This window comes from Metopolophium dirhodum, chromosome 1 (assembly GCF_019925205.1).
Source record: "Metopolophium dirhodum isolate CAU chromosome 1, ASM1992520v1, whole genome shotgun sequence".
In the NCBI taxonomy this organism is placed as follows: domain Eukaryota; kingdom Metazoa; phylum Arthropoda; class Insecta; order Hemiptera; family Aphididae; genus Metopolophium; species Metopolophium dirhodum.
Window position 1 is genome coordinate 96,832,197 of NC_083560.1, and position 72,089 is coordinate 96,904,285.

General features: G+C 30.7%; 5 protein-coding genes across 6 annotated transcripts; 3 read left to right on the forward strand and 2 right to left on the reverse strand.

Moving 5' to 3' along the window:
• The first annotated feature begins 21,072 nt into the window (after positions 1-21,072).
• On the forward strand, positions 21,073-22,425 carry LOC132937173 (uncharacterized). Of its 2 annotated transcripts, XM_061003998.1 has the most exons (3): positions 21,073-21,915; positions 21,974-22,096; positions 22,163-22,425. In XM_061003998.1, exons 1-3 carry the CDS (start codon positions 21,220-21,222, stop codon positions 22,388-22,390), a joined length of 1,047 nt encoding a protein of 348 aa, XP_060859981.1. In that variant the 5' UTR covers positions 21,073-21,219; the 3' UTR covers positions 22,391-22,425. The 2 variants fall into 2 exon arrangements, with proteins under 2 accessions (XP_060859981.1, XP_060859980.1); XM_061003997.1 differs by having other exon boundaries at positions 21,974-22,425.
• Positions 22,426-29,437: 7,012 nt separating this feature from the next.
• On the reverse strand, positions 29,438-31,944 carry LOC132935283 (uncharacterized). Its single transcript, XM_061001775.1, has 8 exons — positions 31,625-31,944; positions 31,455-31,565; positions 31,086-31,396; positions 30,891-31,023; positions 30,660-30,836; positions 30,495-30,599; positions 29,936-30,431; positions 29,438-29,873 (listed from the first exon to the last, which is right to left on the reverse strand). Exons 1-8 carry the CDS (start codon positions 31,755-31,757, stop codon positions 29,828-29,830), a joined length of 1,512 nt encoding a protein of 503 aa, XP_060857758.1. The 5' UTR covers positions 31,758-31,944; the 3' UTR covers positions 29,438-29,827.
• On the reverse strand, positions 31,786-37,197 carry LOC132947426 (uncharacterized). Its single transcript, XM_061017705.1, has 4 exons — positions 37,095-37,197; positions 34,940-35,028; positions 31,870-33,899; positions 31,786-31,822 (listed from the first exon to the last, which is right to left on the reverse strand). Exons 1-4 carry the CDS (start codon positions 37,195-37,197, stop codon positions 31,786-31,788), a joined length of 2,259 nt encoding a protein of 752 aa, XP_060873688.1.
• Positions 37,198-40,750: 3,553 nt separating this feature from the next.
• On the forward strand, positions 40,751-49,971 carry LOC132947435 (myb-like protein X). The gene is made up of 11 exons (XM_061017716.1): positions 40,751-40,877; positions 42,929-43,480; positions 43,646-44,058; positions 44,200-44,661; positions 44,746-44,989; positions 45,485-46,000; positions 46,059-46,349; positions 46,449-46,881; positions 47,071-47,881; positions 49,633-49,738; positions 49,811-49,971. Exons 1-11 carry the CDS (start codon positions 40,751-40,753, stop codon positions 49,969-49,971), a joined length of 4,116 nt encoding a protein of 1,371 aa, XP_060873699.1.
• A 12,117-nt stretch (positions 49,972-62,088) lies between these two features.
• On the forward strand, positions 62,089-64,077 carry LOC132947440 (uncharacterized). The gene has a single exon (XM_061017730.1). It carries the CDS (start codon positions 62,089-62,091, stop codon positions 64,075-64,077), a length of 1,989 nt encoding a protein of 662 aa, XP_060873713.1.
• The last annotated feature ends 8,012 nt before the right edge of the window (positions 64,078-72,089 follow it).

Genomic DNA, 72,089 nt, shown 5'->3' on the forward strand with positions numbered 1-72,089 from the left:
TTTTTCGTGATCCAATTTTAGTTTCAGTAATTTTTTATTTTTTTGATTTTGATTTGCATAGTTATAATATTCTGCGGTTTTAAAATATAAAACGGGATTTGATTTGTAATGCCTGACCATAAGGTCTAAAGTATTTAGCATAAAAAAATTTGCGTCAATAATATCATTGTTATGAGTTAAATTCTTATCGACTAATTCAACAAATCTTATTGGAGACGACAATGATAGTAACGTCGGTTGATCTTGAGACGATATTATTGTTTCGGATTCAGATGTCGAAGCTGACGTAGACTGCAACGATGATGAGCAAGACATTTTTACACGATTAATACTTGTAAACAATAATAATAATAATAATCATGATGATATAAAAAAAAAATATTTTTAAATTTTTAAAATTTATTTAAATGAACAAAATGAAATGTTTTTCACACAAGTGTGTATCTCTTCTACGGTCAAGTATTAATAACACCAAACGATATAGATGTCGAGTTTTTATATACTGACATAATCCATGTGTTTAGTTTATATATATATATATATAAATTATACTTTTATGTGTGTATGCATATTTTACGCATATTTAGTAAAATTATACCTTTGATTCTTGGTATATGATAAAACGTTTGTTTTACCTATTTTGTTTTCAGTTATAATTACCATTTTATAGGATTTCTGAGAATACTGTTATGGATCGTCGGAAAAAAAAACGAGAATATTAAAATATTATTATTATCAACGTTACACTTTTATCATAAGTACATATTACATACAAGTGTAATATTTAAAATATAGTTGTTTGTGATAATGAATAATATTATATTATATTTTTATTATAATTATTATTATTATTATTATTATATAAATTATTTGTTAATGAATAAATAAATAAACCGACGACATATTATTATAATCATTAAATAACTAAAACTGACGATATATTACAAAAATTTATGATCAAAATTAAAATTTAATAGCATTAGTAGTTATACGGTTAAAATTTTTTTATATTTTATCTTGTCGTCTGAGCAAAGTGTTGTGGTTTTCAATCTGCCGGAATTTTATGTATTCTATGGCTATCGCCACATTGTATATATTTTTTATACTCCGTGTTGGTATTATTAAACCGTCGTATTCGGCACACCAATTGTACGCAGAATCGTCCACCAGTATTGCAGACGAAAATCTAACAGTTGGGCCAAAATAGTTGTACAAATGTAGTAAATTTTTACAATAATTGTTGCCGTTATTTTGATCAGCACTCAACACTAGATCAAATTTAAAATCCATTCTAGAAACATAAGTGTCTACATGTAAAGCTTCACCGTGCGACCATAATACAACATGGTTAAAATTTTCTCTAGCCGTAGACAATACACATTTATAATTTTCTAGGAAATCGTCACCTGTGTCTGTTATCAACGTTTCGTCTAAATCAAACACTATAACAGACGTGTATACACAATTTGTTACGTTGGCGTATCGGTGGGCGGCCCATTCTACAGCCGCGTTAACAGCCGTAGGTAACATTGATAAATCTCCACATCTATAAACACACGTACCGCATACTGTAAGTTCTTCAGAACCGTACCAAATAACAAATCTAGGCATTTTGTCATTTGTAGTTTGTGGGATTTGACCTGCTAAAGGTACAACGGCCGAAGTGTTGAGAGGGTCACTTAAAACTTTATTATAATATTTGTCGCTAGATTGATTATTAAAATGATAACGTTCCAAATATAGTTCGCATGATCGAACGTAAACGTCGTCAACTCTGATTACACGAGTATCGCGAAAAATTATATCGTCAGCTGTTAAAATATTATCAAACACTGTTCGTAATCGGTTTTCAAAAGAATTAAATGTACATTTTTTCATAAATATTTGAGATTTAAAAATACCGTGAACAATTAATGTCGGACGCATATTTTTTTTTAACTTTTAGTTAAATTGTATTAGGAAGTAGTACTAGTAGTACTAGTAATAGATACGTTATAATTTTGAGCCATCATACGGCCCTCGATCAGAAATAAATATACAGCTTTAATCTTTGCGTTTTTATTTTCCAAAGCTGGTTTATAATTCGGCCAAAACACGTATTGCATTAAATTGATATGATTTTCTGATAAATTTTCTGGATTTTTGAAACCTATAGGCGGTTTATTATCTAAATATACTTCTAATTTATTTGTTTTTTTTTCCATAGCAAATGCAGCGTATTCATATTCTATTTTATTGGTTAGGTTAGACCGTTTCGGTACTACAGACGGCCATAATATTTGCGCATCGTTCGGATAATTTTTGAAATAGTCGTACATTTCCGAAGCGTCTACTTTATTTATAAATATGTTTAACATAAAAATCATACGAAGTCCTGCGGGATCGGATGTTATATTGCTGTGAGGACTTTTAGATTCAAAACTAGAAAGATAATTGTTCACTGCTCCATTTGATAAATCAGTCAACCATGTTTCATAATTTATTGGATCATTTTCTTTCATACACGGAGTATTAATATTTACAAAGTTTTTAGACAAATTTAAATCATTTGGTTGGCTAGGAACAAGACTTTCAACCGTTTGTTTTACATAATTTATTTTCCAAACATAATCCGATTCGTTTTCGCACACAAATTGTTGCGTTTTCGGATTAAACGGTAAAGCGTCGGTCATAGCAACGCTCCAACGAAACGGCACCACGGCGTCCGGTTTAATAATCGAATCGTCTGGCGCATAACAATATTTACCCAACTTATCGTCTTCGATGTATATCTCTTTGGGCCACGTATGAAAATCAAATGAAAAATCGGTTCCCCACGAATAATTATATTGTCTATGCACATCGGTATTGTTGCAAAGAACCGTAACCGGTATGTCGGTTTCGTCACATGTAACCGCGCCTTTTGTATATTTTATTAAAGAATCTTCATATGTATATTTTTTTGAAAAACAATTTGGCACTTTGCAATAAATTATACCATCAGTGACGGCAACTCCATGTTCACAAGTTTCTACGGTTCCTAAATCTCCAGAACATTGGACATATTTCTTGTCGCTCAATCGTATTCGCGTGTTACCCTGATTGTAACATTCGGATTTTAAAATACAAGCTGTATGTTTTTCACTGTACACAGTGCCATCGGAGCACACGCGTACGTCGCTTTTGGATTCTTTACAGATGTAATATTGATTTTCTGGTAATCGAGGTTGCCCGTCAACTATTGTAAAATTATGCTTAAAACCGTCCAAATGATCCATACACAGATCATAAGTTTTACACGTCATTGTTTTTTCATCCAACAATTTGTTATCGGGACACGGTATCATAATGTAGCCGCCTGACGAATCAATACATTGCACTTTAAGTCTGGGATGTATTTTTTTTTCGTCCGACGTTTCTCCATATGCCGATAACGGTGTATAAAAATTGTACAACTGCAGAGCGTTAAATTGCTCCAAGGCTAACGATTTAATAATTCCTTTTTCATTGCTTGTACATATAGGCTTCAGTTTACAGTTTGGACCTTCATAGTTTTCCGGACATTTGATCGGTGTAGAACTATTTATACCGGAGACCACAAACCCGTTCGAGACTTCGGTTAAAACACCGTGTTTATTGTCTTTAGAAACATTGGTGTTGGGTGTACCTTGTTCGGTGGTCGGAAAAATTTCATAACGTGTTACAAGTTCTATCAAATCGGCGCGGTTTTGTGATTTTTTAGAATACACGTTTTTATAAGCGTTTCGTGATTTTATCCAGCCCATAGTGAAAGCTATAATCGACGGGTCATTTTTCAAAAGTTTTTTATATATAATCATTAGATCGGTAGTAGTGTGTGGTTGTTGGACCGTGTACAATAATATTAATATCGTTATACACACCAATATTAATAAGTTTAATATTACGTCCATCGATTCGACACAACCGTACGGATTCAACATTCATCTACTGTTTTATAAATATTATTGTGCGGATAAGATTTTTTTTATATTTTCGATACAACACTATATTATATCACTATGACTGAAGAAATTGCTGATCGTTTCAAATATGTAGAAAATTTATTCAACGCTGAAAAAGTGGAACTTGACATTAGTGATTGTTTGGAAACTGTAAAATTTACAAAAAAAACAGAAACTGCAGGTATGGACATTGTAAAAAAACAATTACCGGCGATAGACGAGCCAATATCGTCGTCGTATGGTTTTGATTATGTAAAACCATATTTAAAACGGAAAAAAAATAATAATAAATACGTAAACGAAAATTGGAACTTGGATGATAAACTTTACAAAAATCTTGCACCCGACGTACATCGAGCTTTTCCAATCGGAAATGAATTAGAATTTTCTACGAAATCTATTTTCAAAAATCTTAAATTTGAAAACTCAGACGTTTTTAACGTAAATTATACCAGAGAATATTATCAGTTTATGTGTAATTTAGAATTATCGACCGACTACACAGATCCAAAAACACATATATATATTAATCAAGCTTATTGGAATAATTTTTCAGACGAAAATGAAGAAATCGATTGTCACGTTTTAAAATTAAAACCCAGCGAGATAATATTACGGGTCGATCGTTCGACTGGAGGCGTGTTGTCAAAAATAATAGCAGTTACAGCTAAATTACGATTATTCCATAAAAAATATATATATCGTGATTTAATGGATATCACAGTTTCGGTGGCATTCGAAACCGAGTTCCCAACAATTGTTAACGCAGCACTTGACAACGTGCCGTTACAGAATATATTACAACATGCCAATAAAATATATCAAACGCGTTGCTATTATTTGTATTTGTTACACGAGGGCGTTACGTACACGTTTCGAATGGGTTTTCGACAAATTTTGAGATTTGTCAAAGATTCAGATTTAAATGAAGACGTTCAATCGGATCAAAATATTTTAAAAGTGTCTGATACTACAGTAGCGTACGACGATTACGAATTGGACGTGGAATGCGAAAATACTATACAAATTACTGTTTTTGCGCGTTTAGCTCTCGTATGTCAAGACTATATAGCTTATCAATACGTAAAATATAAAGGAATTATAAAAAATTTAAGTTTTTCCGGCCCAATCTGGAACGATTACATAGTAGCCGTTAAATTGGATTCCGGATTGGTACGTGTTTTTGGTACCGAACCTACAAACGAAAAATCTAAAGTTTTGCAAAATCACGTCGTCAACCAAATGTCAAAAAATAAATACGACGATTTGATTATGTACTTAGGATTGTCGAATATGGTGAAACGTTTGCCAGATTTAAAAAATACAATGACCAAACCTTTTTCTGAATTAGATTATTTTAAAAATTTTATTATTAAAAAAACATAATTTGTGTACACATAATATTTTAGTACAATGATTTTTTTTTTTTTTATATACAATGTATAATATTTTATTTTAACTCTTTAACGGACAATAGTTATAATAAAATGATCAATATTTTTTTTTTGTAAACCATTTTAAAAAACCCGACGACTAACGTTAGGTATTATACTATGTGCATTTTATTTTTAAAAATAAACGATATTATATTGATATTGAATAGTAAAACACGTAGTAATAGTATTTACAAAAACTGCTATGATAAAAAAAAAACAAATAAAAACCTCAAATTTTTTGCAAAAATCGTTTTTTTTTTAAAAAGTTAATCAGTGTTGAAAGGATTTTTCGGTTTTTGACTCAATAGCATTTTATTTGCATCTTGAAGAACTTTTGTTAGATCGTCACGAGTTTTTTGATTTTGTACATCAAAATTGAAACCTGTCACCTTTTTAACGTTAGTTTTTGGATTTTGTCTACCGTTTTTTTGTACATCATAATTTTGATCTCCAGAGATTTCCATTTTATGAAAATTAGCCCAATTTTTCGGGTAAAACGATAAATATCTATATATTGATTTGCACGGTAAATATGGCATATAACTGTCTATATTTGTTATTACGTGGTTTTTTGTATCCTTATCGGATATATCCACATTTAAGTTGATTTTTTCGTTAAATAATTCCTCTTGGAAATCGTTTTTAAATTTATTTTGTAAACTAGTAAGTTTATTTCCCGGTTTTTCTCTAAAAGTTATAGTACCGTTTATAGTTTCTAACGCTTCGTACGGACCTAATCGGTGTACTTTATGAAACGACATAATGTTTGTAAAAACAAACTATATAAACCGTATGATTATTATATTGGAGATATAAATGATATTTATAATTTTTAATTTTTTAAAATAATAACTCGCACACAAACAATATAATAATAAAATTATATATAATATATACATATATAAACATTATAATAATAAAATTTTTTAAAATAATGTTTTCGTCGTTGACTGAATCATCGGTTATTATAAAATTATTAATCGTAGTGTCCATTGTTTTATGTTTTTTATTATTTTATAATATTTACGAAGTTTCAATCGGTTTAGACAAGCGAAACCAAATAATTACCAAACGGATAAGCAAAGGTAAAAATATAGTCAATCTACCAACGTTAGAAGATTCCATTAAAATGTTTAAACACGACTGTAATACTGAATTGATATACAGCGCCGTAGATTATCAATGTGCAGCTTTATGTCAAGGACCTATGAAATTTTTTTCAAAACACGGAGCATGTGTACACGAAGAATTGAGAAATAAAAAATTTAATGAAACGTCCGAGACAGGATGTGATCCAAAATTAGGTTTATTATCGTATTTAGTTGGCGACACACAATTCGGTACAGTCCGTTTACAGTGTTTGAGTATAGACCCGGGTGTTCGTCCAGACAATCCGTCAAAACCAAATAACATATTAAAATATGGAACTATAAATCCCGGAATAAATTATTTGAATAAATTTCCGGATTTTTCCGAAGGGTCATGCGACGATAAAAATAATGTAATAATATCGATACCCAACACTAGAAATATTCGTCCGATCGGTGTGTGCGCAACAAAAGAATATAAACGTATGTTAACTACGTTATATTAAGAAAAACCATGTTTTATATTCTTGCTCACATTATTACACATAAAACTTAATACAATATTATACAATTGTTGACTTGGACAGTATGACATTAATAATAACTACTAATGTTTTCTGTATTATAATACATTATTCATTGACATTATAATTTAACTTAATTTCAATATAGATAGTCAAAAAATCAACTCTAACGAACAAATTACATAAAAATCTGTAATAAATATGGCTGATCAAAACTTTAAAAAAAAATAATAAATGTTCAAGATATTTGTCTACAAGATTTAAATTAAATAGCAGATCAAAAAAAGACAGATACTAAAGTCACTTAAGAAAAAAAAAGCATTCGATGTGAACGCTACGTGTTGTCCGAAAACCATTCGAAAAAAAAACAATATCGTCACCTTCTGTAAATGAAAAAAAAACTAAAAAATAATTATATTTTTCTTATTTTAAATACACATCTTGTTGTCGCGATAAAATATTACAAAAAAACGTCTGTTTTCACGTCAATACGTAAAAAAAAAATATATCATACATAATATACTGATATCATGGAGAAACATTTGAAACGTGTCGTTTTTCTCGTTTCGATAGTTTTGTAGTACAAAAAACGTCTATTCGCGCGGATTTCGACGGTTCCGACAGATTTATTATCAAACGCTCAGCCTAAACGCGTTTGTCAAAAAATATATCAAATCATTATCCTAATATAAAATAAAATTTTTTTTTCGTTTCGGGTCGTAGCAATTACACAATATTACACTCGTACGACTCATCGTGTACCCCTACCCCCCCTCTTATCCTTATACAGACGCCGTCACGTCCGCGTAACCGTCCGCTAGGACCGTATACATGGGCGGAGCTTATATCCCTCCCCTTTTCTAAGACCAATTAAAAATCACGACAGATGGCGTTGTGAATATACATATAGTTTACGAGAAAAAATATAATATAATATTATGTTTGACGATAAAAAAAAATCTAAAGTCAACAATTTATGATCCATGGTAGCCCGACGATTGGTTAATTATTGAATTATATAATATATAATCATAACAACTAACGATATTATAACCGGCGGATGAGAATGTTTGTTTTCTTCAACAATTTTTCATTGTGTTAAAACAAAAAAAAATATTGACAAAGAGACGAGAGAACGCGCACGCTGCGTCGAGTATCAATTCCGGCGCGCGCCACTCGGTCACGTGTTTTTTCTATTTTCTGCGAAACTATCGTGTACGTCCTATTTTTTGTTATTTCCAGAAACGTAATTCTCGCGGCGAACAAATAAAGACCCATACGTGAAAACATATTATTATTATAATATAATAAGTGGTAATAAGACTAATAATTAATGTTTTTCTAACAATTTATAATAATATAGTAAAATATTATTTTGAAAATCATATAATAAATATTTGTATTTCATAAAATGCGTTTAACTAGCGCTGAATTTAAAAGTTTACGTCCTGTACAATGGGTAAATCGAATGACCGACGACGGACAATTATATTATATTCCCGCAAACAGTATATCGTGTAAATTATTCAACATGGATTTGTTACGCAAAATAATAATACCTAGATTTGCTAAACAAAATATGGTTAAAGAAATTTATAATTTTGATATAACAATTCCTATACACATGAGACCAGATCTCACTTTAGAATTACCCACATTGTTTGAAACTATTGTATTTTTTTCTGAACAACAAAATGTTAATGAAAAAAAAATGACATTTTTTACAAGCTATTCGTTAAATTTTACTATAGTTTTGACATTTATAATATATTCAATTTTTATACTGATGGCTCATTTGTCAGAGAAATATCCGGTTTCCATGTTTAGAATATTTTCTCAAAAAATTATTTGAATAATTATTATTTGTAAAAATATACACTACTATACGGTATAGTAATGACAATAATTTTATAACAAAAAAAAATCTGATATAAGAGCGTTACAATTTTGTTTTGCTGCGATGTGTATATTTTTATATTTTAATAATTTTTCTTTTTACACACCCAATAGTTTTGTCGTCTTTCAGACGCGTTATAAAAGTCAATATCGATAAAATTACATTTGTATAATAAATAAAGCTTATTTGGTCTAAATCCAAAAATATTATGTTTGTAACATTTGTATTTCACATAACGACAATTCATTACAAAGCTACGGTCAGACAAATAGCTGTGACGCGTCCGGTTGGACCGATTCAAATGTTTTAACCTTAAGCCCCACCTAACCTTTTTTGTATATTGTATAAATACAAACAGACTGCGTACAATTTCTGCAGTAAGGTTTTCGATATTTTAAATAATCGTAACGGGTTACAAAAATTTATTATGAATTCAATAACGTTAACGGACCAGTCGTCGGTTTTTTGGTACGAGTTTGAAACGTTTTGTAAAAAAATACACGCACCTGAAACTTTGGACTTGAATAAAACTGTGAGTAAAAACAATATACGAGATTACAAAGATTTAGATTTGGATAATCTTCAAAAAATTTCAAACGAAATACCGACAAACAAATACATCAACGTCGACGGGATGAATGAAATTTTATCAAAAATATCAAACGATAATTATCAAAAAAAAATACAAACAGGTGGTGACATAACTGATTGTTTGTCTATAGACGATGTCGAATTATCCGTAAAAAGTGTTTTTTTTTTTGACAATTTTATAAATTGTTTTGGAAATTATTATACGATACGTGTAATTGACGATAATGTCATCTGGATCGAAGCTATTAAACTTTTTACATATTTAAAATATACAGATCCCGAAGACACGTTAAATTTAGTCATTTATAAAGACCGAAGAAAATTAAAAGAATTTCAAAAAATGTCAACTAAATTTACAATAAAAAACACGTTGCCTTCTACAGAAACATTGGACGACGGTTTGGATTTTATAAACCAACAAGCTTGTCAATATTTAGATGAAAAATACGGAAAATCCGAATTGATCAGGTTTTGGAAAAAATTCATCGAAGAATTTTCCGAAACGCGTTCAGATTCGTATAATCGTAAGCGTGTCTGTAAGCAAAACAATACCGATCAAGATATTGTAAACGATAACTGTATCGCGTTTATATGGGACCAGATCCTATCAACATATCGTATATCTTATAATATGGATGTTACATTATTTGATAAAACGTATAAATACGTGTTACGTTACGGAGACGTTTTACCCAAACATAGATTGTCTAACAATTTTATAAAACACAAAAATTCTTCAATAGTCATTGGTAAAGAATTTATTGTAAAAAATCCAAAACACGAATGGCAAATTTTCAAAAAACAAAATCCAGACATAATGTTTGGTTTAGAGATTGTAAATCATGATTTCAATGAATTTCGTATATTAGACGTGTTCAAACTGCGAGAGAAATACGAATTTTTTAAAAACATAAAAGATCGTAAACTTGTATTGAATTTATTATTCAATATGCCTACGATTGTGGAAATAATGAATGCAGAATTGTCATATTACAATCAAATGAACTTGAAAAATTTTGACGAATGTATTGCTCGGTGTTTGACAACTGACATATGGCGACTGTTTAATAATTTAAACAATCAAGTAACCTGTCCGACCGCAGTGATTTTTAAAAATAAAAAAAATATCGGCGGTTCAACTACAACAGTTTGGCAAAATTAAGAAAACTACAAATATTTTTGTAAAAATATATAATTCATAACATTTCTATTGTTATTTTTATATATATATATTGTATATTATAATATAATATTTATAAAATGTGAATAAAACTATAAAATCTATATCTATATTGATAATTCTCTAGTGTTATTTTTTTTTTTATATATATTAATATACATTATAATAAAATAATATTTATATTTTACGTAGCCTTTTTAGTTTCTCTTAACAGTTTTACTTTTTCTGCATTCAATGACCGTTTTTCGTTAGGTTTATAATGATCTTTTACAATAATTGGTAAAGATTCAGGTTTATCTTTGGTTTTTCGGTAAAACGCATGAAATACTATACCCACTGCTATGCAAATTAATATCAGAAATAAAAACGTTATAAATTTTGGCATCAATAATATTAGTAAAAAGAACGATCCTGTTAACGATACAGTCGTATAGAGTAATTCACTAAACGTAAACATATAAGTTTTTCTCGATATTGACCAAACTAATTCTGTTAGTCTATCCATAATTTGAGGAACGTTTATATATTGTTCAGTAGACGTCATTGTTGTTATAAATCTTTTATATCGTTTTCTTCAAATTGTAAAAAATCGTACCAAGTTAAAAAAACTTTATTTTTAATACACTATAGTTACATAATATATATATATTATAACACTATAATATTGCAATCTATTACACTGAACGGTTTACGATTTCTATTTTTTTATAATATTGGTCAGCGACGTGTCGTCGCATTCTGTTATCGCATACTGTTATTTTATACAATCTAGCGATTTTACAGATTTGGGCAAAAGGACCACGCATGTTGAAAACGTGTGTATATCCTTCGTAGTACAATTGTTCTATAGCCGACCGTATGGAAGTCGTACATCCAAAACTGTCACAATTGTTGACGCGAAAATGTTCATAATCTTTTTCACTGTTGAATCGTTTGATTCGAAACCCTAAATTTTTACGTTTAGGTTTTACTATTTCGTGCAACTTATACGCAATAGATATAGGACGATAATTAGAAACGAAATAATTGTATAAAAACAATTGTTTATTATATGATTCGGCGAATATGCACGAGTCATTAGATTCTAATTGTGCACGTACCGACGACGACGCATCGTCTGTTTTCGAAAATAATTTTGATGACATTGGTTCAAATGTTAAAAATTCAAGTTCAGAAATACCAATCGCGTATAATGAACAATCAAATAAAACAAGATATGTATATACGTTATCCGATACAGATTTATCATCAGATTCCAATGGTCTAGTGTGTCGTATTCAAAACGGTCTATATTTACGTAGAGAATCGCGATCCGACGAAAAAATAATATTAACCGAATCTGTCATGGTATCGATAATACGCACTGTTTTATTTATGTATATTTGGCAAAAATTTCCGCGAGAATCAATGTACGATATTGTATACAGTGGGTGTGTCACTCACGAATATACTGACAAAATTTTAGAAAATTTATCTTTAATCGATTTAGTAAAACAATTGGACAGTTTTTTTGGTAAAAACTTTTCGGCCGTTTGTCGTCGGCCCGTGAGTATTGTTTATTACGAATACCGATCGACAATAGTGTATTATAATTACGGAGGTAAAATAGCAACACCTTCGGCGCGAGATTATGTAAACGTTTATCAATTTATCAAAACTCGAATTGCAAAACTTACACCGATCACGGAGTTTATATTGTCGCGCAACAATAACGATTATAAAATACCGTTACAACAACGTGTAAAACATTGTTATTGACCTGTGACAAAAACACATGAGTTATGAGCGTATCTCTGGAATCATGGGAAGGCTTAATATCGACGGTTCAACAATTTTACACTAGAAATTTATTACCGTACTACAACGAAGAATATCTAGCCATGTGTTTAGAAATAATGGGATTATGTATTGGAAATAATATGTTTGATTATGTCTTGACAATAGTATCGTTACCGGAACCGATTTGCATAAACAATAAAATAATAGTAATATCGCTACCAATGTTACAAAACCTTTTAGATCGTAGTGTTATTTTTTCAGAACATAAATTGGAACAAGTAGATAATTTTGATATTTTTGAACAATATAATATTTTACAAAATCCCACAGCAGACGAATTAACTTGTTCGGTAAACGAATATATGATACGTTGGAATAATTATTCTATGGTAAACAGCGGTTTTGACAAAATGACAACGAGTCAGACTATTTCTATGGTTATGGTTTTTAGACTGGTATATTGTATAGCGCATTGGTCTCAACATTACAAATCAAAGACCACGTTTACTCAACATGATAGATTTGTAGATTTACAAGTTGCAGATTTAAAAAATAAAGTTTCAAAACTGTTAAATCCAAATAAAAAATTAGAAAAAGACGATGACGATACCAATGACGACGACGACGACGACGACGACAACGACGATGATAATGTTTTAACAGGTATTTTAAAATTCAAAAACAAATATAAAAAAAGAAAACTTTAAGATGATTAAAAATTAAAAAAAAAATTATATTAAATTTTTAATTTTTAAATATTTTAAAAATTGTAAACCGTTTACCCCTCTCCCACCGTACTCGTTATATTTTTTATCCATTGTTATTAAATATTATAATAATATTATATTATCAAATAATATGATATACTTATTTATATTTAAGTTTTCGTCTATTATTTGCATAAATGAATATTTTCTACAAGAAATTTTTCTTGTACGTGTTTTATTGGTAATGTTAATTCGTCGTCGTTGTTGTTGTCTTTATGTATAAATAACTTATTAAGATATACTTAACATGGATATTGCGCAATAAATTCTGTTAAACAATATTGCACCTCGTTAGTCGTTACTGAGAAAACGATTGTCGATAACGATACCGTGTCAAGCGTACGAAAACCTATAAATTTTACCATATTGCGTACAGAGTTATAGACTATTAAGTTTTAAAGGCCCACTTTCTAATTAATCATTATCGCATTACAGCAGTCAACGACCGTGTGGTTTTTACCGCCATAATACACTATTAATGTTAACATTAATTTTAATGTCTTTAAACCTTTGTATAGTAGAATATTTGTAACATAATTTCTAATATATTATGAATAATTCAAAATTAAATTAATTTTGTTTTATATTTGAAAACATTATACAATTCAGCAAATATGTAATTACAATCATTATAATATAAATAAATTCTGAACCTGATTGAAAAAAAATAATAATATTATAAGACTTATTATAAAATATCAAAATAAAAGGTCATTAATAATTATACAATTACTATTTAATATAAAATATTATACGATAAATGTCTACGATACATAATTAAACACTATTGACATATAAAAATAATTACGAATATTTTGAACATTACAATTTAAGCAATCGGACTAATCGTTTATTATTTGCTAAAATGTCAGCTCGTGTTTTTAAATATTTAAAAATTTCATTTTTATCGGTTTCATCTCTTTTTATTAAAAGCCATTTTAATTTTTCTGTCGGCATGTTAAAACTATTTGTAACATAATCCATAACTATAAAAAATTCTATTTTTGTAGACATACAAAATGGACAACAAGAATTTTTATCTAATTTACTCATACACAGAATACAACAAATATGTCCACAATCCAAATTAAATGTAAAATCTATTATTTTGTACTCATCATGGCAAATGTGACATTTACATAATTTTTCGCTTAATTCTACTAACGGATCTTCTAATAATTTGTTGATACTTGAAAGATTTGTAATTGGCAAATTTTCATCATCAAAGTCTTCCACTTCATTTCTCGGAAAACCATTATCATCGTAATATCGCTGATCGTATAGAAAAAAAAATAATAATATATATTATATTAAATCATATAGTACCATCGTCGTATCGTTGTGTGTACACAACATAAATATTACAAGTATAAAAAGTTGTTAAATATCTACAGATAAATTGTTTGTCGTGATTTATATACAATGTAATCGTATATTATGCAAATATTGTAAATCGTTTAAGAATCTTATAATTTTTAAATTACCAAATCGTAATCTGTAGGTATAGTAGCAATAGAATCAAAAACAAAAGTATTGTTTTCATTTTGTCGTTGAAAGTGTTGCTGCTGCTGCTGCTGATGTGCGTCTCGCGGCTCCAAAACAACATTTCCAGTGATATCCGTATCGATTGGCTGTAAAAAAAAATATTATATTATAAAATATTATGACAATTTTTTAGTAAATAAAACATTAAATGTCCAAATATCTATTTAGTAATTGTAGATTATGCAAATATAATATTGTAAATCATTTGGAGAAACATTTTTAAATTACCGAATCGTAATCTGTAGGTATTGTAGTAACAGGATCGGTAACAATTTCACTTTGTCGTTGAAGGTATTGCTGCGGATGTGAGTCTCGCGTCTCCAAAACAACATCTGTGATATTGTCGTTTGTCTGTAAACAAAAAAAAAAATTATCAATAAAATCCTTCTAACAATTATAAATATTATAATATATGTTTATATTTACCAAATTTTCTTCCGTTGTTACAATTATTGGTGATCCTAATAATTCTAGTCCGTTTGACATATTAATTTCTTCTATTAAAACGTTCGACGTACACGGTTGTTGTACAGTCTAAAAAAAAAAAATAAATCAACGTTTGCTATTATAATGGTTAAAAATTTATATTACTTGGGAAAATAATGTTTCATTTTCCCGTAAATAAAGCATTAAATGTCCAAATATCCATTTAGTAAAAGCTACACTTTTTTTTCGGTTTGTCATTTTATAAGCTTCGACGTAAAGTTTTGGTTCAGAGTAATAACGTTGAGATCTAAGTACCCTTGTAAATAGTACATCGTTTTGGTCTACTGAATTTCCACAAATATTGACAATATCATCTTCGAGCACTAAATATTCCCTGTATAAACCTATAACAAATTAAAATATAATTTATAATTATTTATAATAATAGCTACACAACCGCGACATTAATGACATTAACCTTTACCTTTTTTATAAATATATGTGTGTACTAAAAAAATTTCATTTTCGAAAATGAATTGATATACCGGATACATTTTTTCAAATCGAAAATGTGTATAGTGAAACAAACTAGAGACCAAAGACGTACTGAATACGTTTTATTTTCAACAAGTGTGTTTATATAACAATATAACAATAAAGAAGGAAACGGGTATTATTCTCAGCGCACCAATGAAAAACATATTTCTCCTTTTTTTTTTTAAGTTTCAATCGACTAGGCGGTACTTATTTGTAGTGCATTCAAGACAGCTGGTAATTACTTACAATAACATGTTATATGATAGTACATATTATTATATATAAATTATTGTTATGTCTTGCATTTTCTTTTTCAACAACAATAACATTATAATAACGTTAAATAGTAAATTTTGAATAAAGTATCTAGTTTTTTTGTGTGTATTAAATTATAATTCTGTAACATTACAGTAACGTACTTATTATATTTTGATAAATATATTGATTTTATAATAATTTGTGTGTAATATTTTATCTTTCTGTCTGTGTATATGAAATAATGCTTAAATTTTCGACTTGAAAATGAAATGAGAAATATTGAATTAGAAATTGAGTTTTGTACATAGGAGTAGTGTACGCACAAAATGCACAAAAAAATAAATAATGTATAGAAATTATTAGCTGTGAGCATAGGTATTATAAATGAAATAGAAAAAAACCAATATCTAATCAGAGACAGCAGTAACGAAATTGAAATAAGTTATACATTATGTAAAGTGTAGTGTTTATGGTAAGTATGTAGTATAAAGTAAGTGTAACATGAGCGAGTAAGTTAATTGTAAGTTAGTGATTAGTTAAAAATGAGTTGTGACAATGCAAATAGTGTACCTAGTGTATAACACCAACGTTTTGTCATACATTGAAGCGTAATGACGCTAGTATATGTAATTGCTGACCAACAATTATTGGGATAGAGAACCAGCACTTGACATCAATCAGAAACTTATGTAGCATAGTATATATTAAAAAGCAGTGTATGTAAAGAATTTTCCGTGTACCTACCAAGTATATGAATACTTTTAAGAGAAATTAATCTGTATCCGTAACTGAAAATGAACAAAATAAAATTAACTTTTAATTTGTGACTGAACATTGTTAATATATTTAGGAAATAATGTGTTGTGATTGCGAATAAGAATTTATCTTTTTCTAGTTACTTATTAAAGTAAGTATTTGTAACTAATTGAAAATGTATGAATGCAAACAAAGTAAAAAATACACAACCAAAATGTATACCTAGTTTAAGTAGGCAGGTAAATCTACACTGTGATAAGGTTAATCAAATAGTGTAATTAATTATAACAATTGGTAATTGGAATAATGACATGCGTACTTGCTAGCCGATTTTGAGAAACTAAATGTCAATGTGAACATGATTTGTCTATAGTGTAGTGTAATGCAAATGTGAATTGTTCAGTAAAATTAATTAAATATATTACCTACTCAAAAGCCTGTGCGAATGGATTGATGTCCCGTAACAGCCCGTCTAAGTCTTCGAGTACACTTGGCAATAGACGGTGTGCGGCAGGCAGTAATTGCTGCTGGTCCCTACGAATCCGGTTTGCCTCGCCGGATTCGACGAAATACAGCTGGCAGAATCTGCGTTGGATAGGATCGTTCCCGATCAAGTCATTACTTATTGTCCAATATCCCTGCCCATGAACAGTGAACACATTCGGTCCCCGACCTGGCAAGCGCCGTGTGTTTGAGGTCGGTGGAGAAAGCAGCAAATGCCAAAGTGTTGTTATACCGGCGGATGTTATTTCGGTAGTGTCTACCTTCTACCGAATCTTCAACCAACAACCTCTGTAGTAAATGCGGTGCAGGTGTCAACACACGCGGTCCTGAAACGGCCATCAGACCGTTATTGCAGCATGTAGAAAAATGATTCGGGCTTGTTTCCTCGCACTTAAAGTGGCGGGCCCTACAATACTCCTGTCCACATTTCCGTCGGCGACAAAATGCATTCTCACTCTCCTTGGAAGCAACTGAGGATCTCTGCCGGGAGCGTTTTCTCCAGCCCACACTTCTCGCATTGTTCTGTAACAAAGTAACACGGTTTTCTGATTTATTTTACAAAATTGAAATTGATTAATCCTTGTGTAGGTACATGTTTGTAGCGCATACATTGGTGTATTGTTGATGTTCTCAGAAGTGTCAACAACAGAGTCTTATTTAATTGATGCTCACACATAATGTCAACAAAAGTAATGTGGTGGTGTAAAAAAATGAAAAAGAGTAGCATAATGCAAAATGTATTACAATGTAGAATACAAAGTGTTTTGTTTAAATACACTGAGTTGAAGTGTATTTAAGTACATAAGAAACACAAACAAAAGTAATCCGTAGAATTCATTACTCTAACTCTAGGCACGTGTGTTAGTGTTCAATTGAAATGAAATGAGAAATATTGAATTAGAAGTTGAGTTTTGTACATAGGAGTAGTGTACGCACAAAATGCACAAAAAAATAAATAATGTATAGAAATTATTAGCTGTGAGCATAGGTATTATAAATGAAATAGAAAAAAACCAATATCTAATCAGAGACAGCAGTAACGAAATTGAAATAAGTTATACATTATGTAAAGTGTAGTGTCTATGGTAAGTATGTAGTATAAAGTAAGTGTAACATGAGCGAGTAAGTTAATTGTAAGTTAGTGATTAGTAAAAAAATGAGTTGTGACAATGCAAATAGTGTACCTAGTGTATAACACCAACGTTTTGTCATACATTGAAGCGTAATGACGCTAGTATATGTAATTGCTGACCAACAATTATTGGGATAGAGAACCAGCACTTGACATCAATCAGAAACTTATGTAGCATAGTATATATTAAAAAGCAGTGTATGTAAAGAATTTTCCGTGTACCTACCAAGTATATGAATACTTTTAAGAGAAATTAATCTGTATCCGTAACTGAAAATGAACAAAATAAAATTAACTTTTAATTTGTGACTGAACATTGTTAATATATTTAGGAAATAATGTGTTGTGATTGCGAATAAGAATTTATCTTTTTCTAGTTACTTATTAAAGTAAGTATTTGTAACTAATTGAAAATGTATGAATGCAAACAAAGTAAAAAATACACAACCAAAATGTATACCTAGTTTAAGTAGGCAGGTAAATCTACACTGTGATAAGGTTAATCAAATAGTGTAATTAATTATAACAATTGGTAATTGGAATAATGACATGCGTACTTGCTAGCCGATTTTGAGAAACTAAATGTCAATGTGAACATGATTTGTCTATAGTGTAGTGTAATGCAAATGTGAATTGTTCAGTAAAATTAATTAAATATATTACCTACTCAAAAGCCTGTGCGAATGGATTGATGTCCCGTAACAGCCCGTCTAAGTCTTCGAGTACACTTGGCAATAGACGGTGTGCGGCAGGCAGTAATTGCTGCTGGTCCCTACGAATCCGGTTTGCCTCGCCGGATTCGACGAAATACAGCTGGCAGAATCTGCGTTGGATAGGATCGTTCCCGATCAAGTCATTACTTATTGTCCAATATCCCTGCCCATGAACAGTGAACACATTCGGTCCCCGACCTGGCAAGCGCCGTGTGTTTGAGGTCGGTGGAGAAAGCAGCAAATGCCAAAGTGTTGTTATACCGGCGGATGTTATTTCGGTAGTGTCTACCTTCTACCGAATCTTCAACCAACAACCTCTGTAGTAAATGCGGTGCAGGTGTCAACACACGCGGTCCTGAAACGGCCATCAGACCGTTATTGCAGCATGTAGAAAAATGATTCGGGCTTGTTTCCTCGCACTTAAAGTGGCGGGCCCTACAATACTCCTGTCCACATTTCCGTCGGCGACAAAATGCATTCTCACTCTCCTTGGAAGCAACTGAGGATCTCTGCCGGGAGCGTTTTCTCCAGCCCACACTTCTCGCATTGTTCTGTAACAAAGTAACACGGTTTTCTGATTTATTTTACAAAATTGAAATCGATTAATCCTTGTGTAGGTACATGTTTGTAGCGCATACATTGGTGTATTGTTGATGTTCTCAGAAGTGTCAACAACAGAGTCTTATTTAATTGATGCTCACACATAATGTCAACAAAAGTAATGTGGTGGTGTAAAAAAATGAAAAAGAGTAGCATAATGCAAAATGTATTACAATGTAGAATACAAAGTGTTTTGTTTAAATACACTGAGTTGAAGTGTATTTAAGTACATAAGAAACACAAACAAAAGTAATCCGTAGAATTCATTACTCTAACTCTAGGCACGTGTGTTAGTGTTCAATTGAAATGAAATGAGAAATATTGAATTAGAAGTTGAGTTTTGTACATAGGAGTAGTGTACGCACAAAATGCACAAAAAAATAAATAATGTATAGAAATTATTAGCTGTGAGCATAGGTATTATAAATGAAATAGAAAAAAACCAATATCTAATCAGAGACAGCAGTAACGAAATTGAAATAAGTTATACATTATGTAAAGTGTAGTGTCTATGGTAAGTATGTAGTATAAAGTAAGTGTAACATGAGCGAGTAAGTTAATTGTAAGTTAGTGATTAGTAAAAAATGAGTTGTGACAATGCAAATAGTGTACCTATTGTATAACACCAACGTTTTGTCATACATTGAAGCGAGTAGTATCATTTGGGGAGTTCAGACCGCTGATCCCCGCACCCTCCGCACCCTCCGCACCATCAGTTAATTAGTGATAATGATTATCCGTAACGCGTGCGGTGTATAAATCTCCTTATCAGTAATTAACTCCTACTATCAGCATCTGATGCAACTACCGTAACCTTATCAGTAATTAACTCCTCATTAGTGATAACGATTATCCGTAACGTGTGCGGTGTATAAATCTCCTTATCAGTAATTACTACTATCAACGTTGAGTGTGAAATTAAAAATAAACATATATTATTATTAAATATCGTATGACGCATATATTTATTGTTATGACGGTGTAGATTTATTCAAATAGCCGAAAATCACGAAATAAACGCTTATTGATATAATTCAGAAATATCTACTGTATGTCTACATTTGGAGTACGGTGTAGGTTTTTTTGAAAACGATCAAATAGCCGAAAATCACGAAATAAACGCTTATTGATATAAATCAGAAATATCTACTGTATGTCTACATTTGGAGTACGGTGTAGGTTTTTTTGAAAACGATCAAATAGCCGAAAATCACGAAATAAACGATTATTGATATAATTCAGAAATATCTACTGTATGTCTACATTTGGAGTACGGTGTAGGTTTTTTTGAAAACGATCAAATAGCCGAAAATCATGAAATAAACCTATATTATTTAATATGAGAAATATCTACAACACGTGAATGTGAAACGGACACTATATAGGCTCCGCAAGAGTCGGCATTCAATCAGTCTGTCGTCAAGTGTACACACGTACGATTCTCCTCCGTCTTTATTATATTTGTTAAGTGTTTACAATTTTTCCAAGTCTTTATTATTTTTATAATAAACAATTTTTAAAAACATGGCTGGTTCAATTGAAGACAACGCTGCATTATACAAGAAGAAGACCTTTACGTATGTACCACCATCGCCACCGGCTGAACTCATCGAAACCACAAGCTACACGATCAACTTTACAGCACGCAAATTCATACTTGTCGGTGTCGATCCTACTGATAATTTTCAAGTCACCGTTCATTTATTAACACCATCGCGTCATGTTAAAATATCGCCGGATTTCCTGAGACGCATATTCTCTATGATGGGGCATATCTTATCATTTATATTAGATACGGTCCAGTACAAGCGCATCATATTTCTTGAGACGGAATTTCATAAAATATCCAGTATGGTGTATGGCGGAGAAAATGTGCTAGTAATAGAGTCAAAAACTCAGGACGGGTGCAGAGTACTGTTAAATCGGGAGGACTTTATTAAGCTTCAATATCTTGAATGTAGTATTTTCGAAAGTATTGTACGGAAAGAAGTAAACACTGCTCCATTAATTACAAGGCAGTTTGACGATTTTGCGATGTATCTACATGAGAAATCTGCTCACCTTAAATCACCACCGAAAAATTTAGAAGATATGTTAATATTCATTAAAAACGTACAAGACGATCGAACGGAGAAAATTTACCCAAACATGATCGGTCAAATACAAATGTATGCAACCGTACAACTAGCTGAAACTGTGTTACAACAGTTGACGCATGAGGTAATTCATAAATATAGTAGTACATGTAAAAAAATATTTAATACAATTTTAGTTACAGAATGGTCAAATGGATACACCAACGTCGCCAAGCTATTCGCCGGTCAGCAATATATTCAGCATACACGACGATTCATCTGCACGTGATGGATTTAATCAGCCTAAGGATGATATTTTAGCTAAGGTAATTTATATAAACATAGTTTTAAAAATAAAAACACAATATTTATTTTATATTTATTTTTCCCAGGCACTAGATCATATTGATGGACCTGCACGGACACCAGCCGAGATTCGCAACCCGCAGGCATACGAGGTAAACGATGGGCCTGATTTTTTCTACCAATTCAGGACGATATCACCACCACAACCTTACCCAACTTTCACCGAACATCCAGTGCCATCACACAAACGATCTCAGTCAACCTTCGCCAAGCATCCGACGCCAGTACGTGATGTTAAGCGACGTCTATTTTAATATTTGTATGACTAATTTATGTGAAAATAAAACAAGCGTGATACTTAAAAAAAAGTTTTTTATTTATTAAAATAATAGTAAGGTTTACAATAAGTATTTACAAGGTTCTTACTTCTCCATTAAATGGATTATAATTTATAATTTGGTCATGTAATATTAAGCAATATGCAGATGTTGAAGCTGGGAACGCTTCGTCTGCTTCTAGTTCAATCCTGAGGTCGACGGTTGATGTTTTCACGTTATCGTTCTGTCTGCTCATGTCAACAACTATAATTGGAGACAGATTTTTGAAATCTGCTCGATTCAACAGAGGTTTCACATCTTCATGTCCGTAGTAAGATTTCTGGAACTCGGCATACGTGCGATATAATGTCGCCATCTTATTCTTGGTAAAGTCACACTGAAAATCTTCATAGGGGAATACTTCTGCGTTTAAATAGACCTTTAGGTTTTTTATTTTACAATGGTCGAAACACGACATTGCTTTAGTCGGACTATTTTTCCTAGCGGTTTGAAAACCGATTATTACATACCTAGGTTTTTCTAATTTGTTGGATGTCTTCACTTTCCACGAATGCGAAGTGTTTTGAGGTAAAAATGGATATTCACACAGTTCCCACGATCTAAACGCACATGTCAGTGGTTTCTGACTATTGATTACTTTCAACAGTCTAATTTTTTCTCTGTCACTAACTCTCACTATAGGCATCCGCCACAATATTTTTGTTATGTTTATTTTAACGTCTTTTAGTTTAGGAGCGTCTGCGACAACTTCATTATTTTTAAACTGCTTGATGGCATTGATATCAATCGATGCTCTATTTAATATAAGTTGCTGATTACAGTTTATTAAAATTCGCTTATAATCTTCACAAAAACCAAACAAATCTTTAAGATTAATACATCCGTTAAAATGGTCGTTATCGATAAAATCTTTATTAGCAGTTTTAATGTCGCTATCCCAAGCAGCATTATGACGCGATGAAATATTTGTTTTATTATACGAGCAATATCCTTTTAATGTGGACGATATACCCGGATTGACGAGTTTCTGAATTTGAGTACCGTTTATTTCGTATTTCATTTCAGAGAAAAGAAATGCCAGTCCGTTGTTTATGAATCTAATCTCGTCAGTTATTTCCACAGGTTTGATTATTGTCCCCTCGATGTAAATATAACTCTCACATGGTAAAGTATAAGACTCTGTGTTATGCAGAGCAATACGCACCTCATCGTTATTGGAAAGAGCAGATGTTGAATACGGTAAAAAAGAATGATAGTCAATTTGAGTTATTTTACAATCGTCGGTGTATCCAGCCGTTACATCCAAATACAAATCGTCCATATTAAATAGCGTTCAGCGAGCGTAGAAAAGCCAAATTATCTGCTGTTAGACTATGATCAACTTGTTTACGTTTCGAATATTTCTTCTTCTTCGGAGTTGTTACCTTTCTACTGTTTTTAATACGACTGACAGGTTTTACATAATATGCAGTCCTATTTATATTACAAAATTTCAGACCCATCACAAGTCTTGAATTAATAATCGTATCGATACTGGCTCGCCTCGCAGATCGACCAACTCGTTGTCTTGATTTTTTAAAATTATACTCGCGTGCGTTATAGATGTAGAATTAATTGGGTAAAATACCAAATGTGTTGGAACCTCTATTATTTTATAACCTGGAGGTACATTCGGGTAAAACTCATGTATTGTATGGCACTGCTTACCGTTAACGAATGAACCCATAACCAGATTTGAGTCGATATATATACAGTTTGTTTTAGTAATATTGACCAACGCATCTGATACGTGATTGACATTAGCACCATACTTACGGTTTTTAAACCCCAATAACTGTCCTATACTATCAGACATGGAAAAATCTACAGTTTCGCTACAAAACATTGAGCATTTTAATGTAATATTATCTGCTCTCAACATGAATAAAGTATCTGAATTAGGTAATACACGTATTATTGCCGCTTCGATTTCCTTCAACTCATAAGATCCAGTGGGTATTGTATAGCTTCCGCTTGTACGCTTACCAGCGATATTATTTGTGATTCCTATTTTGCTGCATTTTTCGTTTACATTAGGTATAGAATTATTTGTTTGAAAACCCAGCAGACAGATTTTAGCATTTTTACTGACTTCTATAGGTGGAAAAAAGTCGCATGACAATTCACTCGAGTTGCCGGTTAACGTTATAGTGTACATGATAAAAATTGTAAGCACAAGTGACCACAGTTTGTTGTATTATATTTTTGATGTCTATCGTAATTATATTCGATACTGCACCCGTTGAAATATTTCTGTAATTCTAACGGAGGGGGTAAGTTTCCGTAGCTGTCAAAATATTTAACTTGTTTTCCGATTTTCTTATACGCTACCCAATGAGTACCTGTACCGATTTCAGTGTCTAAATTAACTACAGCCGACTCTTGATTTTTTAAACGTTGTGGCAACTTGTCTCTAGAAAATACGCCAATGAAATGAGGTATTTTCAACATGACAGCGTATTTTATAACTTCATAATCGAACAACGCTCTATCGGGTAACGTAACAATTAGTTTTTTGACCTAGACTTCTTCTTCTTCTTAACTGATCCGCCCTTGTATGGTGCTAGGTATAAACCTTTACCTTTTACGATTTTATAAGAACTACCCTTGTGAGGTGCTAGATATAAGCCTTTGCCTAAATGAATAGGAGTGTTTTTACCAGAATTTAATTCTTTCACGACTTTTACTATATTACCGACACCTCCGGTAAGTGCACCTAATGCAGATAAACCAGCAAAAATAGGTATTAATGGTAAAACACCGCCCTTTTTCGGTATCGGTATAATCCTTGGAGTTTTAGTCTTCTTGTTTTTAGATTTTTTAGATTTTTTCGCAGCTGACAGACATGTTTTTACTAATTTAGTTATATTTTTTTCGTTAATTTTATTTTTGATCGAATTTTTAGCAGCCAAAACCATTTGTTTAAATCCGCAACCAGCTCCAATCTTACGTTTGACCTTCATGGCTGTAGTGACCAGCCAAGACGCAGCTTTTTCCTTGATACCTGTGTTTTTAGATTTAAACACTTCCCAAGCTTGATTTTCTAATACTTCGTCCGCTCTGTGTCTATCGGTTAGTGAATTACTTTCTTCGTATGCGATATCGTGGGCTCTGGCCAACTCGTCAAGACGGTTTATTCCGCGTTCTCCACGCGCTAGTCTTTCTTTTAATTTGGTTCCGGGACCAGCAAATCTAAAAACAATTAATCACAAAATTTAAAACGGATTTATTAGTCATAATGTATTGTAGCGACTTACCTATAACCAGGTAAATGTAATTCCACGGGTAAATGATTTATAACAGAGTTAATAAGACCGGAGCCTTTATTGTTGTTTCGCTTACGAACGTGAGACATCGTGTGACGCTATCGCTAACATAGCACCTATATTTATAGTGAAAAATTAAAAAAAAATGCGCTTTATCGAACAAGAGAAAAAACTCCGAATTTATAATATTGATTCTCCCGAGACAATTCAACAGAGACATGGTGAACTTTTCCCAAATACGATAAGGTCGTTGGTACTTGGGAGCTCTGGTTGTGGTAAAACCAATCTGATGTATTTTCTACTTGTCGATGAAAACGGTTTGCGATTTGAAAACGTTTACATATACTCCAAGACGCTGGAACAACCGAAATATAAATTACTGAAACGTATTATTGACGGTATTGATGGTATCAACATTTTTACCTTTTTCGAGAATGATAAAGTAATTCCACCCGAGAAAGTTTTACCGAACTCAATTTTTATCTTGGATGATGTTATCGGAGAACAACAAAATGTAATAAGAGATTATTTTTCTCGAGGTCGCCACAATAAAATTGATATATTTTATCTGGCTCAGAGTTATTCAAAAGTACCTAAACAGCTGATACGTGATAATGCAAATTTAATAGTATTGTTCAAACAAGATGAAACTAATTTAAAACATGTATATCAAGAGCACTGTTCAGGGGACATGACATATGTACAATTTAAAAATTTTTGTATGACATGTTGGAACCGTGAGATGTTTACATTTGTTGTTATTTGTAAAGATTGTGGGCGTGATAACGGACGTTATCGTTTTGGGTTTGATACTTATGTGCTTATATAAGGCGATACAATTAATAAATATTATCATTTAAAACGTAGTCATGACGGATGCAACTACTGTTCTAGATGAGCTTGTCAAAGCTAAGGAAAGTATTAAACGTAAATATATCGCATTAAAAACAGGCTCGGATAATGTTCAACAACTAATGACACAGACATTAAAACCAATAATCGATCCATTAACTAAAATATCGAATAAACCTCGTTTAAACAAAGAAAATATTAACGTCAGCTCGAAAAACTCATTTGCAGACGACTATCAACAGGAAATTGAAAATTGGCTACAGTCTACAGACTTGGATAAAATATACGGTCCGAAAAAACTTCCAAATGGCCATATTATATTGGGCGATAAAGAAGTAAAATTCATCGAAAACACTATACTTATTGACGACGGTACTGTTTATAACTTAACCTCAGGTCTTATTCAGACCTGATTTTTTGAAAAATCCGCTTGTTTATACCGATAACGATTTAGATGTGTATAAATCTATATTGGCACAGACATCAGCACATATAGCTATTGGAAGAAAAATAATAAAAAAGGGTGGCTTTAAATATACATCAATCATCAATAAATTATTTCCCTCGGGCAGTGGACTGTCTATGAAATTGCAGAAAAATAACTTAGTGTATTGGGACAATCCAAACGAGTTGGTCGATCGATTACGTCTACTTCTAGCGTCAAAGGCCGCTGGTAATACAGGCGTTTCAAACGAAATAATATCGATTTTCGAGGAATTACGTGAGGCCGGTCTAATAAAGCGAGTTCCAGATGTCTAAACGGGAAATCGCTAACGAACTTCATAAACCAGCAAGGAAAAATTTCACTAGGCGTCGAGTTAACGTCTATGGAAAAAATGATTTATGGCAAGCTGACTTGGTTGAAATGATACCATATTCAAAAGTAAATGGTGGTTACAAATACATCCTGGTTGTAATTGACTGTTTTACGAAATTTTCTTGGGCGAAACCGTTAAAGTCTAAGACAGGTAAAGAAGTTACTAGCGCGATGGCTACAATATTAGTCGAACGTTCACCAAAACTTTTACAACTCGATAACGGAAAAGAATTTTACAACACCACTTTTGACGCTTTGATGAGCAAGTATGGCATACACAAATATTCAACTTTCAGTATTCTAAAGGCTAGCATCGCAGAAAGGATGAATCGTACTTTGAAAGGGAGAATGTATAAGGAGTTTACTGCACGTGGCTCTCACGAATGGGTTTCAATTCTACCAAAGTTGCTCGACGAATACAATAATTCACCACACAGGACGATAGGAATGACACCAATACAAGCAGATTCCGACCCCGCCTCAGTGGTAATAAAACAGCGTAAAATTAATAATGAAAAAATTAAATTCAAAGTCGGTGATAAAGTTCGTATAAGCACACAGAAAGGCGTATTTACAAAAGGTTATTTACCAAACTGGTCTACGGAAATATTCGAGATTATCAAAATAAATAAAACATTGCCCGCTACTTATCAGTTGCAAGATTATATGAGTAACCCTATTGCCGGTTGTTTTTATTCTTCGGAAATAAGCAAGACCGATTTCCCAAACGAATATTTAATCGAGAAAATTATTCGCAAAAAGGGCGATCAAATGTACGTCAAGTGGCTAGGATTCGATAATATACATAATAGTTGGATAAATACACGTGATGTTAAAAAATAGTGTCAGTCGTTTTATAACTATGAACGTGTTTGGTAGTTCTCAGGTGAGTGACACTAGGAGAATTATTTCAGATATTCAGTCAAGTAACAAAACGATACTAAATGATACGAAACTCCAACAGAAAGAAATTGATACTTTGAAAAGTAATATTGTTAATCTACATGATAAGATACAATTGTTGGAAAATAATATACAAACAAGTAATAAGTCTTTATTAAATTGCGAAAATCGTATGTCGGAGCTATTTAATAACTGTGCTGAAACTAGTACAGCAATCGCTATCCAGGGGCTTGACGTGGCTCAATTAAAAGCTGAAGTAAATCGTATAACTGGAATATTTGATGAAAATTCATTACCGAATCATGGAACATATATTTCAGATTTAAACTCACGTTTAGAGATCATTGAAGGCAAAAAAATTAAGAAAACTTAATTTTATTTAATATACTTACTAATTAGTTGGTTAAATATATGAGAAATTGAAGTATAATTTCAGTCGACCTGTATACCCCATTGTGTGCGGTAGTCCTCTGTCAGTGATATAAATATTTACAATAATTTAATAAAACCTGTAATTATGTCGTCGGCTATCGTAGACATGCATTGCGTTCTTGGAACAAAAAATAAATATTTTATTAAAGAAATGTCTATAGTCGACACAGCAACGTGGGCAACTCAACATTGGATTTTTAAAAATTCAAAAACTATGCAAGACAACAAGAGTGAAAAAACTAACAAGTGGCTGGAACATAACTATCATAAACTAACTATAGAATATGGTGATGTTGAGTATGAAGAATTAAGTAGAATATTGAACTCATTAAAATTCACCTGCATTTATGTCAAAGGCGAACAGAAAAAACAGATGCTCGCAGAATTTATACCTCAAGTCGCAATAATCAACATCGAAGACCTTGGATGTCCACGTTTGGATCAAATATGCGATGAAGAAACCTTACCTTGCTGTATTTTTCATATGGAATTTAATCCAAAACAATGTACATTCTATAAAGTATTTGCTATAAGGAAATGGTTTATAAATAATTCTTAAAGATTTTTGTATACATTTTATTTAATAAACATAATAATATTTTAACATTGTTTTTTATTTTATTTATACATTTATAAGATTTTTTAATTAAATATATTGGCAAAAACATGGTTATACCTTAAACAATTATACAGGAAAAAAAAAATATTACAAGAAAACATTGTAAACTATCTTACATATCTAGCAAAAGCATACTGATACGGTATAGAGTATTTACAAATTATACAATATAAAAATTATACATTTACATACAAAGTATACATTATAAAGGTGTTAATACTACAAATTTATACACTAATCTAATATTTTACAAAAATATTTACAAATTACACAATAATCTATTATCAAGTATTTACATTATATAACAATTAATAGGATAATATTTACAAGTTATTTACAATAATCAATATATAACAAAACAATAAAACTATATAACAAAAAAATAAGTAAAGTTTCTGAAATAAAACTATTTAGTTGTGTAACAAAGAAGCTCCCTCATAAACTCTTTATCCAGTTTACTCAATCGTCGCCCTCTGTCATCTACCTCATAGTGCCACGAGTTCAGGCCATTCATCCTCGGGTTCATCTTCCCTATAAAATATAAAAGTAAAATCATTACAATAATTTAAAAATATATAAATGTATTAACTCACTCTATACTATAATGTCCATGTGCTAATGTATGTATTTTATCCTCTAGCACCACCCTCTTGTCATCATAGCTGTTATACGTTAATTTCTTTGTTTTTATCGTCATCAGTTGGTGGTTGAATGATCTTATCGACACATTCTCTGTATATAATTCCAATCCATCTTCTTCAAACAAACACTTCCTATGATCTTCAAGAGTCATGTGGTTTTTAACCACATGACCTCTTATCCCCTTCGCTTTGATTTTTTCACCACCAACTCTTTCCTCCGGTCCGGCATACACATTGAAAGCATATGACTTGGCTCTCAATCCACAGAATTCAGTAATTATATCACCATCCACTTCATCAGAAAAGTATCCTGGGGACTTCTTTCTTTCTATCACATAGCACGGATGGTCACTGGGTAGGTTACCAGTATCCATCCGGTCCAACAAGCTACTGTTAGCCGCCAAGTCTTTGTAGAAGTCATCCGTTTGAATGTGATACACTAGTGAATCTAGAAAAAGAATGATATTAAATTAATATAATATATACATGAGATTATTTTAATTATATTTACCTGTGTCAGTATACATAAGAGTTAATCTAGGGCCATAGTGTTTCTTCATTACATTGTAATGATAGTCATACATCATTGTTTTTGATATGTCTAGTACTGCAAATCCTGAAAAATAATAAAATGTGTTAATAGATGTATGATAAAAGTGGTAAAAAGTATATTTACCAATATATATAGGTTTATCGAATCTAATAATTGTATTCTCTAAAGCGACAGCGTTTAGGTTTTCATTATAATTGGTACAGTGTTTGAATGTACACTTGTTAATCAGTTTCTGCAACCTCCTCTCACACGACACCAACTCCATCTTCATCTCTTTCCTCTTCGATTGCATTGTTTTACCTGTAAAAATAAAAATATTAATAAAAATATAATAAATAGTATAAAGTAACATACCAAATACAGCATTGTTCATCAGCTTAAAAAAGTCTTTCTCAAAATCGTTCTTAGCCTTCTTCCTCATCTCTGTGTTTAACTTAATATATTTAGCCAACCAATCCGACTGGCTAAACTGAATAACTCTGTGTACCTATAAAAAATAAGAGAAATGTTAAAAATCTGCTTAAAATCTTATAAAATATAAATATTTACTTTTTCAACTATCAAACCATTCTTAATGGCCTGCTGTAGGTTCCTATAATGTATGATGTAATTCTCCTTTTTCTCAAATGTCGCCATCAACTTCCTCACCTTCGACCCTCGAGGCACGCTGTTTTGCGGCAGGAAAGGCAGGTCGTTATGCTTATCATGTAATTTTTGTGGGTATGTTACATCCACCTCATACACTCGCCCTATGGGTGATGTGTCGTTCAAATCATCAAGTCCGTTTAATGTAGGTTCGATCCAGTTGAACCCACCGTACGGCATGTATTGGGACATTGCCCACCCGTACAAGTTGTTACCTATAAAAAAACTTAATAAGTATGAAAATATTATTAAGTTTTGAAAAAATATACTTACAGTCCTGATACACTATCCACGATTTCTCTTTTGTCTCATCATACCCCGGGGTCTTTGCATTATTCGCCTTCGCATATCGTTTGCTCGCTTGAACCAATCCACCACGTATACCTATAAAAATAAATAAGATTATTATATATTATATACACATTTAAAAATAATATACTAACCATTCTCGAACATCAACAACATGTCGTAATCGTCCAGCAACTGCAGCTTTTGCCCCGTGAACTTAAGCATCGCATCGAAACTAAGTCCAGGGGCGGTGAAATAATGGGCGGCGTCCAGGTTGTATGCCCTCATGCACACGTCGCGGAAGTTTTCGAACACATCAGCCAACAGCAATACATCGATTTTGAGATACAGGTCTGAATACTCGCCCAACGTCGTACAGCCAAAGTGGTCCCAAACCAACTTCGCGTGCTCAAAGTCTTCCTCCTTAATCCCGGTCTCTGTCAACGTACTATAAAATTCTCTCTTCCTCGGTAACCTCGTCTCCTCCAGCCGCTCCCAACTATCTGTGTACTCGTACGGGTACACCCCCTTACGAGTCACGAGCGGCATATCTCCGGCGACAAAATGTTTGGCTGTCTCACGGAAGTTCTCATGTTCGGGTGTAACTAAATTTTCGGCCGGGGACGACAGACTCGACGCCATGAACCGGAACGTGTCGATAAACCGAACAGTGAAGGTACTACTTATATATTTCGAGAAAGATATAAATTTCTCCTCACTGTTCGGTATAACGTTGATCGCCTGTGTATCATACCCAAGTTCAGTGATTATGAAGTGCGAGTCGTAGTTTGAGAGATTATGAAAAAAGACAGGGACAAATTTAGGCTGTTGTAACTCTAAATTACACCTAGAGCACAAGGTCTGCCTAAATTTACCCGTTAAATGATCATGATCCCTAACCTTACCGCCCCCGGCTAATATGCATTTGCATAAGTTACACGCATTACACTCTTTATGTGTTTTTTCTTCGTCCTCAGTCATGGTTATAGGTATATTCGTCTTCATCAGACCTTCAATTTTCCGGGCCACATCAACTATCGTCTCCACAAAATGTCTCGCCACGTCTGTCCTGTTTTCGCTCCCTCTATGTTTTACCGGCCCCGCCGGTATCTCGTGTTGAACCAATAATTCCGCCGGTACGTCATCGCTCGCCTTCACAAAAAATGTATAACTCATCGGCTCATGATTTTGAATAATTGTTGTGTTCCCCCCTTTTTTCTCCTCCGCCTTCGTCAAGATCGCCTCGAAATCCGCGTAAATGACAAACGGGTGCCTAACCGTGTTTTTCCACGCCCTGAATTCAACACAATCACCCTCCTTCGGCATCTCCGGTAAAATTGGCTTGTGCGCCCCACAAATCAATTTATGTTGGTCCAGGGCCTCCTGTCCGCTCAACTTGTATTTATGCCGCCTGTCATCGAATGATGTGAAACACCTCTTGCAAAACACTACTCCCCCATTGTGTCTCGTTTTCTGCGCACGTATGAGCCGTGAAAAATTCGAAATGTAAACATAGTGCGAGTTATTTTCGCCGTCCGTCACCAACAACAGGTCGAAATGATCCTTTTTTTCTTCGTCGACCACACGTAACGGATACACTTCGTACGTTGGGTACTTACGGGGTGCCTGGAATTTTTTGTCGAGGCCGTATACATTTATAGAGACGTTATTATTATTTTTTTCAAATTTGGTGATGTCTGATAGTGGTGTCGGGAACGATATACCGTTAAAATTATAATTTTTCTCATGCTTTTTATAATTTTCTCCGACACAATATTTATATCTATCAGATAAATTTTCGGCTACAAGCCTCGCCAAAATCGCCCACTTGAAGCACTCCTGATCCGTGTTTTGTGGGTTGATGGTCCCCCGTTTTCTATCTATATATTCGGGTAGTTGAATATACGACGAGCCGCCCATCGGTGTATATTTATACACGGCCAACAACAGCCCATCGATCGACTCCAGTGTAAATCCACTACCCCTCCCGATGTAATCATCTTTCTCCTGAACCAACTTCATATACGCTCTCTCTACAATAGTTCTTATATCGCTGTCAGGGTAAATTTCTGTCGCCACTGTTTTAAATGCCCGGTTCTCCGACGAATTGGGGACGTTGGGCCGGTTGTACGTAGCTTCGAGCTTCAGGTTGAATTTAATAGTATGTTTTTGTACGGAGGTCTTTAATAAAATGACTAGTTCAGGCATGAGGGGTCGGATAAAGTCGGAATAAATCGTTGTATTGCCGATATTTTTAGCATAGTACCAAACTATTTTTCTATTTGCGGACGACAAAATTTCTACAAACCCTGGAGCCTTAACGAGATTCAACCTAACCCTTTTAACGTTAGCAGCCGAGGCGGTATTGGCCGTAGAAACGCGTTTACCGTTGACGGTAACGGTGTAAGAATCTTTAAAAATAAAAAAAACCTAATATTAATATCTAATAAAATTAATACCGTATCTATTAGAAATCTAATTAACCTCACGAATCTTAAAAAATAGAAAAAAAATCTACTGATATAACTACAAAGTTATAAAAATGTTGATATATAATAAAAATCGCGTTGAAAAAATTAAATCTACCAAACGATCTGACAACCGGTGCAATGCCGGAATACTCCAACTATTACCCCATAGGATGCGACGAGTGAATTGATCGATACAATGCCGGAATACTCCAACTATTATACCATTGATCGCTTCACAGACCACTTGATAAGTTTAAAATAAAAATATAGAATTTATATTTAAAATTTATAATAAATCTAAGTAATTGATTAAGTGTTGTACGATAATTTTCTGAATTTTAAAAATCTGTTGAAAAAATTAAATCTATCAAACGATCTGACAACCGGTGCAATGCCGGAATACTCCAACTATTACCCCATAGGATGCGACGAGTGAATTGATCGATACAATGCCGGAATACTCCAACTATTATACCATTAATCGCTTCACAGACCACTTGATAAGTTTAAAATAAAAATATAGAATTTATATTTAAAATTTATAATAAATCTAAGTAATTGATTAAGTGTTGTACGATAATTTTCTGAATTTTAAAAATCTGTTGAAAAAATTAAATCTATCAAACGATCTGACAACCGGTGCAATGCCGGAATACTCCAACTATTACCCCATAGGATGCGACGAGTGAATTGATCGATACAATGCCGGAATACTCCAACTATTATACCATTGATTATTATATCCTATTATACCCTTCACAGACCACTTGATAAGTTTAAAATAAAAAATATAGAATTTATATTTAAAATTTATAATAAATCTAAGTAATTGATTAAGTGTTGTACGATAATTTGCTGAATTTTAAAAATCTATTTTACGATAATTATTTATTGTCCAAATATCCATTTAGTAAAAGCTACACTTTTTTTTCGGTTTGTCATTTTATAAGCTTCGACGTAAAGTTTTGGTTCAGAGTAATAACGTTGAGATCTAAGTACCCTTGTAAATAGTACATCGTTTTGGTCTACTGAATTTCCACAAATATTGACAATATCATCTTCGAGCACTAAATATTCCCTGTATAAACCTATAACAAATAAAAATATAATTTATAATTATTTATAATAATAGCTACACAACCGCGACATTAATGACATTAACCTTTACCTTTTTTATAAATATATGTGTGTACTAAAAAAATTTCATTTTCGAAAATGAATTGATATACCGGATACATTTTTTCAAATCGAAAATGTGTATAGTGAAACAAACTAGAGACCAAAGACGTACTGAATACGTTTTATTTTCAACAAGTGTGTTTATATAACAATATAACAATAAAGAAGGAAACGGGTATTATTCTCAGCGCACCAATGAAAAACATATTTCTCCTTTTTTTTTTTAAGTTTCAATCGACTAGGCGGTACTTATTTGTAGTGCATTCAAGACAGCTGGTAATTACTTACAATAACATGTTATATGATAGTACATATTATTATATATAAATTATTGTTATGTCCTGCATTTTCTTTTTCAACAACAATAACATTATAATAACGTTAAATAGTAAATTTTGAATAAAGTATCTAGTTTTTTTGTGTGTATTAAATTATAATTCTGTAACATTACAGTAACGTACTTATTATATTTTGATAAATATATTGATTTTATAATAATTTGTGTGTAATATTTTATCTTTCTGTCTGTGTATATGAAATAATGCTTAAATTTTCGACTTGAAAATGAAATGAGAAATATTGAATTAGAAATTGAGTTTTGTACATAGGAGTAGTGTACGCACAAAATGCACAAAAAAATAAATAATGTATAGAAATTATTAGCTGTGAGCATAGGTATTATAAATGAAATAGAAAAAAACCAATATCTAATCAGAGACAGCAGTAACGAAATTGAAATAAGTTATACATTATGTAAAGTGTAGTGTTTATGGTAAGTATGTAGTATAAAGTAAGTGTAACATGAGCGAGTAAGTTAATTGTAAGTTAGTGATTAGTTAAAAATGAGTTGTGACAATGCAAATAGTGTACCTAGTGTATAACACCAACGTTTTGTCATACATTGAAGCGTAATGACGCTAGTATATGTAATTGCTGACCAACAATTATTGGGATAGAGAACCAGCACTTGACATCAATCAGAAACTTATGTAGCATAGTATATATTAAAAAGCAGTGTATGTAAAGAATTTTCCGTGTACCTACCAAGTATATGAATACTTTTAAGAGAAATTAATCTGTATCCGTAACTGAAAATGAACAAAATAAAATTAACTTTTAATTTGTGACTGAACATTGTTAATATATTTAGGAAATAATGTGTTGTGATTGCGAATAAGAATTTATCTTTTTCTAGTTACTTATTAAAGTAAGTATTTGTAACTAATTGAAAATGTATGAATGCAAACAAAGTAAAAAATACACAACCAAAATGTATACCTAGTTTAAGTAGGCAGGTAAATCTACACTGTGATAAGGTTAATCAAATAGTGTAATTAATTATAACAATTGGTAATTGGAATAATGACATGCGTACTTGCTAGCCGATTTTGAGAAACTAAATGTCAATGTGAACATGATTTGTCTATAGTGTAGTGTAATGCAAATGTGAATTGTTCAGTAAAATTAATTAAATATATTACCTACTCAAAAGCCTGTGCGAATGGATTGATGTCCCGTAACAGCCCGTCTAAGTCTTCGAGTACACTTGGCAATAGACGGTGTGCGGCAGGCAGTAATTGCTGCTGGTCCCTACGAATCCGGTTTGCCTCGCCGGATTCGACGAAATACAGCTGGCAGAATCTGCGTTGGATAGGATCGTTCCCGATCAAGTCATTACTTATTGTCCAATATCCCTGCCCATGAACAGTGAACACATTCGGTCCCCGACCTGGCAAGCGCCGTGTGTTTGAGGTCGGTGGAGAAAGCAGCAAATGCCAAAGTGTTGTTATACCGGCGGATGTTATTTCGGTAGTGTCTACCTTCTACCGAATCTTCAACCAACAACCTCTGTAGTAAATGCAGTGCAGGTGTCAACACACGCGGTCCTGAAACGGCCATCAGACCGTTATTGCAGCATGTAGAAAAATGATTCGGGCTTGTTTCCTCGCACTTAAAGTGGCGGGCCCTACAATACTCCTGTCCACATTTCCGTCGGCGACAAAATGCATTCTCACTCTCCTTGGAAGCAACTGAGGATCTCTGCCGGGAGCGTTTTCTCCAGCCCACACTTCTCGCATTGTTCTGTAACAAAGTAACACGGTTTTCTGATTTATTTTACAAAATTGAAATCGATTAATCCTTGTGTAGGTACATGTTTGTAGCGCATACATTGGTGTATTGTTGATGTTCTCAGAAGTGTCAACAACAGAGTCTTATTTAATTGATGCTCACACATAATGTCAACAAAAGTAATGTGGTGGTGTAAAAAAATGAAAAAGAGTAGCATAATGCAAAATGTATTACAATGTAGAATACAAAGTGTTTTGTTTAAATACACTGAGTTGAAGTGTATTTAAGTACATAAGAAACACAAACAAAAGTAATCCGTAGAATTCATTACTCTAACTCTAGGCACGTGTGTTAGTGTTCAATTGAAATGAAATGAGAAATATTGAATTAGAAGTTGAGTTTTGTACATAGGAGTAGTGTACGCACAAAATGCACAAAAAAATAAATAATGTATAGAAATTATTAGCTGTGAGCATAGGTATTATAAATGAAATAGAAAAAAACCAATATCTAATCAGAGACAGCAGTAACGAAATTGAAATAAGTTATACATTATGTAAAGTGTAGTGTCTATGGTAAGTATGTAGTATAAAGTAAGTGTAACATGAGCGAGTAAGTTAATTGTAAGTTAGTGATTAGTAAAAAATGAGTTGTGACAATGCAAATAGTGTACCTAGTGTATAACACCAACGTTTTGTCATACATTGAAGCGTAATATCAAAATTTATTTTACCGTTGGATTTTTCGATATCCGAAGCTGTGGCAAAAATGGCAAACATAAAAATATATTCTAAACCGCATAAACGTGACGTAAAAGGAGCAGAAATACGGTTTTCAATACCCGTACTATGTCGACTAAACAAACGGTCGGTTGTAAATTATGTTTATAACGTAGTCGACAGTGCGGATAAAATTTTAGAATTTATTTCAAAATGTTGCGGACACACAGCTAAACACATAAACACTTCGGCCAAACAACTTCAAACGTATGCAAAACTCACAGACGTACGTACGACACAAAATACAGAATTTGCCGCAGAATTTATGTTTGCAGTTATACCGATGTTTTCGGTTTATATGTTGGACGATCAAGTGATAGTCGGTCGTTGTTTTGCCGAGACAATGTTTTGTTTGAGTAACGCCGAGAGAAAAGCTGCGACAGAAACACAACCCACGAATGAAAATCCAAGAGCTTTTGAGGAATTGAACAAATATTATTCGGCTATAGAAAAAACTCTATAAAACATTGTTTATATATATATATACGTTTGTAACACACACACACACACACACACACACAAATACAATGATGAAAATTAAAAAAAAATTGATTTTGAAGCAATATAGTAATATAGTATCGTAAAAAAAAAATTGTACGTTTTTTCTGATAAGCTAATTATTTAAATTTGTCAAATAAACGTGATAAAAAAAATATGGCAAATTCTGTAACGCCCGGTGGTCAACTTTTGTTAACCGACGAACCTTGTATAAGAATACCTTATGTTTTAGGTATAGTCGTAGGTATAATTGTGGTTTTTGTTTTAATCATTTGGATAATGATGAGAGTAAAATCAGCAATATACGTATTGAATAATGTACCCGAAAAGAAAGAAGAAGAAAAAGAAGAGAAAAAATCATCAGAGATACCAAAAGCATAATCAACACATCATTACAACTCAATATTGTAAAATATAAAATTTTTTTATTAAATAAATTGTATATACGTATTATAACATTATATATTTTTAAATTTTATACTAAATAGTTAAACATTTTTGTTCAACATTTAATAAAAATCATTTTTTTATTTTAATAAAATATTTTACAAAAACAAAAAAAAAATAAACAATATTTAATTAAATTATGAATACGACAGATATTATATTATGTATTTTATCAAAACATGATAAATGACGACATTTTAATATTAAAAAAAAATACAATACCGGAATTGCCGGTGTTAAAAGTTAACGTTATTCAAATGCGCACAATTTACAAGTAAATCGTTTTTCTTTTAAACATTTATTCATATTTAAATCATTAGGTATGCATGATAGTCCTACCCAACGACAACACCGATAACAATGTAACCATTCGGTTTTTACGTGATTATCATATAAATTACTACAATATAAACACATATATAACAACGCGTTTGAATTTTTAATAATTAATTGTTTTAAAAAAATCCTGTATTCCGAAGGATTAAATTCGTCGTTAATCGTAACTATTTTTGAATCCGATTCTATTTGTTTCAAACGAACAATCATCATTTGTACATAATATAAAACATAAACTCCACAATTATAATTATCTGTTTGTATTGGAATTTTTAACGCACTATTCATAGGTTCCAAGTACAATTCCGGAAAGTTATTGTTCTTGAGCAATGTAGACGTTTCCAAAGTGTGGACACGATTAATAAACATACAAGTATGCGCTATCATGCTCATGATACTGTTGAAAAATTTTCGATTTTTAGCGTATGGATTTTTAGGGTCTATAATCGTGCAAGTTAACTGTTTGTAATTTAAAAAAGCTATAATCCAATGAATTCGGTCGATATTTATTGGAACAATGAGGACAGTGTCTTCGTGTATTATAAACTTTTCGCTGTTTATCCAAGGATCTGGTGTTTGTTTTGCGGATAAAAACGCTGAAATCAATCCGCACGACAATGTTGCAAATGAAAACTTTTCTATTTCCGATGACGTATTTTGTAAACTTGAAACGTTAATAAATATATCTATGCACGTGTCTATGATAAAATTATTTAACCAATTGTAATTTGTCAAAGTATCAAAATCGTCTATATTCAAAGTTTTCGTCGAAAAATCTATGACAGACTGATGATTTTTTTTTTCTTGTTGTTTTTGTCGTCGTAGTCGTTCTAAAGATATTAAATCGTGACATGTATCGTACACAGTCATTGTGTATTTTTTTTGAATCGGCATATCGATATTTTTATAATAATTAATATCTTTTGGAAGACCATTATGCGAATATAGCGGAATTTTAGCAGAAACGTTCACGTTAAACGGTTCGGAATACATTATATTTTTTAACGCCATTTTATGTTTAGAATTATACGTATTACGTGCCAATCTTTGTGGCGTAGAAACAATACAATCATGATATAATATCAACGAATATGATATAACGACTATACAAGAAATTATTATCGATAATAGTATTAATACACTCGTATATTTTTTCATTGTTGTGGAAAAACAATCAATTAAAGAGTTTACAATTATTATTATAATTTTATATTACTAAAACCCTATCAGTACTTTAATCTTTTTTTGTTATTGTGCGAGGGGAGGGGCATCAGTATACACACATATATATATATACGAGTGTGGGTATGTGCGTACGTAACACAAGTTTCTTTTTTTTTTTGTATATAAACAGCTGAAGAGACTTTATAAATATTATTGTCAAAGAAAATAAAGTCTCTCAAACCTTATAAGTTGCGTTTTTAAACGCGGTACATTTAAAATTACAAATAGTTGATATTAATTTACATTTTAAAAACAACGATAAGTATTATTTTTAAAAATGAATTTAAACAATACAACTACAAATGATTCATCAATCGAACCTACAACGATTGCAAATACTACTACTACTACAACAACAACAACAACAACAATTGCTGTTATTCCAACGGTCGTAAACAATAACGGTATTTTGGCTGGTGTTTCGAAAATTATGGTAAATAATAAATTAAAACGTACTCGTCAAAGCTTTTTAGTAAAACCGTATTCAACTAAACCGTATCCTATGGCTAAAGAAAAAAAAGAATTTTCTTCCGACCGATTTAAACATTCAACAAGATTAAATATTTTGAAAAATTTTTTAATAAAACTCGATAATCATAAGAAAAACAATTCAAATGAAAATCGTTCGGTGTCTAAAAAAAAGGTAATAGAGAATTGGACGGTCAACGATCAAACACTATTTTTTGAAGAAAATCCAAATTTGTTAAGATTTAAGAATTTTCAAAAATTTATAACAAATTTTGATATTTCAAAAGTTGAAAATCATGTAACCAGCAGTGTATGGTTTTTGAATGCAAATTTTTGTCCTGTATGCATGGATTCAAATATTGTAAAAAAGTTTTCTAAAATCAATCATTGTCAACACATCATATGCAAAGAATGTTTAGACAATATAATATCTCTTAGTACGACGGTTTTAAGCACTTGTCCACAATGTCGAGGCGATATAACAAGTTACGAAACGTATGACGCAGATAGAGCAAGTTTAGAGTATAAAATAAACGTATCCCCTGTTCGTAACTTTTCTTTAAAAAAACATCTCATAATACCTTCGACAATTAGAAGTTATAATACCGATTTATTTTCGTTTGAACCAATATCCATAATCCCAGAAAATTTTACTGCAAATTCGTTACAACTTCGAGCCGTTGGATTTTTATTGATTAATGAAATAATTCAAAAATTTGCAGAAATATTGTTAAAATTGTGTAATTGTACGGTACGTAATGTAAAATTTATATTACAAAGAATAAAAAATCTATTCAAATCTCCAAAAATGGCAGTAAACGTTTATATATTAGCTGACGAACAATTTTATAGAAAATTTCCCGTAAACGTCGTCCCCTTTATGCGAGCTTTTATGTGGGTTCTTAACCATAAAATAATTCTAAATTATTACAATAAAACTGTCGGTGGAATTGTATATAATTTAATAAATGTTCGTGAAGAATTTATACATGTACACAATTGGTTAGTAGATTTTTCAAGAATAGACCGAGTGCGAACGTTAAACGATAAATTGAAATCTTTTCGCGCACAAGACATACCTCTTTCGATATTAAGACCGGATAATATTATTGATAATTATTTAATGAATATACATAATTTATAATATTTTTATGTTTGTATTTTTTTTTTTTTGTTAAACGTATATAGTAACGTATATAGTAACGTAATAGTAACGTTTTTATTTTGTTTAAATTTTATTTTTTTTTTTAGAAAATATGATTGTAATATATTGTACTTTTTTTTTATAAAACACAAATAAAAATTAATAATAAAGATCTGTAAAAAGTTGTATTTTTTTCGTTATTGTTTAGTAAAAAAAAAAAATTATATATATATAATGTACAATATGTTTGTAACACGTTGATTTATTAGAAATAAAACGTATAATTATATCGCTTTATTCAGAATATAGTAGTATTGAAATAATAAAGGTAAAAAATTTTAATGAGTATTACGTAAACAGTACTACTAATTAGCAAAATAATGAGTTTATTATTTTCAACAAATTTTGTACCTCAAACATCTGAAAGTAGTGAAAATACATATTCTGTTATTCAAATACGTTTAAACCCTGATCTTGACGTCCAAACCACAATAAATTTCATAGATACTTTACAATTAATTAAAGACCTAGAAATCTCAATAGAAAATATAAACAAACACGTAACGGAGTTTCGAACAAACATTATTACCGTTCAAAACCGTTTTTTGGATGCGTATCAACATAAGAAAGTTTCCACACAAATTCAAGAAAAACTAGACGTGTCCGTAAATATTACTAAACAAATTTTTTCAGCAGTAGATTTTTGGATAAATATTTATAACGATTGTGTAATAGACATTTACGACGCTATTCGAGCGTACGACCGTGTAAAAAATGATTTAATAAAATTGCACCATGACATAGAAACTAAACAAAACAATGAAAATTATTTTAAATTATTAGAATTTGACAAAAAACAAACATTGATGAACCGTATAAAAAAAGAAACTGAAAAACTTTTTGAAAAAGACCAACGTTTACATAACCACGTTAAAGAACTTGTAACTCTTGTGAAAGAATTCAATCGGGGACACATACCAACAAATAAAATATCCGGTAATTATGTAAATATTTACGCTATAAACGACGTAATGAAATCCGTTTCTGGACAAAATATTATACCTTTAGAAATTTTAATCGCAGGCATGTACCAATATCAAACTGACGATAAATTATTAAATAGTGTATACGGTTTAAATATCGATACTCGTAAATGGAATAACGTCAAACCTGATACATTGTCGGATATAAATTTTCAATCTAACAACACGACAACTTCTGCCGAAGAAATAACGAAACATATAATAACGGATTTTAACGACGTTAAAAATAAACTTGACAAATTTTCGGCTATTGCCAGTTATGCTAATAATACTTGTTCGCAATTATTTGGTAACAAAAATAATCCACCTTTGCCCAATACTGATTTACATTCCCACCAAATACAAGAAATTTGTAAACTTGTAGTAAATCATATATTAGACACGTACATGAAAGATAAAAAACCAACAATAGTCGAAAAAAATTCTATACAAAAAACATCACCACCACCACCACCACCACCACCACCACCACCACCAAGTATTGACGACCGCCAACCAAATCGTAAAATTATTACAGCAAAAAAACCGTCAACAATTAAAATCCAAACGATGGACAAGGCTGCGGTAGAAACTTTAAAAAATAAAATAAAACAATTAGAAATGGAAATACTTGGCTTGAAAGAGAAACACAGTAGAGAGCAAACAGAAAAGAATGATTTAATAAGAGCAATAACTGTAGATTTAGACAAGAATGAAAAAAAATATGACAATTCTGAGCTGCATATGCAAGAACGTAACAGAGAGAATTTAGAAAAGTTCGCGGAAGAACTCAAGGTGAAAAAAAATGAAATACAAAAATTAAAAGATCAATTATCCGATACACGACAGAGTTTAGATGGTTGTAACAAAAATCGTTTAGAACAAAAACAAATGTATTCGGAAAAAATTCAAGATTTAGAAAAACAAATAAAAGAGTTACAAAATACAAATGTAACGGTGTTGCAAAATTCCGAAAATTCAAAGATTATTGAAAATTTAAATATAGAATTGGTACAAACAAAAGAAAAAATGACAAACGACGAAATGATATCAACACAAACTATATCACAATTACAATTATTTATAACGCAGTTACAGCAAACCATAAGTGAATTAGGTGATAAAATTGCAAAAATTTATGAAAGACCAGAATTTAATCAACATATCGAGCTTATAGAAAAATTGATAAACGAACGCGATGCTCTTCAGGAAAAAATAAATAACACAAACGAATCTATGGATTTGGACCAATTAGATGTAAACGCTGTGGCACATGAATTGTCAACATTCGATTCGGACATGTTTAATAACATTTCCATGTCTTTACCACCAGTACAGCACGGTAGCCGCCGTAAAAATGAAAATAAAATTTCTTTACAAAAATTAATAGAAGACTTAATGAATCAACACCAAGAATACGAATCTTATACCAAACAAATAATAATTATGCTGTTAAACTATATTGAAACTGATCCGAACGTTTCAAAAGTTTTTGAAGAACCTTTAAAAGCGTTATATAAGGCACGAGTAGCTTTGAAAAAGACTCACACCCGGGTAATAGGAAAATTAAAGTTTCTACAGGGTAAATTGTTTGAAAAACAAAAAAAATTCAAGAAAAAAAATATACGTAAAATTAAGAAATTTTATTTACACAATTCTGACAATTCGGAAAATGACGAAGACGACGCCGACGTGGATATTGAAAGCCAACAGTCGGAAATTTTACAAATTGAAAACAATACTGATAGACAACAACAAGGATCTAGTTTACAACCGCAACATATTGAACTATCACCAACTTTATCGTGGCCTATTTCAGTAGAAAATGATACAAATTTCAATATCGCAGACGTTGCAAAAACATGGAAATTTAATAACGACAGTGATGATGATGATGATGATGATGATATAATAACTGTTAATAATTCAAATACCGAAAACGCACAAATCGCACACCGACAGCATATTGAATCTAATTTACCGTTAATGCCAGAAACAACATTGTTACCAATTTCTGAAAACAGATTTGAAAACGCAATTTCCTTATTTTTAAACTCTGATGAAAATATCGACGATAACATAAACATACAAACGGAATCTAATAATATCATACCGTCAACAATGTCTGAAAACGAAAAAATAGAAATTAATCAAAATATTGTACCACAACAGGAAATATTACCGAAAAATAGTGATATAAAAAAAAGGAGTGGCATTTTTATAAAAGATACTAAACCTTACAATAAAGATTTAAAAAAAGATAAAAAATCAAAAGACGAATTTTTACTTAATAAAATCATATTTAAACAAAGTCCTTTGGATACGGCTCTTTTGATTCCAACCGAGCCGTCAGATTTAAATTTGCCAATATTGTCAGATGACGATCAACCAATGTCAGATGTATCAGATTTACCGTCCGAGTCATCAAACGTAAACGATATAGCTGTGGAAACTTGTAAACGTAAAGTAGGATCTGATCTTTGTTTAGATATTTCCGAAAACGAACAAGCCAATCATATACCAAAAATGAGATCCATAGTTTATAACGAAAAAAATAATAAAAAAAAATCTTTAATAACGGCTGAACAAGAAGAAAAAAATAAAATACTAAAATTATGGGATAATGACTATTCAAACACGGATTCCGATACTAACAGTAGTTTATCTAGTATATCGACAAATCAAAGCAATTTACAACGGCAATCTTTTAAAAATATCGCAATGCCTGCGATAATCGAAGAAACTAATTTTAACGATATACCGGTTAAATGTTTCACCAACTATGATGATTTTCTAAATTTTGTTAAACTTCAAACGGTTGCTCCTCCCGAAACAGAATATCCCCCGGTAAACAATACATGGCCGTTCGAGTATAACAATGACGCTTTGACCTGTAATGAAAAAGAACAATTATGTGATTTAACAATGAAAGATTATATAAACGAAACTAGATTCGGACATGTTTAATAACATTTCCATGTCTTTACCACCAGTACAGCACGGTAGCCGCCGTAAAAATGAAAATAAAATTTCTTTACAAAAATTAATAGAAGACTTAATGAATCAACACCAAGAATACGAATCTTATACCAAACAAATAATAATTATGCTGTTAAACTATATTGAAACTGATCCGAACGTTTCAAAAGTTTTTGAAGAACCTTTAAAAGCGTTATATAAGGCACGAGTAGCTTTGAAAAAGACTCACACCCGGGTAATAGGAAAATTAAAGTTTCTACAGGGTAAATTGTTTGAAAAACAAAAAAAATTCAAGAAAAAAAATATACGTAAAATTAAGAAATTTTATTTACACAATTCTGACAATTCGGAAAATGACGAAGACGACGCCGACGTGGATATTGAAAGCCAACAGTCGGAAATTTTACAAATTGAAAACAATACTGATAGACAACAACAAGGATCTAGTTTACAACCGCAACATATTGAACTATCACCAACTTTATCGTGGCCTATTTCAGTAGAAAATGATACAAATTTCAATATCGCAGACGTTGCAAAAACATGGAAATTTAATAACGACAGTGATGATGATGATGATATAATAACTGTTAATAATTCAAATACCGAAAACGCACAAATCGCACACCGACAGCATATTGAATCTAATTTACCGTTAATGCCAGAAACAACATTGTTACCAATTTCTGAAAACAGATTTGAAAACGCAATTTCCTTATTTTTAAACTCTGATGAAAATATCGACGATAACATAAACATACAAACGGAATCTAATAATATCATACCGTCAACAATGTCTGAAAACGAAAAAATAGAAATTAATCAAAATATTGTACCACAACAGGAAATATTACCGAAAAATAGTGATATAAAAAAAAGGAGTGGCATTTTTATAAAAGATACTAAACCTTACAATAAAGATTTAAAAAAAGATAAAAAATCAAAAGACGAATTTTTACTTAATAAAATCATATTTAAACAAAGTCCTTTGGATACGGCTCTTTTGATTCCAACCGAGCCGTCAGATTTAAATTTGCCAATATTGTCAGATGACGATCAACCAATGTCAGATGTATCAGATTTACCGTCCGAGTCATCAAACGTAAACGATATAGCTGTGGAAACTTGTAAACGTAAAGTAGGATCTGATCTTTGTTTAGATATTTCCGAAAACGAACAAGCCAATCATATACCAAAAATGAGATCCATAGTTTATAACGAAAAAAATAATAAAAAAAAATCTTTAATAACGGCTGAACAAGAAGAAAAAAATAAAATACTAAAATTATGGGATAATGACTATTCAAACACGGATTCCGATACTAACAGTAGTTTATCTAGTATATCGACAAATCAAAGCAATTTACAACGGCAATCTTTTAAAAATATCGCAATGCCTGCGATAATCGAAGAAACTAATTTTAACGATATACCGGTTAAATGTTTCACCAACTATGATGATTTTCTAAATTTTGTTAAACTTCAAACGGTTGCTCCTCCCGAAACAGAATATCCCCCGGTAAACAATACATGGCCGTTCGAGTATAACAATGACGCTTTGACCTGTAATGAAAAAGAACAATTATGTGATTTAACAATGAAAGATTATATAAACGAAACTAGTAAGGAAATCACGTCACTAAATCGGCTGGTATCGATTTTTAATGTTATATCTCATAGTTGGGTATATGATGACATTACAGCTTTGTTTATACACACCATTGCGGCTCGAATCGCAAGACATTTAAAGTCTCATATGTTACCTGAAGTATTTACTCAAGATCTGGAGAGAATGGTAACAAAATCAAAAAATGAGGTTAAAAAACATTTTGAATATGATTTAATAAAAAATCATAACAATATAGATTTCTTAACAAGTGATGTTCACCATTTGAATTCTATTTTAACTCAATTACCAGATCATCATTCGTTTAGAGATTTTAAAAACTATTTACAACTTTTAAAACGCAAATTTCTAAAAATTTTAAAAACAGAACACTATGACACTCTTATGGATTCAAATAGTTCTGCAGAATCTATATCGGATTGATATTTTTTTATTTCATAGAAAATATCACAACATAGAATACAAAAAATTATATTAATATGTCGATCATATTTTTTTTATAACATTGTCCTAAATGTGCAACTATTGCAACTTAATAAAAAAAAACAAAAAACATATTTGAAATAAATATATTTTTTATTTCGTACATAATACTATAATATTAATTAAGACGTATCAATTGAACAATGTCTTTATTCGGTACGTTGTACCAAGAATATGTGACAATTACTATTTTCCGATTGTCCATGAACACTGGTCCGGATAATAATTCAGCATCACGACTTGAAACAATTTGAACATTTGTAGCATTAAATTGATCTTTGAACTTTTTACGCTCGTATGCACTGGTTGCGTAAAATAATAACGCAGGTGATTTACAATATATGTAATTGTATAACTGTTTGAAAAAAAAAAAATGTAAACACAATAAAATAATTAATTAATCATTGTTTTGATTTGGTCAAAACACACCTTAGGGTTCTGATCGTATAATTTTCGACGACGTACGGCTGCTGTTTCAAACGGTAATCGGTTGACATTTGCAGACATTATTATTCACGTTTTTTAATTTAATGCGTTTTTTCAAAACGTATTCAAAAATATCAGAAATTATTTTAAACTACAATTTTTAAAATTTTATGCGAACGTTTGTCAAAAATGCATAATGTCCGTAGACATTTTTTGTCTTTAAGCAAATTTATAATGTTCAGATTTTACAACTCGTATTTTTACTTATAGGTGGGGATAGTAAAAAAAAAAATAGGAGGTGGAATTTTAGTTATTTTTTTTTTATAATAATAATAATAATAATATCATCGTCATATTAAATTCTTTTAACATAATAATTTCAAGTCGTTGGTAAAAAAAATTATTCCGACACTACGCTTTGTCGTTGTTGTTATTATTATTATTATTATTATGACTTTATATTGCGTACTTTTAAACGTAAACACTCGATCTTGTTTTTCATTTAAACCGCAAGAAGAATTATTTAATTCAAAACGTATTTTTTTATCTAATACTACTCTGTTACCACAGTCTGGGTCATATGATATTGTGTTTTTACATGGAACTCAAGCGTTAGAAATTGTAACGCGTTTTGAAAAAAATGTGAGTCGTTGTCGTTTTTTATTTTAATATAAGAAATGAATAATATGTATTGTGTGTATTATAACGTCATAGTGAGAATATAATTTAAAATAAAATGTCTTTATATAGTAATAATAATAGAATCTAATGTTGTTATATGTAGGAAGAAGAACAAACACCTCCAGTTTTTGACGCAGAAAACGTGACAAACACAACGTTTGGTATACAAACGGAAAACGTTTATACAATTTGGAAAGTTCCTATATATAGTTATCGTAGCGTTGATTATTCTAAAGAGTTTATTACAAAAACACAGGCCAAACACGTTTACGAGTTATTACAAAAATATAAAGTATTGTATTTCACTAATTGCGACGATAATTATATAGAAAGTTTTGAAAATGCAATCAACTTCGTTTGGAAACACTAAGCTGGGTGCTAAATTAATACCAACTGCTTGTGAAAAAGCATGGAAACCTTTAAGATTCACCATGAGTTTGATTTTAATATTATGCATAATGACCAGCGTTATAATAATAAGTTGTTATTTGTACAATTATTATAAAGTAATTACACAAGGTGACGAAAAAGGTATGGCCGCAAAATCTAAATTATTGTACTTAGGCTATTATAGTAGTATGACAACAAGTTTGCTAACAGTGGCCGCAATGTTCTACGCCATACCAAATGTCAATAAAATTATATCATGCCCGGCCATAAATGAATAAATTTTTACTTATTTTTTTTTTTGTCGTTTTAAGTATAAAAAGATCGACAAGAGACAGCATATGCACAGTAAACAATTTGACATAGGACAATCATTAATTTTTTTTTTCACGACATCGGTCGTTTACAATATTGTAGATTTACTTTTTTCCACTACAGTCGTTGTCGTAGCCACAATTACACAATATGGACGGCGAAACAATAACGCAAAATCAACGACGCGTATTACGTTCTGAATACGAACGCGAGAGTACGTTGCGTTTACCCATACACAAAGACTTGTTTAAAAAAGTACACGCTTTGTTTCAAGATTCAGTCAGTGCAGAACCAATAAACAACAGTGATACGGTTTCACAGTGTGTTTGTGAAACTTTACACGATAAAAGTTATGTTTTTCGAGAAACTGTAATATTAATTTTTGACGACGGATCACGGTTGGCGTCTAGAGTGTATCAAACAAAAAAAATCGAAACTCGTGATCACGTAGCTGTATTGTTTGACGGTAGATTTTTTCCAATTTTACGAACTCAAGCCATAGAGACATTGTTACCGTTACCAAAATCGATGAAAAATTTGGGAAAAATTGTAAAAAGTATTTATCGAATAATACTCACGCCAATATCGTCGTCCGATGAAACAACGTCAGAGTATAAAACACGATTGTCGTACAACAAAGAAATCGATGAAAATGGAATTTTCTATAACATTGCGTGCGAAACGGAATACAATGTAGATACAGAATACGACATGTTAGTAAAATTGGAAAATGAAATGCTTAAAGAATTTTTAAAATTTTTAAAATATATAAAATGTCCGATAGACAATCAAAATTTAAACGACTTGTTTGCATGTGTTGTGCCAAAAGTTCAGATATGGTCATGCTTTGATCCTATAAAATCTTATAAATGGGCGTACAAGTGGAATGGAGTAAAAGCAAAAATGATGATTCAAAACGATATGGCTTTTGTGTGGCCAGACGCCGACGCTGTTCATACAAAACCATATATCGGTAACGGTTTAAAATTATTAGATTCTATCAATTTTCAAGTAGAATTAATGTCAATGTGTATTGTATTGGTACAAGCGATATGTGTGTCGTTTTTTGATAAATTATACGTCATCGAACCGTCTACGAGTGTAAAATTTTTAGATCATTTGAGACCGTTGTTGACGGACGCATGTGCCGTGCAAAGTCTTGACAATTCTACTTATTTACCAATATGTGTGCAAACATTTTACGATTCACCTAGACCTGACGATTACGATAAGTCTCTTTACGATGGTTTTATATTAACGCAAGACACCATGTTGATTAAATGGAAACAACCCACAATCGATGCAAAATATTTAGGAGCAAGAAAATTTATGGTCGGTAACGGAACAAAATTGATAACTATAATTGTAGATGCCAGTGAACGTGCAGAAGAAAAATGTGAAGTGGATTGTATATATGAACTTTCGCCTAAACTATCAATTTTACGAAAACGTACAGATCAATTATTGTGTAGTACTTATAGAGAATACGAAATTTTTGTCAAAAGTCTAGAACTCATGTGACTATATGAAATGATAAAATGTATTTGTAAAATAAAAGAAAACAATTGTTTGTAAAAAATTATTAGTATTTATTTGAATAGAAAAAAAAACGTTTCGTTTATTATTATTACATTATTTATTATATTTTTTTTTTCAGGTAATGTTTGTCATTTGTAATTTTAGACTATATTATACGCATTACGTTGCATTTTGTTCTGCACAATGATATTATTTTATATTATGTTAAAGATATAAAATTAAACATTGTCAATAAACACTATTAATAATAAAAAAAAAAATATATTATAAAAACGTATGTGTTTTAATTGATTCCAATCAGACTTATATTATAGACTTATCGTAAAAATATAAAAAGTCTTGTTCGGGTACATTTATTATACGGTTATCCAAGATAAGTTCACCAAAATCATTACGCATTATTATCGAACGTTTAGATTTATCCATCACAAACCAATTACGTTTGTCTGATGCAAAAAACTTAGACACTCTAAAATATAATTCGTTAGTGATATTTATATGATATTCAGGTTTCAGATAAGCCGATTGTATAGTAAAATATTTTAACATTATAGCCATTTCAAAATCTGTTAAATTCTCGTTAATTGTTAAAACTATTTTTTCAGTTATGTCAAAATTAAATTTTTCTAATTTTATTATTTCTGTTTCTTTGCCGTTTTCCGCACATTTGTCTACGACCATTATAGACTTGTGAGAATAAGTGTCTCGTGTTCTACACCGAGAAGCGTCCAAACTATATATGTTTATTTTTGCACAAGGCGTAATGGGGTTTAAACTAAATCCAGATTCGTTTGGCGTACAAACAGTCATTACGTCTATACCGAATATATCGCCAACTATAAATTTGTCGGCACGATTGAATACCGATATGGGTTTATTATAGTTTTTAAAAACATTACAATCCATGAAAACGCTCTCGTCAAAAAACGAAGAACACGTCGGTGTGGCGTTAATCATTTTTTTTTATAAAAAAAATACAATTGACAAAAATTTTCGTTTTGTATTGATTACACTATATTATTATTATTATTAATATATGGACGCTGGGGTTTGTGTTCAGAAATAAAAAAAATATTATACATTATTATATAAAAATATATTTTTAAACAATATGTAATATTGTTTACAATATTACGTTACATTATTACAAAATTTTTACATAAAAAGAAATAAAATTAAGTATTATTTCTACGTATTACATTAAATAAAAATGAAAATGCTATTAATAGAAATAAAAAATTTTTACATGCTTGTTTATATTTGTGTCGTGAAAATAAAATAATAAAAATGTATTACCATCAAATAAAAATGCAACATGTTATTAATATAAATATAAAAAAAAAATTATTTAATTATAATACAAAAAAAAATATTTATACAGCCATAATATATTTGGGTTGTGGAAAAAAAAAAATCATTTAAAAAAAGTGTTTGAATACTTCACAACGATTTAAATAAAAGATGTATTTCACCGTACACCATAGATAAAAAATTATTGTTGATATAGTTTTAGTTATGTTTAATACGTAAAAAAAATTAATAAAAATATATATAAAAGTATAAAAACATAGAAAAAATTTGTAAATTAATCGCATCTGTATTTTAATCCCATAAATAAAATAAGACTGTAAAAATGATAAAACATTTACTGGATATTACTGACATTACTACTATATCGAGTGAAATTTATTTTTGTGAATTACTCAATATAAATTATTAAAAAAAAGTATTTAAATGTTTATTAATTAAGTAAAAATTAAAACCTGAATATTCTAAAAACTTTAATGTATAATTATTAGAATAATTTTATCAAAAAAAAACTAATATATTCAATTGACGGTACAGATTACTAAAGATATTTATCTATTATTACGGGTTAGTATTGAAAATGTTCATTAATTAAGGATAAGAACTGAATACACTAAAATCTTAAAGTAGTAAAACTTTGATGTATAATTATTATATTATCAAAAAAAAAAACAAGTATATTCAATTTATTTATCAAAAAAATGAAAACGCAACGTATCAAGATATACTTTTTGATAAAAAGAAAAACCAAATATTTAATTTACTACTAACGAGCGGCAATCACTACGAAACAATTTCGGTGTTAAAATTCTCAATATACAAAACAAGACAAAACATGTAATTAATGTTAAAGATTGTAATATTCTAATATTGATTTTATTGAAATACAAAGTACATAATAATGCAAATAAAACGAGTTGTATGTAAAAGAAAAACAATTAAGAACAATTAAATGTATGTATTAGATCGAGAACGACTTGCGTTAATAGAAATAGATAATATTCAAAAGACAAGAAAAAAAATATAAACAGTAAAAAGATCTACTATACGTTTTTGGGTATTGATATGGGATTAAAATACAATATTATAAAATAAATAAAACTTGTTAGTATATTAATAATAGATTTCATTTGAGTTACTTTCAAAAACTTAATATGTATACAAATATGCGATCTATATTTGAAAAAAGATTGTAAAAAAATTTTATAAACATATATACTAAATATATCATAATATAATTGAAGTCAACAATATTAATGATATTATAATACGTTGCGTTCAAAACATATTATGTTAAATTCAAAAAGGTTTTAAACATATTACATAATATTGATTACAGTCCAGTTTAAAATATTAAAAAACATGAATTAAATAGAACTAAACTATCCATTTTGTATCGATTATGTATTAATACAGTAAACGCGTATAGTGAAACTATATAATATAATATCTTTGCAAAATTGGGGATAATATTAAAATTTTTTACTGTTATTATTATTATTATTATTCATAGTTTTTTTTTTAGAAAATTACAATACGTTAATATATATAATATAAATTTTTCAAAATAAAAAAAATTAGTAAACAAACGTATTAAAGATATGGATGTCGAATAGTACTATTATATAATATAAATAAATTATCAAAAACTTGTTTAAAAATTTTTACAATTTAAATTAAACATATTGAAGAATATGGTTTATTGTATGTTATATTTGTTATTATATGTTTAAATGTTTAAAAAATGAATTAAAAAAATATTGAATTAAACCATTTTACCCGATTTCGTACAGTGTTTTACAAAAACTTTAATAAAAATTGAATATGTTTGGACACTGAAACAAAAAAATATGTACATTATAAATCATTGTTTTGCTCAGAATTTAAAATAACACTCACCGATAAATACTTAGTACTTTAGTAGTCTTTTAATTTTTTTGAATTCGCTGTCTTTCATGCACATCATCATCATCATTCTAATCAAATTGTACATTTTCAGTTAATCATTCATTGACAATGTAGATTTATAAAAACAAGACAATGCAAAATAAAATATAAATAAAACACAAACTTTTGCTTTTTTTTTCGAAAAATAAAAACTCAAATATTTACATTTAATTAAGTTTAATGTAAATATTTTAGAAAATATCCATTGTAACAACGCTTGGATGTTCGATTGTATAACTGTGACTTACACTTACTTACTTACAGTATTTATAGTCTATTACTCAACAGATGTTACAATTACAATTTAAAAAAAGTGGTGGTGGTGGTGATAGTTGTTGTTGTATAATATTTACAAACAAACGGTTTATTTCATTTTTGTAACGTTTTATCACATACATATTGATTTAATTCAGTATTAAACGAAAACGTTACATCGGTCTTATTTATTTTCAATACTCGATATAATTGTTCGTCTGCCAAGTCTTCAAAAGACGCTATAATCGGAATATTGTCAAGATTCATTACATATGCCGATCCTTCTTCGTGTTTGTAAATCGATATAATATTTGAATAAATCAACGGAAACGTTATATTGTAATCAATTTGTCGTACTTCGGTTTGACCGTATAAATCGTATTCTATATGTATACTTTTTTTATTTTTTCTTTCAATAGTCAACGTTGACCGGTTTGGCAGAACGTATTCCAAATCGACGTCTTTGCTTTTATTCACAATATCTATGCGTAAAATTATTTTATTTGTTTCGCTATTCATTACTATGTACTCTGTAACAGTATAATTTCCAAATTCTGCAATTTCATAAGTTTGATACATAAATCCTAAATTTTTGTAATGCATCACGAAAGAATTTGCAGATACGGGTAAATTTCCCACTAAACTTTCGTTTTGTTTGACTTGGGCCGTAGGTGCGTTGGGAACAGACGTTTCGCCAAACAAACCTATTAAGCCGGGCATTGGATATTTAAGTTGTTCCTCGACAGATTCTTTTGTGTGTACAACACGATATTGTACCCAAAATCGAGCTAAATACCGCGTGTTGGCGTTTGATTGACAATAAGCCAAATGCGATGCTTGTGCTCGTACGTTAAATTGTCTGTCTGACGTAAAAAACCGTATATACCGGGAAAACGGCCGAACACGGATGCCAAACGGAGCGTCTGGTTCTATAAATGATTTATTTGTAGTTTTACACCCAAAAAGCCCAATATTGCCCAGAGGTATAGTGGGATGTAGTAATATTTTATTGACAATCGGCCAAACATCTTTTAATGTTTGTTTATCGCGTAATGAATTATCCATGTAATAATAATAAAGAGTTTTTTCAGAAATAGTTTCTAAAAGCGTGCAATACGTTGGAATTGGTGGTTTGTAACTGATCCAAGAACCGTCTATATGCAATCCGGAATCGTTAACTTTATACGTAATCGTAGCTAAAACGTTTTTACGAGCATTTATGTATTGTTTATTTTGAACAGCCGTGTCCAAAGAGTTGAGAAAATAAGATGCTAATAACCACGGTCCGAGTAGTTGTGCCGAATGGTACGAATGACGATTTGTGTTAAAAACGTGCGCTGGGTCCGGTATTATTTTCATTATTATTTCTGATATCTTTTCACGATTAATCGAATCTCTGAGCAATAAATATTGTGCCAAAAACGAGGCCATCAATACAAAACTATATAGATTTTTACCCCAAGGTTGTTTTTCAAATTTTGCTGGACTTTTAACGTCAAAAACCGTTAAAACTCTGCTAATAAAATCATCAACGTACGCTTTTATTGTCGAAACTTCAGACTCGTATTCTGAGATATTTTTTAATTTTTGAGTATGTAAAAATCTCACGGCTTCCAACATGACCGTACATATATTAGATCAATCTTCACTTTTGGTGTTCCAATCTTTATATATTCCAGTGTTTGTCAGAGTCTCGACATTTTGTATTTTATAACCGTTTAAATTTGTTGGTAAACGAGGGTATTGTGGTATATATCGACGGGCTCGGTTCAAATCTAACACGCGATCGATTGTCATGTTTTCTGTAAATTGTTGATTATTATCGAAGATTATTTTATTTAAAGTAAGCGACACGTCTTTGTTTACCGATATTATTGTACTGTTTTCGTAAATTTGTTCCATGTTATTTTTCGAATCAACGTCTATAATTTTTTGTCCGTCATCGGTCGGATGTTTTTCTGCTATCGGATTTACCGTCAAAACGTCATTGTCGATTGATCTTTTAACGTTATTTTTTTCTTCATAATCTTTTGCTTTGACTAGTTTTATATTTTCAACAGGTATTTGAGTAATTACATGTGTAAAATTGTTTCGTACAATTAAACCGAAAATTAGTAAAAAAATCAAAACAATTATTACAACAATACCCAACACTATGGGTAATCGTATACATTTTTCGCGATGTATTACATTTCGAGTATTATCCATATCCATATATTTATAATAATTTATATTCTATTCTGCAGTTATGGATTACGTAACACGAAAACGTTTTCGTTAATCAGACTAATCTATATTTGTGATGAAAAATGTAATGTAATGTATTGTTGATTTAACGCTATATTAATAACGAATATTGTACTTTTTTTTTTTTTACATCAAATAATCAAGTTGTTACAGTTTATCAAATGCGATTATTTTTAATAAAACAATAATGATTATTTTATGAGTTTAATTCAAAAAAAAAAAATATTGATTAAGTTTTGAAAAAACCAGGTTGGTATCTAATTATTACCGGATATTTATCAAATTTTGGATCATACGGTTGTCTCAAAGTGCAATTAATGTAGAATAAATAAAGTATGTTCCGAACAGGGTGAGACTCTCAGCGATTTTTATGCTTTTCGATTGACGAAAAAAAAAAAATAAAAAGTCTATAGACATATTATGAGAAGGAGGGGTGAATTGTTGCGCGGGAAAGGAACGGCGCAAGCGCGTACCGACGACTGTCAAAAAAAAAGTGGGGACGACGTCGACCGTCGCGCGCCGGCGGAACCGGTACGCGGCGTACGTACTCTTGTCCCCTGAAAAAAAGACAGTACGTAGGTCTCTTAATTATTAAGGTAATATTACATGAAATGTTAATTGTATATGACAAAGAGAAATATTACATTCGGCATGTCGATATTGAGTATATTAATATTCTGAACGTAACACGTGAAAAAAAATATTTTCAGTTTTTAGAGACAGTACGTAGGTCTCTGAAACCAAATATGATAAATTTAGATTTAATTCTGTACTAAATTTTTACGTATCAATATTTATAATAATAATAATAATAATAATAATATGTACTTAACCAGTGTATAATGAAACTATTAATTAAAAAATATAAAAACAATTTTTTTAACTTTTGGAAGACAGTATGTAGGTCTCTAAACGTGCTAAATTTAGATTTTCAACCTTATTTGTAAAAAAAAAAATATTTTTACATAATATTAATTGTACGCACACAAAGACGTTTTGTAATTCTCTATAATAAAATTATAGATCGAAAAGTATAAAAAAATTTTTTAACTTTTGGAAGACAGTATGTAGGTCTCTAAACGTTCTAAATTTAGATTTTCAACCTAATTTGTAAAAAAAAAAAATATTTTTACATAATATTAATATTGTATACACACACAAAGACGTTTTGTAATTCTCTATAATAAAATTATAGATCGAAAAGTATAACAAAATTTTTTAACTTTTGAGAGACAGTATGTAGGTCTCTGAATCTGTTAAATTTAGGTTTTAAACATTATTACATAATATTTATACGTACTCAAAGACGTTTTATAATAATTCTCTATCGCAAAAGTCTGTATAATATTATCAAAACACTTTACGAGAAAAAATTGAATTGTAATATTTATATCAAGTTTCGGGAGACAGTAGGTGAGTCTCCGCAGTAAAAATATTCTAAATTTAGATTTTGTCAAACAAAAAAAAAAAAATTAATTTTAAATTCGCGGGTTCAACGGTTTATTCACATGTACTAACAATGATTTCACGTAGAAAAAGACGGTAGTTAGGTATCCAGATCAAAAATTCTAAACCCAAAAAAATATTTAATTTCAAAAGACAGTACGTAAGTCTCCAAATTTAAAAATATTATAGGTAAACGCGGTAAGTCACCACAACAAAGAGTTTTAAACGCTGTTCCATAAGTCGAGAACAGTGTTGGTCTCCGAGTCGAAAATTATTGTAAACGTTCAATCGTAGAAAATTAATAATAAAGTCTTACGAGACAGTAGGTAGGTCTCTGAATTGAAAAATCGTAAACATTACTCGTCGAATAATAATGAAAAATCTTACAGTCTCCAAAAAGAGACGGTAGGTATGTCTCTGTATCGTAAAATATTCAGCCTTGGAAAACAAGCAGTAAAAAATATTTTCAAATACCAAGAGACAGTAGGTGAGTCTCCGGATCAATAAAGGATGTTACTTTACCTGTTTGCCGATACGACAAATAAAAATAAAAAATAACTCTATTATTATTACGATTTCTATGCTCCAATGTAAAATCAATATTATTGTCCGATTCATTCATTACTTGCGGAATTTTTCATATCTTTCTCTAAAAGTTTCGTTTATCGACGCTGCACAATTGATTTTCATCTGTTTTGTGGCATTTGACCGTATTAAAATGTAATCACAAGTAATTCTTACACCAGGTCTACCGTTTTTGTTTTTGAGTTTAAACACGTTACTATTGTTTTTGTTCGTCAGAATACGAAAATATTTTATTAATCTTGCGGTGTCATTTGAAAAAATTTTACGATTTGTTTTAGTACTGAATAAATTACAAGCTCCTACATATTTATATTTCAAAGATTTACAAGATTCGTAAAAATACAATATATCTTTGTATTTATTAAAATTGTAAGTAATTTTTTCATTGTTTTCAATTATGCGTGGATCCAATTCGCCTTTAGCGCTCAATTGATAAATTTGACTCTGATCGTCTTTTAAAAATTCTAACGCTTCGCAGAAAAATATCGGTACAAAAAAGTATTTGTTTTCGTAAATTTTTTTCAATAACAATTGAAACAAATTGTTTTCCGAATAATTCGATAACTCATAAAAATGCATATTAATGTCGGTATCGTATATTCCATAAGTTTTAAACATTTCACCTAGTGTAGTAGATGTGACATTATTCTGTTTTAAAACACTGTTTCGATCATAGTCCGTGTCTGTGTCTATGAAATATTCAATTCCGTAAAATTTTATCATATAGAATGGCACAATGTCGTGAGGATATTTCACGCGAAATTTATTGTGAATTCGATCATTATCAGAAGAAAGTGTAGCGACATGCGTTTCGTAAAAATTATAACCATTGCCGTGTCTATCTAATAATCCGACAGCGTGTACGATTGAAAAATTATCGATTTGTATTTTTTGTTTTTCCGATAGTGTATCTAGATTTTGATGTACAGATATTTTTAACATGTTATTCATCCGGACAAAACACAAAAATACACAATCGCCGAAGCGTAAAGCATTGTTTAAATTGTCGTAAACATATATTCCTTATGTAAATATTTTTAATAATATGTTTTTTTTTTGTTACAATATTATTATTTTATTTTTTGTCACAACAGAATCAACACGCACGACAATACTATCCACTATTATCGTACAAGGAGAGACAACAACGACGACGACACTGACGACACACTTTTTTTTAAATAATAAAAAATTAAATAATTATAACAAATACAATTTTATTAAATTATATTATAATAATATAGTCTTTCAATATATGAATTATTTTTTTTTTGTTTAAATGTTTGTATTTTAAAAAAAAAAAATATCTTATAAACGTCTAAATAAAGCTATATCGTCAATAACATATTATATTATAAATTATACATTATACATGTTATACTTTTTTACACACACACACACAATAATAATATAATCAGTAGAGCATATTTTTAATATTTTGATAAACGTAAAAGTTTATAATGTAAAAGTATAAAATATAATTATAAATAAAGTTTATATTTATTGAAATTTTCATTGAGTAAATAATTAATATTACTATTTTTCGTCTTCAGACTCATCAGAATAGTCTTCGTTGTTGGTATTTTCGATAAAACTGTCTGCATCACTATTGTACGTACAATCATTATTAATGTTTTTGTCTTCGTAATCGTTTGAATTCTTAGTCGGTATTGTAAACTCAGCACTTTTTATTAACAAACCTGAAATGGGTTCTGCAATAGTTGCCAATTTTGGTACGTCTAAAATAATATCATTGTCATCGTCGTCACACGTTAAACTCGTTTTATGTTTTTTCACAATTTTGTTCACATGACTTTTAATCATAGATCTATAGACAAAAGAACTATAATTTCGTAACGTCAAATCTTTTGTAACCATGGAATTCGGCATTTTTATTTGTCTGTAAACAACGTCTGCGGGTTTTATTGTTGGTGTTTTTAACATCCATCGTTTCAATATTGTCGAAATTGTATCGATTGCGTCTCTTTGATTACACGTATCGTCCTCGTCAAACCAAGATAAATCTATAAAATCGTATAACCGTGTATACATTCTATTTTGAAAAAATGTATAAAATTTCCAATTGGCTCTTTCCGAGTCAGAACCCATGTTTCGAGTCAAATGTGTATTGCGACATCGGACTATGTTGCTATCGATAACGGTCAAGATATCTAAACGGCAGCGAAAAAATTTATAAAAATTTGTGTCTTTTAGATTATCAAAAACGTCATCGAAAGAATCGAAAAATTCAACATGTTTTTTATTCTGAAGATTTGGAGTTGTATTTCCAAATTGTTTTACGTACGCGTCCATGAGTTTCCACAACAAATGCCATTCTAAAACGTTCAACGGTGATCTATCCATCACGGTTACATTTGTACTTTTAAGTACATCTAACATACCGGCGCATACGTATCCCATTGTTGACGGTGCGTAAGTTGTACTGTTTACAATGTTTCTAAATTTTTGAACTTTTAACACTGGGCCGTTTGTAATCGCTTGTAATATTGATGATTTTTTACAACAAGAAGTTCCGTCTAAACACAATACGTTTGTTTTAGAGTTTTTTATAGTTTTATCCAATATAGTTTCGATCCGATTTAAAATTGTTTTATAAGATTCGTTTGACGACGACGACGACGACGACGACATAATATTAGTAGGTTCACACATTTTACGTATATAATTACGATTATATAATATAGAAAACTATTTCGACGGATTTTTTTTTCAAATACACTTATAAGTAATATAAAATGGAATATACTTCCGTAGATCACAAGAATGCAGAAAAATACGCGGAATATAATTTTAAAGTAAGAATGTTGGAACGTTTGTTAAAAAAAGCTCCTCACTTGGCCAGCTATTTAGAATACACTGTGCGTGACGCGACTTCTGCAGATTTTTATATACCAATTTCACTGAAAAACAAATGTAAAATTATTGACATTAAAATATCGAAACGATTATGCGAAAAATTATCATGCAATAAGACTCGTGAAAAAGACATGTGCACACCCGATCATATAGCTTCTTATTACCGAGTCGGCGACGATAAATGGGACGTACAATGTCAGCCCGCGTGTTTTAACATGACGGATAAACCTACGTATGAAAAAAATGGAGAAGCTCGAACCGTCACACCTTGGTTGAACTATGCGTTTGGGGAATGTCGTGTGGTACCCCAAGAGACTGTAAATTTTTTAGAAAAACCATTTTATCGAAGCGATGTTCAATACGAAAAACGTGTAAACGACATGCCGACCGGTTATTCTAGAATAAAAGACACTTCTGACCCATACGGTTGCGGTTTCACGTACGTAAATAACGAAACTTATTGTAATTATTACGATACCGTTATGATCAAAGAAGAAGGTAAACAATACGGGCCGTGTTCGTACACGGGGACAGAACACGTTTTGGACGTGGTTGTTGGAATGAATCTCATCAATACTGTAAAATCAACAGTACGTAGTTACGTAATTAACCAATCTAAAGAACCTTTCGCTTTGCCTACAGATCTAGTAAAATTGCCCGAAAAACTCGATCCGTTATTAACGGTCAAAGGTTGGCGGTCGGATGTCAACACAAATTTTAAATTACCACAGTTAATGAATGTTCCGTACGAAAAACCTATTAAATCAACACGTTCCAAACGCAATGTCGAAAAAAAATCATCTACACAAATAATTGACAACAACACCGACGACGACGACGACGACTACGACGACAACAACAGGAACGACGTAGAAAACAACGAACCTATAATGACTACATCTGAAAAAGTTGAAAAAACTATACAAGTTACAATAGAATCTTTGATACAAATGGTTAAATCGCCAGAGCTTTGGGAAAGTCTTGCAATAAATCTGGCGTTCGAAACGACTTTGTCTGAACTCAGAAAATTTTGTGTAAAAACCATTGAAACGCTTCAACCGGTGCTGACAAAAAATATGATAACATTGATGGAAAAATCTTTTTCACGACCAGTAATCACGGCTGTGGTGCGAAGTATGGCTAAAACTATGGTAACCAGAGTAGTGTTAAAAATCGCCGCAAAATCTGCATTAATGTTGGCCAAAGTTACTTTGTACGCGACCAACCCTATAAGTTGGATTTTACTCGTAGCTATGGCATTAGATTTTGCTTTTGGTTGGTGGGATCCTTATGGATATCAAAGCATAAACCCAGTCGATTTTCCGATGGCTTTTATGCGTAGCGGTGAAATTGAGCAACGGCAACGTTTTAACATGGCAACGGTTGATTACAATTTTCAACATCTTGTTGATTTGCTACTGGATTCTGATGACATTTTGGAATTTACTATTTTAGCATTTTTTGAACGTGCGGTGTACATAAATAGTTTATCGACAAATAGTGACGGTGTTTTTATAGATAAATCTGAAGTATATGATCTCTCTCAAGGTATGGATATAGATTTGAATGAGATGGCTACGAACGCGAGTTTACGTGAACTTGTAAAAAGATCTACTTTTGACAAAAAAGACTATGACGCGTTTAATAAAAAATTTCTAGACAGAGTGTCCATTACGGGTAGCTGTACCGACTACGCGACTTTGATGGCTATAGGTGTGTTGGTTTTTGCTTTTTCAGGTGTATACTTGTTGGCTTTTTTATTCTTAATAGTTTTGTTGATTTTGTTGGGTATAAATAGACATTTAATTAATGACGATACTGTTATAAAACTACGAGATTTATTTATATCGCAATCAGTGACCGCATGACCGCCTTGGCTCGTACACGTGACAATTTTTTTTTTTTACAACAATATACAGTTTAGTGCATATTCAATTGTTTTGGAAAATGGAAAATTCCGAAGTTTATAAAAAAATTGTCGATAAGTTAAATATCAACGATGTCCCTAAACCCGAACCGTTAATACCAAAATGCTCGCCGACATATACGATATTAGACTTGGAAACCGGAGAACGTTACAAAATACCGTATGGTTTAAAAATCAAACATGAGTACTCGATGTCGAAAACTACTCCGGAAAAAGACATTGAAGACATACGATTCGAAAGACAATTATACGCACGTAGTAATCTCAATAAAGAACAAAGTGTTGTTTTCGATTACGTGATATCTCAATCCAAAGACATTGTAATTTTGCAAGCAGGCCCGGGTACTGGTAAAACTTTTACAATGTTGACGTTGGCTAATCATTTATCGTTAGTCACTGGAATCGTCCCAAATGTCGTAATTTACAAACGTGATTTATTACATACTTATAGATTTTCTGCTAACGGTTCTACTACGGCGTCGTTTATAATGCGTTTATTGAAAATAAAATATTTCACATATCAAACGCTTGAAATGCAACTCAGTAGTTGCATGAGTGTTGAACATTTTATAAACGCTATTGTCAGTCTTTTGAAGATTATTGATCTGAACATACTTTCCGAAGACTTTGTCAACCCGTTATTGATTTTAGACGAATATACCGTAATACCGAAACCTTTTTTGTTTTTAATAATGATGACATTACGTAAATACAATATTGGAGCGGTGATATGTGGTGATCGTTATCAATTACAAAATATACACAACTCTAGTCACGCTGGTCAATGTTCTGCATTCAACATCGTTTCGGCTTTTTCCGCTAAAATATTTCATTTGTCTCGTAACGAACGTTGTACCGATCAATCGTACAATGAAAAAGTAAATTTTATCGGAACTTTATCGTCGGAAAACATTTTAGACGACTGGGGTTACGCATTGATAAGTGCCATGTTTTATGAAAATATGACACAGAGTGTAAACACAGACGACACGATATTGTCAATGTACCACAAATATCTGACAGACAAAGTTCACGCTCTTGTACACGAACACCAAATACCCACGTCCGAATGGGTTATAGAAAAAAAACCAAGTTTAGATCACGAGAAGATATTCGGAAAACGTTTCTGCAATTCTGGTATGTATTTACCAAACCCGACGTTTAGATATCATCAAGCCGTAGAACTTATTAATTCGGAAGGCGGCTCATCGTCGTCAATCAAACCTCTGAAATTGTTAAAATTTTCCAAACAATGGTGTCCCGGTAAATATCTTCCATTTTTACCACTCGTCGTGGGTAATATATATTTTTTGAATCAAATGACTGAACGTTCTCTATGCATTTTGGAAAAAATAGAATTTCGTAGCGATGAGCCGGATACCGCGCAAACTTTGGTTGTACGTTTGAACAAGACAAAAAAATTAATAAAAATTCAACGCGGAAAATGTTCAAACGTTGTGTTTGAAAAACATTTAAGTTACATGTTAAATGACGGAAACGATACACAAAAAAATATAATAGATCGTGGTGACCTGTTTAATTTTCCTATATACCCTGCGTTTACTATGTCAATTTATATGAGTCAAGGGAGAACTATATCTAATAAAGTTTCTTTTTTACTACACGAATCGACGTTTCAAAGTCTGTACGTTGCAGTTTCTAGAGTAACGTCTGCAAAAAATATCAATTGTGTCGAAATTCCAAATCAATTGAAACATTTGGTGTCGGTATTGTTAAATTTTAACGTTACTGATCTGAAACCAATAACATTGGACGAAATACGCGAAAAATTGCTCTACGGTAATTATTTATATTACGACGTTCCGGTAGGAGCAAATGACATAATATTTGCAGCCATAAATTCTATTTCTAAAGATACTTTTGAAGAAAGATGTAAAGCTCGTGAACATTTGCAATTTTTAGTTTACAATCAACGTGTGCCGACACGGGTTTTGTCACGCGATCAGAAACAAAAAAAAAAAAAACTCACATACAGTACTACAATGCCGGTGTTGTTACGCATGAAAAATACAATAATGAGTTTAGCCAGTCTACCGCTCGTTGAAAGTCGTGCTTGGATTCACGAATGTCTAAAAGAATCTCGTATGCAAGATGCATTATGCGCTAATAAAAATGATATATTCGTACAAGACAGAGATCTGATACGATTCGAAATTGTTAACAGGGTTTGTGATTTGACAAAATTTAATACGTATGCCGCCAATGAAAATACAAAACATTTTTTAAAAACAATCGCTGAAGAACAAACGTTTGAACAAATCACTAAAAAATATCCGGAATGCGAATTTGTAGAAATAACTGCGGAAAACGGTATGAAACAATATGTCAACGCTTTTGTCTACGCGTTAACGGTCAAGTTTGACGATTGTGACATATATTCTAAATTAAAACGGCGACTGAACGATATAAAAATCAAAAAATCAAAAGAGGGGAAAATAACAACAGCCGTGACGAATAATTTGACACCATCAGAAAGTGTTAAAAGAGATTTGAAATTTGCAATACCTAACCAGTTCGAAAGACACGGCACTAGTCAACAGTTGAGTATAGAGCCTTTTATCAAGAAATTAAAAACCGATTGAAAAAAAAAATAAACTGTTTACGTTATTTTTATTTATAAAATTATATTCTATATATAGTTTTTTTCTAGTTTGTATAATAATTATTAACAATGCGTTTTTCTACATTTATTTACGCATTTTTTTTAATTTTTCCGTCGATCTATACGACTAAACGAAATTATATAGAAAATAATCTATCTGCAAATATGAAACGTTTCAATAAATTAATCCAAACAATGACAAACGATATGGAAATCGTATCGGATACCAAATCAAATATGTTCACTACTTGTGAAACGTGTAAATGTCTAATGAATTCGGTGCAATGCCATAAGATTTTCAAACCTTTTGATCGTACAATTTTATTCAACGTGACGGACATTGATATTGAAATAATATCGTTTAGAGGAGAACGGTTGATGAGACATAAAACTTTGTTAAACACAAACAACAGAGTTAGATCATTCAAACTCACATACAGCGAGTGTTTAAAATACTTGCCCGAAGCGTTATTCAAACACGAATATAATTTAGAACATATAAATATTTCGCACAATTGTATCAAGCACGTAAATACATTAATGTTTGTTCACCAATTTAAATTGAAAACGTTGGATTTATCATACAACCCATTGTTGGTGTTGAAAAGTTTACCATTATTCGACGTATCATCGATGAAAAATTTAATAACGTTAAATTTAATGATGACAAACGTTTTCAGAGAAACTGTTCAATTGGGAACGTTGAAAACGTTGTCAGAAATAAAACCATGGTTTTTGTTATGTATAACATACGAAGACTTCAATGATACTCGAGCGATAAGTTATGTTTGTGATTGCCAACAAAATGTTTACTATTTAAATTTGTTTTTAAAAAAAAACATTTCATGTGGACACGTAATGTTTTTGAATAAAAATAATACACTATCTGCTGAATGTTCATCGACAAATATGCAAAACAAATCTGATGAATTAGTTGTCCAAGAAATAACTTGTTTGGACGATTTGTTATTTCCACCAAACGCGTTGAATGAAAATCGTATAAAACAATTGGTTAGACTCGACGAAGAATATAATATAAAAAATACATATTCTGATGAAGATTTTGAATTTTTTCCAATGACGTTTCAAAATTATTATTTGTATTTAATATGGACCTTGGTAATGTTTTGTATAATTATGACAGTGTTTTTGTTCATTTCGTGTATAGCGCTGATTTGGATTATATATTTTCTCATAAATTTACAACTTCAAAAAGACAACCACGACACGTCTTATGGTCGTTGGACAGCAGACGGTGTAGATGAAATAAAAAACAATAACAATCGAAATGTTTTACACAACGAATTCATTTGTTATAATGATGATGCAGTTGACGTGATCGTAAATAATAGAGATTACAAAAATAAATCAATAGATTATGAAGAAAATCTCTACACGGAAATATTTGAAAACAGTTTGTAATTAGATTATATATATATATATATATATATATATAGATAATAATACTATTTTTAAATTTTTTTTACGTACGTTGTATTTTCATTTTCAATGTTTACAGTGGTTATAGTTTTAATTGTATTTTTAATAATTATTTTACGAATCGTATTGAAAACATATAATCATCAAAATGAAAATAATATATTCGAAGTTGTTTACGCTGATAATGTCAGAACTGTTACAATGTAACAGGACTAAAACCTATGAATTTTAACATTGAAATTGTATTGTATTGAAAATTGTATTTTTTTTTACAACAGTCAAATTTATATAATATGTTTAATATTTTTTTTGTCCATAATCATCATTGTAAATCAACAATAACGATTGCATATTTTTTTAATAAAAAAAATTATTATTTGTATCTGAATGTGTTATGTATTTTTTTTTCAATATAGTTATTATAATACAAATTTACAAGTTTTATAAAAAAAAAAAATTAAAAACAATGTCTTCCTTTTGTAAATTAAATGAAAAAAGTTCAAAATTAACGGATGATTTCTTTAAAATTAACAATGTGACTGTAAAAATAGTTTCAAAAAATGATAATAACTCGTCAAAAAAAATAAAAACTTTAATTCTAAACCAAGAAAAAGGTATAAATACTCGCGAGTTTACCGGTTACATAAATGTACCAAAATCTTCTAAATATAAATCTATAATGTCTATGGTTTATTTATGTTCTAACGACAAGATTAGATTTACTAATAGAATCTTAAATTATCGTAATCATTTTTGTTTATACACCTCCGATTCTGAAAACACAGTGGTAATCGTACGCAGCGAAACTACTTCAAAATTAGCCAACAGTAAAGTACATTGTACATACGAGGTTTTACGATTGATTGATCGGTCGGTCAACACTTGTTGTTCCGACAAATGGATCGTATCTTTTGATAAGTGCGAAAATTTTACAGAATGTCCCGAATCCTTTATACCTTATACAATGTGTTGTTCTGGAGAATGGTGGTATTACGATCACGGTATCATTTTAAACGGGACCCACGGTAAATATTCATGTCTTGCGTATTATGAATTACATCCAGACTTGCAGCCACAGACGTCGTTTACTAGACCCACAACATTGTTTGCAAATCATCGTGAACACGACGAAACTAGCTCTGTAGTACATCCACCAATACTTTCAATTCCTAACTCTTTTAGACAAATGGCCGACGTAGACAATGAAGAAAATATATTTTGTAAACAACAAATGTGTGAACAAAATTTAAAAGACGTAAACCATTGTAATCTCAATGAAAATTACATATCGTCGTCAGATAAAGGTTGTAAAAATTTAGGAAAATCTATTGGTAAATCTGTAAGATTTGAAGAATCACAAACCAAGACAAATATAAAACAAAATATGGTTCCTAATTTATCAGATTTTATAACGTCTTACAAAATTGACTCACCCGAAACAAAAAAACAAAATTCTGATGAAAATCAATTTATAAAATTACCACAGTTAAACGTTCCGAATTTTCCACAATACGAAACTATAAAAGTGTCTAATTTTAACCAATGCACCGATTCACGTGAGCCATATTCACGATCGTCTACTACAGATGTACGATTTTTAAACAAAGAATTAACAATAGAAACTTTGATACCGTCCGAATGGTGGTTTGTAGAAAGACATGAAGAGTTAAATAAAGGAAACATACGATATTTTTTACCCAAATAAAAGAAAATATATTTTTTTACTTTACCAATACTCGTACTTTGTTGTATACACTATATTGAATACATTATTTCATAAATCTTAAGTTTTAACATAGAAATTAGAAATTTTTAAACCATAATGATTATTGTATTAAATTGTAAATTATTTATGTTTTATCCTTGTGTAACAAAGGATTGCAACTTTTAGCATAAAAATATATTATAATATTACCAACAAAAAAAAACAATGAATATTATATAATATTATCATATTAAATTTTATTAAATAAAATAATAAAAATTATTGCCCGTTAAATAACTAAAAACTAAAATACAAATACTATAATCTAATAGTAAATAAAATACAATAGAGTTAAACGTATTGTAAATTATTTATAACTTTTTGTGTAACAAAGGATTGCAACTTTCAACTTAAACATATTATATCATAATATTACCAAAAAAAAAAAAATATTGAATAAAATAATAAAAATTATTACCCGTTAAATGACGAAAAATTAAAATACAATTTTTTTTTTTTAAACAATTTTACAATTCTGTTGTTTTTATAAGCGTTATTGGATTTTCCGTAGTAATCGATGTGATGTCATCGTCAACTGTATATAAAGTTGATGAATATGTTGTAGGACGTAGAGCTTCGTAGGTATTAGGTCCATCGATTTCAATGTCGGGTCCGGGCGTGTAATTCATTTCCGTGATATTTCTGTAAAAGTTATCTGCAAAATATTTTCCTATAAAAAAAAAAGCAATCAATGTACTTATAATTGTTAACAAAATAATAATAAATTCGAGAAAACATATCAAAACAGATTGTTCTAGATTTGTCGCAGAAGATGTCGCAACGACGTCGGTTTTTTCTGTTGATGTTATATTTGTTTTTGGTAAAAAAGAACGAAATTGTGTAGGTGTATCCGAATAGTTGTTGTCTAAATCTAAATTACGATTATTTTCTTTCCACGTTTCATTTATTGTTGGCGAAACAAATATATTTAAATTATTTGATTTATCGTCTATGGCTGTAAGAAATTGAAGATTTAAATTTTTCTCAACTTGTGGATTCATATCCGAATTATTTTCATTGTAAACACGATCAAAAACACTTTCCGATTCGGTTTTATTTTCCGTGTACGACACGTTTGTGATCGTTTCTATTTCTTCTTTTTTAAATTGATCGTGTAAAAGTGTCTTTTGAACAGTATTGTTATGTATTGATGTAATTGTATCAGATTGTGTAGTCGTATTTAAATGTATTTGTTGTTCAAAACTACGATTATCCAAATCGGTACCATTCACGGTACCGCCGAACGATTCGTTTACATAAATAACTGGACTAATCTGTGTAGTTGAATTAAACTTGTAATCAGAAACGTTTATAGTTGATAATTTGTCATTTTTTGATGTATTATTGCAGTTTAAAATTGATAATTGCTTTACAGTTGTATTTGTATCTTCACAAACAAAATTCTTAAATTCAGTGGTTAAATTCAAAAATAAAGATTTACTTGGTAAATATGGAGTTGCAATAACTAACGTGTCGAACAATATCTGATGCATAGTTTTTGTTTTGAAATTATTGATTCTTGTTTCTACCACCACGTCATTAGTGTCGTTGAAATTTTTTTTTTGTAATAAGTTGTAACAAAAAATATTATCAAATTGTTCACGATTTCTTATAATATAAGAATATATTGTCGTTGTACAAAAAAATTGTACGTTTTTTGATGTATAATAAGAAAACATATTTGAATCACACATTGTACAATTATTTTTTGACGTAACGATAAAATGTTTAGATGTATATAATACCAAAGAGCTTCGATTGATCATGGATTGTATAATTGGTTCATCGTTAAAAGAATAAGATTCAAATACATCTAAATATTTATCAATAACTAATGTATTTTGTATATCTAAAACTTTTAAATTATCTAAATCTGATAATGACGACAAAGATGCCGATTGTAAAAACTGTGGTTGTAATCGCAAAATAAATGTTTTGTCAAAAAATAAATCCATATTATTTGAAAGATTTAAAAATTGTAATTTCTTTAAAAATTTAAATGTATCCATTTCTATAAAACTAATTTTATTATTAGATAAATCAATTGTTTCAATTGATTTTTCGCATTGGAAAGTACAGCGATTTACAATTTCCAAAAAACTGTATGTTATCGTTAACGATTGAA

Coding starts and splice junctions, on each gene's coding strand:
- LOC132947435 (XM_061017716.1), top strand. CDS start 40,751: ATGAATTTAAACAATACAACTACAAATGATTCATCAATCGAACCTACA. Junction 44,059..44,199: donor AAGAGTTACAAAATACAAAT/GTAACGGTGTTG, acceptor TTTATAACGCAG/TTACAGCAAACCATAAGTGA. Junction 46,882..47,070: donor AATATCATACCGTCAACAAT/GTCTGAAAACGA, acceptor ATTTAAACAAAG/TCCTTTGGATACGGCTCTTT.
- LOC132947426 (XM_061017705.1), bottom strand. CDS start 37,197: ATGCGAGAAGTGTGGGCTGGAGAAAACGCTCCCGGCAGAGATCCTCAG. Junction 33,900..34,939: donor ACGATGTACTATTTACAAGG/GTACTTAGATCT, acceptor TATTAATATTAG/GTTTTTTTTATTTTTAAAGA. Junction 31,823..31,869: donor GAAGACTTTGAGCACGCGAA/GTTGGTTTGGGA, acceptor GCGAGTATTCAG/ACCTGTATCTCAAAATCGAT.
- LOC132947440 (XM_061017730.1), top strand. CDS start 62,089: ATGGAATATACTTCCGTAGATCACAAGAATGCAGAAAAATACGCGGAA.
- LOC132937173 (XM_061003997.1), top strand. CDS start 21,220: ATGGCTGGTTCAATTGAAGACAACGCTGCATTATACAAGAAGAAGACC. Junction 21,916..21,973: donor TACAACAGTTGACGCATGAG/GTAATTCATAAA, acceptor TTTTAGTTACAG/AATGGTCAAATGGATACACC.
- LOC132935283 (XM_061001775.1), bottom strand. CDS start 31,757: ATGAGGGCATACAACCTGGACGCCGCCCATTATTTCACCGCCCCTGGA. Junction 31,397..31,454: donor GTGGATAGTGTATCAGGACT/GTAAGTATATTT, acceptor GTTTTTTTATAG/GTAACAACTTGTACGGGTGG. Junction 30,432..30,494: donor TCTTATGTATACTGACACAG/GTAAATATAATT, acceptor TTCTTTTTCTAG/ATTCACTAGTGTATCACATT.